Source organism: Adiantum capillus-veneris, chromosome 9, assembly GCF_014529385.1.
Source record: "Adiantum capillus-veneris isolate H3 chromosome 9, ASM1452938v2, whole genome shotgun sequence".
NCBI lineage: Eukaryota > Viridiplantae > Streptophyta > Polypodiopsida > Polypodiales > Pteridaceae > Adiantum > Adiantum capillus-veneris.
Window position 1 is genome coordinate 116,652,611 of NC_140939.1, and position 72,089 is coordinate 116,724,699.

The 72,089-nt window shown below is 43.4% G+C and overlaps 2 protein-coding genes across 4 annotated transcripts; one reads left to right on the forward strand and one right to left on the reverse strand.

Moving 5' to 3' along the window:
- The first annotated feature begins 4,841 nt into the window (after positions 1-4,841).
- On the forward strand, positions 4,842-57,787 carry LOC147451044 (beta-carotene isomerase D27, chloroplastic-like). Of its 3 annotated transcripts, none has more exons than XM_086519990.1 (7): positions 4,842-5,120; positions 47,370-47,509; positions 55,953-56,045; positions 56,115-56,176; positions 56,288-56,421; positions 56,535-56,630; positions 57,414-57,787. In XM_086519990.1, exons 1-7 carry the CDS (start codon positions 4,880-4,882, stop codon positions 57,461-57,463), a joined length of 816 nt encoding a protein of 271 aa, XP_086376116.1. In that variant the 5' UTR covers positions 4,842-4,879; the 3' UTR covers positions 57,464-57,787. The 3 variants fall into 3 exon arrangements, with proteins under 3 accessions (XP_086376116.1, XP_086376118.1, XP_086376117.1); XM_086519991.1 differs by having other exon boundaries at positions 4,844-5,120; positions 56,288-56,394; XM_086519992.1 differs by lacking the exon at positions 56,288-56,421 and having other exon boundaries at positions 56,115-56,205.
- LOC147451045 (uncharacterized) lies at positions 20,352-23,115 on the reverse strand. Its single transcript, XM_086520966.1, has 2 exons — positions 23,038-23,115; positions 20,352-21,234 (listed from the first exon to the last, which is right to left on the reverse strand). Exons 1-2 carry the CDS (start codon positions 23,113-23,115, stop codon positions 20,497-20,499), a joined length of 816 nt encoding a protein of 271 aa, XP_086377092.1. The 3' UTR covers positions 20,352-20,496.
- Positions 57,788-72,089: the final 14,302 nt, after the last annotated feature.

The window sequence follows — 72,089 nt, forward strand, 5'->3', positions numbered from 1 at the left end:
AGACCTAGCTGAAACTTTGAGCACAAAAAGACCTCACAGTGTAGAGGTCAACCCTACTGAGGAGAACATGGAAGCAAATCAGCATGTGCAAGGACAACATGGCAAGGAACCTATCTCAAATGATCATACTCCACCTAGCCCTAATGTCCAAACAAGAGGATTCTCCTCAAACAACAATGATTCAAAAATTGACAATGAGGTGATAGAGAGTACCCAATTCAAGCCCAAGTCCATGAAAGAAGATCAACAAACATTCATGGAAGAGCTTGAGCAACATGACAAATTAAGTAAGCAAGTTCTGGCTACCTCTCCATAACCTCTGGCTAACACAAACATGACCCAAGTAGAAGGGGAATCACTCCCAAGGTAGAGCTTGATAAAAGCACAAGAAAGAAAAGAAAAAAAAAACACTGACCTAGGGAGAGCCTCTGTCTCTCTAGACAAACCCTCAAAGTCCAGCAAAAAATGAAGTGCCCCAATCTAAAAGGAATCTCCCTAAATTGCCAGAGCTATTTCCATCAAGAAATGGCTCATAGATGTTAGACTGGTTCCTGACTACATATGTCTTCAGGAAATCAAGGTCTCCAAAGGGCCACTAGAGGTTAATTTAAAAAGGATCAGTCTAACCATGCCTAGTTTTACATTGATCACTCTGTAGGTAAAGGAGAAGTAGGGATAGGCCTGGTGCAGAAATATGATGATTTCATCTCTGAAGTAAAAAAATATCCTAAGGGGAACTGGATCGCAATTACTCTTAATGCACCTTTCAATTACACCCTTGTGAATGTTTATGCTCCTAATGCTATTTTTGACAGATGCACCAGTTGGCTAGGTGTTGCTCAGATAACTAACCTTATGGTCTTGGTAGGGGACTTCAATATGGTGGAAAACATAAAGGATAGATGGATGCAAAAAGGACAGTGTCTTTATGGGAGAGAAAGGGAAGTATGGGACGACATGATCATTAAACTAGACCTTTTGGATGTATCAAAGAACAATGAATTTACCTTAGAGCAATAGACAAGCTGGTTCCTGCTACATGGATGCAAGATTGGATAGAGTGTATATGATAGTTAGTATGCAAGAACATTGGTATGTGGACTGCAAGTCTGACTCTTCTATCCTTTTATCAGATCACAAGCCAATCATTATTTGAGCTAAACAGATAAAAAAATAACTACATAGCTTGTTGGGTTCACATTGATCAGTCATTGCTTAACCTGAAATACATGAGAGAGAAAATTAAAATCATTTTTTGCTCTAAGTTTATTAATGTTAAGTCAGCCTTTACTGCTTTGGAAAAGTCAGTTAAGGGAGTCCAACAAACTTTGCATACCTACAAGAAGATTGCCAAGGAGACCGGGGCTAAGAGAAGAATGATGATAGCTAGCCAAATTCTTCAGTTAGAAGAAATTATTTCTAACTCAGATCCTCCCCCTTCTGAGCTTATGTCTTTGAGAGAGAGTCTTAGGCAGGAAGAGCTCCTAGAAGCTAGTAGTACCCTTGTCTACACTAGAGAGTTGTGGCCTAGTAACCTGGATAGACCTACTACAAATATGTTTGATCTGTTGAAAAAGAAAAAATTGAATGATTTTATCCCTTTTGTTAAAGATGAGTATGGCATTGCAGCTAATTCTTGCAAAGAGAATATGGTTATTGCTCACAAATTCTTCTCTCACATCTTATCTGGACCCCCCAAGAGAAGTAGGAAAATCCACGAAGCAAGAGCCCAGGTGGCTCTCTGAAGAGAAAGAAAATTGTTTCTTCTCAAAATGTTAAGCTTCTCGATCAGTCCATCCCTGAGGGGGATCTTAGAGAAGCTATTTCTAAGTTGAAAGCTCGTAAGTCTCACGGTATTGATGGCATTCCAATGAGTTCTTCCCGGAATATCATGACTTTTGAGTTCCATTTCTCTCTAGTAATTAGCAAGAAGCTACTAGGAAAGGGGCTCGTCCTGCTAGTATCAATAATGATGTTGTTTAGCTTATCCACAAAAAGGCAAACAAGGAGGATCTGAGTAACTAGAGTCCTCTATAAGATTTTTGTCACGTGTCTAGCTAGAAGAATTAGCCCTTTGATGGATCAAATTATCCTTAAAGAGTAGAAAGGGTTCATTAGAGGCATATTTATTTTGGATGCTATTATCACCTTGTGGGAAGGAATTGAACATTTATTAAATCTGGTTAGGATTTTTATTTCTTTAAAGTTGACTTTGACAAGGCCTACGATATGATGGAGTGGGATTTCATTGCATCGTATCGGTTTTGGGAAGAACTTTATAAATTATGTACACATTTTGTTTGGAAATGCTTATTCTAGGATTGCAGTTAATGCTGATCTTACAGATGCAATTCGTTTGATGAGATCAATTAGGTAGGGCTGCCCACTTTGCTTCTTTGCTCTTTGCCATATCATCAGATGCATTGGGGTGGCTTATTAAGGACATGATCAGGGATGGAAAAATCAAAGGTATCAATGTTCAAGGAGCTTCTTGTGCTTTATGTCTGTAGCAATTTGCTGATGATACCAATGCATTGATGCAAGCCGACCATGAATCAATTGACTGTTTTTTGGATTGTCAGAATTTGTTTTGCTTAGTAACTAGTTCCAATATAAATCATACCAAGACAAGCTTCAAATCTTCTAGTGAGGATCTGCCTAGCTCACTTACTAATGCTGGAAGTCAGGTTATTTCAGATGGAAAAGTCTTCAGACTCTTGGGACTTCCTATGGGATTCAAAGTCTCTATGGAGCAGAGGTGATAGTGGGTGCTTGAAAGGTTTAAGAAAAAGGTTTTTCATTGGAAAAACATGCAGCCAAACCTGTCGTCCAGGGTTTTTGTCTTAAATTATGATCTACTGCCTTCCTTGATTTATCTTATATCTTGTTGGAAACCTTCTAACTGTCAATTGAATTAGATTACTAAGATTTCTAGAAGGTTTCTTTAGGGAGGCAATGATCTAGGAACCAAAGTTCTTAAGGTTACCTGGAAAATTTGTTGCATGCACAAATCTAGAGGAGGACTGGGAGTGTTGGACCTTGATAAGTTGGCTGTCAAACTTGCTGCTAAATGGATTTGTAGATCAATTGAGTCTAATGATTTCTGGGCTTGCCTCCTCAGGAATTCTGTGCAAGGTGTCATCTAAAAAATTACAAAGTGTGGACTAATTTATCCATGTGGGACATCATGACTACTCTTGTTTTTATGAGATGTCCCAACCAATCCATTTCCTCCAAATTCTGGATTGCCTGGTTGGAGAGAAAGAAGAAATGGAAGATCCTATGGACCTTATTGATGATCTTGATTTCTTTGATTTGGTCACCTTCCTCACAAGGATGGATCTGCTCTTAACATCAAAGCTCACAAATGTTTTAAAAAGGGTTTGAGATCATGGGGTGATGTACACCACCAAGGCAGACTCATGACTCTCAATGAAATCTCTAGCAGATTTTGTCTTCTAGCTATCTTGCAGAAGTCTCTATATAGGCTTTGCTCATTCGGGAGCTCAAGGAACCCAAGAATTTGTCCTCAAGCAAGATTAACATGCTGTTGTTCATAGCATGCTAGATTTATAGAAAGCAAGACTCCCTCCCCAGTATTGAAGCCTCCCTTACATCCAAGCTAAACCAGAAATGGAAGGTTTCTTGTGCAACTTATCATCCTTTGCCTTTCACTAACATGGAACTGCTAGTTGCAGAATGCAAGTATTTAGATCTCCCTCTTTGTACTTCGTGGAGAAATGCATACTTATGGTATGCCTGGATACAAAGATTGAATGCTTTGTTCAATGAACCGGACACCAGTCTACTCCTTCATCGCTGAACTGAAGTCTTTGGATAAGTTTGCTCTTCAGGGTCCAAAGGACTCTACCTTGGAACCTACGGAGACCTAAATTGCTTCCCTCTACTGCAGAGAAAGATTTGCTATGGCAGATCAATGTAACTTGTTGTAAATAGTCATGGTGGGACAGCCTCTTTCCCTTCCTTTGAGGCCTTGTAATTCCTTTTCTTTTTAATACATTTTCTTGTTTCTCATTAAAAAAAAACATATAAGGTTATGAGGTAACAATAGCTGATGGCAAGATCGTTTCTTTGTTGTTAAGGTAGGGGCTATGCCGTGATTTTTTGTGCCCATATCCACAGGGGTTCTCCAATTAGAAAGCTTGGGGTATAATCTAAAGGTTACCATATGGTATCACACGAATGTACGACAAGGGGTTTTAATAAGGTGAAAAAGATGGATTTCACAAAAGAGAGTCCCGTATATATAGGGGTCAAAAAGGAAATTTTGGTGCACATAGGTGACGTCTCCTTAGTACTGCTAGTGAATCCCCCAGGTTAAAAAGTGCCGTGTGAAGCCTTTGTGGAATGCATGCATAGAGCTATCGTTTTGAAGATAGAAGGCGTGTAATGATTTTTTGCTTGGCCAATCTCTTTTTTTCTTTGTTATATTTTTTAAAATTGTGGACCGTGCTGTGTGAACTTAAAGTTAGTATCTGGATTGTCCTTTGTTGGATTGCTTTTTTCTATGCACACATCGACCAAAGTAAACGACCTTGTGGGACAAACCTCTTTGACATGGCACAGCCCTTGCCTTAACGGCAATGCCAATAAAGGCCAGATAGTCAACGGGTGCTAGCTCAATTGGTAGAGTCATGTTCCAAGTCCTTAGGGACCGTTCCCATATGCGGGTGTGTGCGTGTGCTGAGATGCCTCTCGCCCTACCTGTGAGGCCGTTGTACATAGGGTGTGTGCGTGTGTTCAAAGTTTTTGTACTCTTAAAAAAAAATAAAAATAAAAAAATAAAATAAAGGCCAGATAGAATTTGAATGCCGCAGAGAAAGTCCACGTTCTTTCTCAAATTGCCTGAGCTAATCGAATGGATTCTACCCTCCTGTCACCTTCCTCTGCCTTCCTATCCCTTGCCAACACAAGCCATGGAGAGCTCCGTTCCAGTAGGAGACGGAGCTTCTTTGCATGTCCTGCCAAGTCTATCATTTGTGGAATAGCAGAGCCCTCGGGAGAGCCCGCTCCCATGGGGCAGAAGACCAAGTACAAAGACAGTTTCTTTGACAGAGCATTTATGAGCCTCTTTGCAAGAAAAATGGCGAACGTTACAGGTATATAATGGAGTGCGTACTGTTGTGTGCGTGTGTGTGTGTGTGTGAGAGAGAGAGAGAGAGAGAGAGAGAGAGAGAGAGAGAGAGAGAGAGAGAGAGAGAGAGAGAGAGAGAGAGAGAGAGAGACTTGTAATGCTTAAGCCGTGCTGCCCGTGAGGAGGAGGAGGATGAGGAGGAGAAGAAGAAGAAGAAGAAGAGAGTTTTAGCGTTGTAGGAAGAGAGAGAGAGAGAGAGAGAGAGAGAGAGAGAGAGAGAGGTTTCAGTAATTTCTAGAGACTCCAACATTTTTCCTTCTGAATTTCCACTCTTGATTCCATTTCCGCGATGCCCTTAAGTATGATTGAGTTTTTGTATAGTATGAAAATGTTTTTTGTCATGCAAACTACTATTGGGCGGCTTTGGGTTTTCTCATCTACTAGAGAGAATCAAAAGCAACGGCAAGAGGAGCCCGGAGGGAGATGTATGTTCTACCCACTACCACACAGTGGTGGTGTGTGGCTCCTTCCCAAGTCCATCTTGCACATACGTGTCCTGACATGAGACATACTTTTAAACAACTAGAGAGAACAAGCTTAAGAAGCCAAGCTCACTTTCTAGCCATACAAGCTATATGCTCACCCTCGAGCCTTTCTTAGAAGGGATGGCATGCAATACTAGGATGGTTCGTGTTCCATACAAGGTATATGCTCACCCTTCAACCTTTTTTAGAAGGGATGACATGCAATACTAGGATGGTTGGTGTCCCATACTACCAATCGACACCAATATGGGTGTGGTGCAATCTCCTTAACAGCCTAACAGTAGTGATCACTTAAGATAGCCCACAAATCTGCCCGAGGGTCCTATTGGTTAGGAGACGCTAACCTTTCGAGAAAGGGATCTATTTACGCTAAGTGGCCAAGGGGCTATAGGCACTCATATATTTGTTCAAAGATAACATGTTCGTCTTTTAGATTCATTTTGTTTCCTTGAAAAGGACTCATCAGCGATCCCGAAGATTTTCTATTTCATCTTGACATAGGAATATAGGTTTCATTTGACCAAAAATACGAGGGGTAAGCAATCTTGTAGGTAAGAAAAACGAATCACCTTTTGGTTAAGAATTGATTTGGGCAAAGTCTAATGTTACAAAAGTCATTGTCCAAATATGGAATTTACATGATTAGGACTGTCACAAGACGGGCACCACGTGCCAATAGAAAAGAACAGATTGAACAGACTTTTAGCACTTCAATAACAATTGAACTGAAAGAGAGAGAGAGAGCACACTCGACACGAAGTGGCAGAATTCCGCCCCAGAGCGTATTGGCCCCAAACCTTGGGGCCCTTTCGGTATTTCTTTATATTGCATCAACACAATACAATGCCGGTACTCACGCTTTGCACCTTCTCACTGAAGCGTGCCAGAGAATGAGCCCTTAGCACATATTTAAAGGCCCTTGGCCTATGAAAAGCAGTTTACATGAAAAGCTTTCAAACTCAAAAGCTTCTGGTCCAAAAGCAATGCCAAAACGTTGCCAGTGTAAATCACGGAAGTCCGTACAGCAGTCAGCGCAAAACGCGGAAATCCAACCCGCCACGTCATCACGTCAGTGCAATTTTCGAAAATCTGCCACGTCATCAGTTTGTGGAAGTCTTTTGTGTGTGTGTGAGAGTCAAGCTTTATTTTAATCCTTTATGTGACTTGGGGCCCCATTGGACGGGGTCCCCATAAGCTGGTAGGACTTCTTCTTTTGTTACTTGTTCTTCTTAGGGTTTAGGCTCCTCGGCCGACATTTGCAAGTTGGCTCCCTTCTTCAGGGCTTTGACACGTCAACAGTTTGTTACAAGGACCACTTTTCGAGTTAGCGATAATTACTTTGTAATTAGCAAGCCACTAGCGAGGCATTGAATCAAACTGAAAAGTGCAAACACTTCAATTGAAAAGAGCACTGAAGTTTACATGGTAGATTGTACTTCTCTGCCTAGGTACATGGGCCCGTAGACTCCCCACATGGTACTTTCTTTATCGATGATCACAGATACAACTATTGGGGAGTCACTCTGCAACCTTGCAACTGTGGGCTGGCTCTGCCAGAAGTGACTATAGGGCATCCTTTTAAGGCACGCAAGCCGAAAGCAAGTGATAGAAAAGCTGGCGCTCAAAAGCTTTGGCACCACAGAAAGTTGATGCTTTCAATAATTGTCCCAAAAAGTAGGCCTTGCGTTCAATTTCCACGTCAACGACTTTACAAAATACCATGTTAGTACCATATAAAATGCGACACATTTTGCGTTGTGATTCCTACTACGCTCGTCGATTTGGTTAGACTCTAGTGCGACCATTGCTCTTTTCTTGTGGTCAGTATGGCCATGCCATGTCATCACTTTGTAACATACCCGCTCCTTAAGAGAAGAGTAATGGTGTCAAGGGGAGTTGGCCTAGTGGTAAAGGCAAGGAGCTTTAAGCATGCCTGCTATGGCTCAACCCCTGCGACATGCGGGTGTGGGTGCGTGGGCGTAATCCTATAAAACTAGATGATGCGATGCATCAGATTGCAAAAGATAAAAGAGAAGAGTAATTGCCCTCGATCACGCCTACGAAACAATGGATACTCACTTCATGTAGGCTCCAACATACATCGAAACGCTCCCCATACACCAGGTCTATGTTGTTCCGAGGTTCTCTAGCATACAACGAAACGCTTCTTAAATACTAGGCTGCGTTGTTCCGAGGTTTCAAACAGTTTTAGTTTCAAACAATCGTCAATTCTTGTCTTCAGTACTCCTCTCGGGAGTAATTCGAAACCAGTATTAAGGCCAGAGTCCAACATTCTCAAATCGTCACCAAGATAGGTTCAAAGCAAATAGCATCCATTCAAACAATATTCTGAAACAATCTCTCAAACAGACTCAAAACTATCTAAATCAAACTTAAAAAGCTTTCACGTTGCATCTTGGTCAGTCAAGCTCGAAAAAACGACTGGTTTTCCATCTTGAGACTTGCTCCAAAATTAGGGTTAGGCTCCTTCCATAAGGTTGTAGTGGACCGTAGCATGGTCCATAAGCTCTTGAATGGTCGGAGCTCACTTTGACAGACAATATTCCCATAGCAATGATGGCAGTCCAATGATATAGCAACCACACTTGGCCTCCAAGGTTATCGGCGCAAGGAGAGACCTGATGAGAGATGTCGAGAAATTTCAAATTGTAATTTGCTAGGGTTTCTATGGCAAGCATTTCAAGATACCCCACTCTGCCAGAAGTTGCGCTCCGAAGGAAGATGTCAAATGTCATGTAACTTTAGGCAAAACTTTTCTTGAAAGCTTGCCTAGTTCTTGGAGTGTGCGGCTTGGTAGCTAAAGACATCCATCACTGCATGGCTCTGTCTCTGAGGAAAGTGGTGGCTCAAAAGATCTTTGATTCTTCTGAGTATCTCCTCAGGGCATAGATATTGTCGAACTGATGCAGAAATTGCCTTGGGCCTTTCTCTCTTGAAAACGGAAAAATGATTTCTTGTGAAATCTCGAAGCGCCATCTTGCTGTGTTTGCTCTTTGGAAAGACCAGTATGCTTCCAAAAAAGCATATGACTGAAGCTCTAATACCACTGTAACGGGAGGGCACCACGTGCCAATGGAAAAGAACAGACTGAACAGCCTTAGGCACTTCAAAACAACTGAACTAAAAGAGATGCATGGCACACGAGACAAGGAGTGGTAGAGTTCCATCCCAAGAGAGCACTGGCCCCAAACCATGGTGTCCCTTTCGGTATTTCTTTTTATATTGCTTCAACACAGTACAACGCTAGTACTCTCTGCTTTGCTTCTCCACGCGGGAGTAGCGTAACCGTGAAACGTTTCAGACCCGAAACGTTTCACCTCGAAACGTGGCGTTTCACACCGAAACGTTTCACCTTGGGCTCTAAAATGTTTGACCGAAACGCCAATTTTGTGTATATATAGAGTTATGTACCGACAAAATATGTGTTCACAGTGCAGTGAGTAGAGACACATGCTATGTTAACGTTGAAATAGCATATACATAATAAATAAATAACTATTTAATGGCTAAATTCTCTAAAGGCAATTTTTCATTTCAAGCGTTTCACCTTGCAGGCGAAACGTTTCGGCCGTTTCACCCGTTTCGCGTTTCATGCCTGTTGAACCGCGTTTCGCGGTTATGCTGCGCGGGAGCATGCCAGAGTATGAGGCCTTGGCACATATTTAAGGGTCGCATGGCCATGAAAAGCAGTTTACATGAAAAGATTTCAAACTCAAAAGCATATGGTCTCCAAAAGCTATTAGCGCAAATTCAGGGAATCCGTACACTCTGCGGCTACATTAGTAGCTAGCAACGCAAAATGCGGTAGTGCCTACAGTGCCACGTCAGCTTGTCAGCAGAAATCACGGGCCATTTGTACAGTGCCACGTCAACATGTCAGTGTGATCTTCAAAATGTTAGCACAGTCCTGCCACGTCATCAACAACTACATGATTATCTTCTGTGTGTGTGTGTGTGGGTCAGTTGGGCCCATCGGACGGGGGTTGGTAAAACTCTTTTAATAATTGGGCCTCTCGACGAGGAACTGCAAGTTGGTGAGAATCTCTTCTTCTTCTATAGCTTCTAGGGTTTAGTCCCCTCGAGCATGATCTGCAAGTTGGCTAGGGTTAGGCTCAGGAAGCCCTAACCTACTGGATCTTTTGTGGCTTGATACGTCAGTAGTTTGTGACAAAATAAATACAAAGGTGTTAGGTACATGGCAACTATGTTCCATCCCTCTATGTCTCTCTAAGTTGCCTTGTCTACAACACGATAAAAAAATACACTGAGAGCTAGCGATCCACAAGCACTTCGCTTAGAAGCGTTCCATTTTTCATGTATGTGACTACTATCTTAGGCCTTGTGCAATCCTCATACCTAATTGTGACCAACCCTCTTCGCTATAGACATTGTGGCCACTCTTCGAGGTTCTGTGGAGCCAATCTGTCTGTTTGTCGTGTACCTTGCTTCTGCTAGTTATTGTGTAACTTGTGTTGTTTTCATTGAACCAGTTTTCCCCATCACAACTAAAACCTAGTTCTCAAGATTGCTCTAACGAGATCATTTTTCAGCTTGTAAATGGGAAGATTTTGTCCTTGCTCCTATATTGATAGCTTTGACCATTGGCCAAATGTGGGTGCCTCACCAAATGCATCGTTCTTCCACATGTCATACATGTGACTTGTTGAAGGTCGATTCACACTAAAGGGATTAGGTTCCTCATCCAAAGAGCTTCTTTTCATCAGCAGCGTCTTTTGTCCACATCCCTCATGGAAAGGCTAATTTTGTTCCTAGTCATAGAAACAATCTTAGCCTATACCCTTTGATCTCTCTTCACAACATCTTTTACATTAGCAATCATAGTGTGCCTATTTGCGACACATGCACAATCCCTTCCTTTCGATCACGAAGCTACCAAGCTACACAAAGCATCCATAATACATGACACTTGAATTCTCACCTCGGTAAAAATTGCACAACTCAAGTTTCTGCGATTGATGCTCTTTTGAAGAGCTAGGGTTTCTATAATCTTGAACCCTCTTGCTTCGGTATGGTATATGGTGCGTTCATCATCGTCACTGCCAACATATCCATTGTATCTATCCGTGCAATCATCATGCTCTTTGAGTCCTTCGATCACCATCCCTGTGGTTACAATCCCTTCCATCTTCTTCTGTCATGGTCTCTTCGCCTTTGATCATGTCTTCCTTGATCTCCATCAGTGTGTCGATCCTGTCTACTACAATCTCTATCATCATCTCTTTTGCGAATTTTGCAATAGTGTCGACTGCTGCGTTCAACTCTGCAGACCAGCCTTTAAAAGCTTTTGATGCACTCGACAGTCAATGCAACTGTTTAGTTGGATTGTTGTGTCGTTGAAGGGCTGTGCGGAGACTGCAATTGTACTGCAAGTGCTGATGTACTCGCTGGTTTGTTTGCGCTTTGGCATCGATGATTGGCTAAACGGATGATTTGTAAACATCAATGTTGGTGCACGAAAAGTAGGAGAAGTTGTTGGCGGGCTGTTATCAACGTAGTAATTTAGTAAAAACATGGAGCAGCATGAGTAGCATATGATGGTGGATGTTATCAACGGCATATATTCAGTTTACGTAGAGCATCCTATGGCATCATGTTAGGAAACATCTTAGTCCAACCAAGTAAATACAATAGTTCCAAATATATAACACCCCCCCCTTCCCTAAACCTTGGTTTGCATGAGCAGCGTAGGATGGTGGATGTTATCGATGGCAGGTATTCAATTTACGTGGAGCATCCTGACTCCTGAGGCCTCATTTTAGGTAAGGAGCATCGTGAGGCCTCACTTTAGGCCAACCAAGTAAGATGTGCCTGAAAAATCTTTGTCCTTGGTGCACAAGATATGAGGAACCTTGTTGCCACTCTCGACAATTTCAAATGGTGCCTTTTCTATCGATGTATGAATAGTGTTGTTGTAAGCAAATTCCTTCAATGGAAAGACTTTCTCCCACTGAGACTTATTTTCAAAGACATAGCACTTCGACAAGTGAAATACCATTGAGTTGGTAATCTCTCACCGCCTATTGGTTTGTAGATAAAACAACAAAGAAAATTTGAGTAATGTACCACATTCTCACACAGTGCTTTCCAAAACAAACTCGTAAATTGGGGGGCTTTATCTGAAACTATAAACTTAGGCATCCCATGTGGCCGAAAAACGTGCGATACAAACATCTTTGCAAAATGATTGGCTTTCATTGTTTTTTTCACTGGTAGAAAGTGAGCCTACTTGTTGAATCTATCCAAATAATCCATATGCCTTTATGCCCACCCCGAGTCTTGGGAAGATAAATATGAAATCCATAGCTATACTCTCCCATGGTTGATTTGCAATAGGCAAAGGCTATAGGAGTGACATACCAAACAAGTGCGCACAAACTTATCCATGGCCTTCTCGAGTTTAGCCCAATACAAGTAACTCTCAACTGTTTTGAGTGTCGCCTCTATTTTCCTATGCCAAAAAAAAAGGACAAGTATAACACTCCATCAACACCTTTTGTCTCAAACCTTGTGTAATACAGAACATGGTCTTCCTCATCAAATACCTTTCTTGCACTTAGTACCTGTTCGATACCTCACAAAAGTTTGGATCCGTAGCATGTCTCGACAAAACGTCAAAAAGCCAAAAGAATCCAAAATACAAAAATAAAGTCAATTAAAACAACCTACGATGACTGAGGCTAGACAACAAGAAGACGCCCCTAGCCGCGGATCGGGGCATGGACGTTTTAAAGGCAAAGCTGTATGTGTAACTGACACGTCGCTTGCTTCTTTTTTGTCTCACGCACGTACGGAAGAGACAAAAAGGATTTGGACTTGTTTTTGATAAGGCGTGAAGCGACATGCTAATGGCTTGCTTTCTACGCATCTCATCGAAGTTGTGATGATGCATAGCTTTGACAACGATTATCTATGGCTTGCAAGACAAAGCATCTGCAATCACATTCTTCTTGCTCCTCAAGTACACTATGTGAAAATGAAATTAGACAAGATGTTCGCCCATCTTTCACAAAATGATGATGTGGCATGACTATACCGGCTGGATTAGGAGGGCTGTCACGACACGGGCATCCTGTGCCAACAGAAAAGAACAGACTGATCAGACTTTTAGCACTTCAACAACAACTGAACTGAAAGAGTGTGAGAGAGCACACGCGACACGGAGTGGCGGAATTCCACCCTAGCGAGTACTGGCCCCAAACCTTGGCACCCCTTTTGGTATTTCTTTATATTACTTGAACTCAGTACAATGCCGGTACACGCGCTCTGCACTCTCACCTGGAAGAGTGCCAGAGATCGAGCCCTTTGCACATATTTAAAGGCCCTTGGCCTATGAAAAGCAGTTACATGAAAAGCTTGAAACTCAAAAGCATCTGGTCCCAAAAGCGCCAAAAGCTGCCAGCACCTTTTGCAGAAATCCGTATAGCTACCATGCCATCAGCGCAAAATGCGAAAATCGGTATAGGTTGCCACGTCAACAAGTCAGCGTAAATTGCAGCAGTCCATACACTGAGCCATGTGATCAATTTCCCACGCAATTGAGTGTGTGTGTGGGCTTGCTTTACTTTAATGTCTTTGGGTCACTTGGGCCCCATCAGACGGGGTCCCATAAGTTGGTGTGAACATATTCTGCTACTTCTTCTGTTGCTTCTATACTTAGGGTCAAAGCATGGTTTGGTGGTACAAAAGGAGTGTCCTTGACACAACATATGCTTGGTGATTCTTGTGTGTAAAAACCATGGGCATTTTTTTGGAATTGGGGAGGGCAAATAAACTTCTTTTTTAAGTGGACGTTTTTTTAACTTTAGAAGCATGCAATCCTAAGAAGAGGTGGGGGGTGACGGTGGGGCCGGGGGGTGGGGTTACGGTTGGGAGCTTTCACTCCAGCACCTCTCTCTCTCTCTCTCCCTCCCTCCCTCTCACGTCCCTCTCCCTGTGTGTGTCTCTCAGTTTTGAACCTTCTCGCCTTCCTTGCCGCCTCCATAGCCACCGAGCTGTTGTGTTCTCGAGCTCTCTCTCTCTCTCTCTCTCTCTCTCTCTCTCTCTCTCTATATATATATATATATATATATATATATATATATATATATATATATATATATATATATATACACACACAAATGGATAGTAGCGCAAGAGATTACTGGCTTGGTGATGCTCAGGACCTTTCTTTCGATGAGATAGAAGGTGATGCTCAGGACCTCTCTTTCAACGAGGTAGAAGGTGATGCATAGCTCCTCTCTATCGACGAGATGGAAGGTGACGCACAGTTCCTCTCTTTTGACGAGGTACAAGGTGGCACAAGCAATGTTCAACAGATGCACATCAATTCCATTAGCACTAGTATTCCAGCTGTATGTACCAGTAATCAGGCTTTTCTTCGTGATTATTGGGCTGCAAAGAAACGTGCACAGAGAAGCAAGGAAAGACATCCTACGTCTGCTCTTGGATTACCGGAAGCCAGGTCAAGAAAGAACATTTGTGCAGCGGTGGCTCGATGTTGGCGCAAGCAAACAGTAGGGATTGCAAAGAATGAGGAGAAGGAAATATTCAGGCAACTCTGGACCACCAAACATTTTCCTTACTGCAACCATCAAATTTCAGCAAAGTCAAAGACACTGTTGTATCGGGTGTGCGCAACACTTTGACTCAAATCAAGGTCCCTCATTCAGCAAGTGAACTTTTTGTAAAGAGAAGCTCTTTGGCAATGATTCTGAACAATAGTACAAACTCACAATCAGTAAACCAATCCAGAATGGCTAGTATCCTAGGGATCCATCGAAGGAATATAGCTGCAGCAAGCTCACGGCTAGAGAATAAAGATGAAGATGAAGATGAAGTGTTGCCATTGAGTGCTTGTGAGAGACAATTGCCACGAGGAACCGTTATTGCCAATGAAACAAGAGATTTGGTATATGCCTTTTGGACATCCGAGAGCAGAGTTTCACCCAACAAGAAAGACATATGCAAGATGAGAATTGGAAGGAAAAGCATCGTCAAACATCCTATACATCTACTCGACGAATCTCAGGTACCAACAACTTCTAGTAATTGTACATCTTGTTTGGTGCTACTTAAGGCTTATTTGATCCAGACAGTATCAAATTTGGTAGTCTGCTGTACGGCAGAGGGTGTTTACAGTACCAAAGAATATCTATAAAGTACCAAATCCTAGCTATCGAGTGCCAAAGCCTATCCATAGAGTTTAAAACCCTCTCTATAGAGTACCAAAACCTAATTATCCAGTACCAATGCCTATGTATAGAGAACCAAAGTCTATTTATAGAGTACCAAACTCAACGGATACCACCAAAGCCTCTCTGTAGAGTACCAAATCCTATCACTATAGGACCAGGATCTATTTACAGGGTACCCCACACTTCTGATAGTACAAAGCCTATATGTAGAGTACCAAATCCTGTCTATCGAGTACCAAAGGCTATCTATGGAGTACCAAAGCACATCTATAGAGTACCTGTATCGAGTACCAAAGTCTATGTATGGAGTATCAAAGCAGATCTGTAGAGTACCAAATCCGGTATATCGAGTACAAAATCCTAGCTATCGAGTGCCAAAGCCTATCCATAGAGTTTCAAACCCTCTCGATAGAGTACCAATACCTAGTTATCCAGTACCAATGCCTATGTATAGAGAACCAAAAACTATTTACAGAGTACCAAACTCATCGGATACCACCAAAGACTATCTGTAGAGTACCAAATATTCTCTGTAGAGTACCAAAGCCTATCACTATAGGACCAAAGTCTATTTACAGGCTACCCCACACTTCTGATAGTACCAAAGCCTATATGTAGAGTACCAAATACTATCTATCGAGTACCAAAGGCTATCTATGGAGTACCAAAGCACATATGTAGAGTACCAAATCCGGTATATCGAGTACCAAAGCCTTTCTATGGAGTACCAACTCAGATCTGTAGAGTACCAAATCTGGTATATCGAGTACAAAATCCTAGCGATCGAGTGCCAAAGCCTATCCATAGAGTTTCAAACCCTCTCGACAGAGTACCAAAACCTATTTATCCAGTACCAATGCCTATGTATAGAGAATCAAAGTCTATTTACAGAGTACCAAAGTCATCGGATACCACCAAAGACTATCTGTAGAGTACCAAATCCTCTCTGAAGAGTACCAGATCCTATCTGTAGAGTACCAAAGCCTATCACTATAGGACCAAAGTCTATTTACAGGGTACCCCACACTTCTGATAGTACCAAAGCCTATATGTAGAGTACCAAACTCATCGGATACCACCAAAGACTATCTGTGGAGTACCAAATTCTCTCTGAAGAGTACTAGATCCTATCTGTAGAGTACCAAAACCTACCACTATAGGACCAAAGTCTATTTACAGGGTACCCCACACTTTTGATAGTACCAAAGCCTATATGTAGAGTACCAAATAATATCTATAGAGTACCAAAGCCTACCGACAGTACCAAATCTACGGTGCCATATTTGGAACTGTCTAAAGCCAGTTTTGGCACTACTACAGTAGTGGAATTTTACCAGTACCATGAAGTTGGTTTTTTTCTGAATCGTTTTGTTTTTTGTGCCATAGGTTGAGCTGTACCAAAGATTCAAGAAGGCTCACCCAACAGTGGTAGTGTCTCTTAGATGCTTTGAGACATTGAAGCCATACTTTGTACGGAAGTTGAAGGACAGAAATACTTGCTGCTGTGTGGTTCATGTGTAGATGCTCTATTTCAAAGAGGCCCTTAATCAAATGCGGCAGAACAAGTTTGGGCACCACGGGAAAGGTCACCTTTGCACTTGCTCCGTTTGTTGCAGAGGTGATGAGAGAGGAACGTGTTTTGCAAACCAAGCAGTGTGTCGGCACATCACCGGTATGTGGGAATCCATCATGTGCCCAAAGCCTCCAAATTGTGAATACCATGCAAAGAAATGCTTGATGGTGGATTGCTCACAATGTGGAGTACGGAGGTTGACATTTTGTCCCGATGAGATAGCAGAGGATAGGAAGGAGGTGTCTGTGAAGGTTTTCATGGAGGTTGGAACAGGAGAAGTTCACGAAGGTGGGAGTGAGAAGAAGAGAAAGGAGGACTTGATTGTGCAACGGATGAAAAGTGGGACTTTTCTTAGCCTATTTTCAGCCCATCTGACAGGCTTCATCAGGCACAACTTTGTCTTCCGTTGGCAAGCCCAACAATTCAAGGACTGTTTGCAAAATTTCCCTAGCAACGTTGTAGTATCTTTTATTGACTTTGCGGAGAATTATTCCTTTAAAGTTCAGAATGAAATTCAGTCAATGCATTGGTGGTCTACCCAAGTCACAATACTTGTGCACATCACTTATTTAAGAAATGCAGCAGGTGGTACATAGAAGACGCTACACTTCTACATATCGGATGATAAGTAGCATGACACATTGTTTGTACAACATTGTTTCTTGTTGCATGACAAGTGGTTGAAAGAACAAGGACATTCTCTGCGACAACATTGGGTTTGGTCAGATGGTGCTGCTTCACAATTCAAGGCACGTAGACCTTACTATTTTGTGGCCAGGTACTATCAAATGACAGGCTTGCACATGATGCATAACTTCTTTGCATCCGGCCATGGAAAAGGTAAGCATGATGGGGCAGGGGCAGTCATCAAGAGAACTTTGACGCATGAGGAATTGAAACCAGATGGCTGGCGTATGAAGTGTGTAGCCGATGTTGTCAACTTTTTGAAAGCAACTTTTCAGCCAAGAGAACAGTCTCAGAGGTGTAATACGTAAAGAGTCTTTTGGCTTATTGGCGCGGATGAAGTGCAGCGCAATCTGCAATGGGACTGTGAGCGCATCGTTGGCTCCCGCTCATTTCATTGTGCTGATGGCTATTCCTAGGACAACCGCACCGTTATACGCTTTCGATCACTTTCATGCTTTTGTGATCCGTGTATGCGTGGGTTGTGGAGAAGATGCAGGAATAGAATGCACATTAAAGAATGGAAATATGTTTGCATCAAACCATTGCCAGAGTCTGGGGACAATTAGGGATGACGAATTAGATGACGAGGAGGAGGGTGGAGATTCAACATCGATTCCGATGAGCCAAGTGTCCAACCTTCCACTATATGAAGGATGCCTTGAAATGTTAAGTGGCATGCTGTCCATAGGGAATAATTTTGCAGTGAAAGCAGCTGAGGCAAAGGAAGACTTCTACATTATCAAATGCACAGAAGTGTTGTACCAAACGGTGATAGCACAAAAGGATAAGTGGCATAACAAAATTGTTAGAGGAGGGAAGGTTGTTGAAGGCTTTTTTTATGGCCAAGTTGAAGGAAAAGCTGATACATACCGGCTATTGGATCACACATCTCCGGTAATGATCTACTCACATCTTGTTAGGGCCATACGTTTCCTGATGGAGCCTATTGCAAGATCCCTAGGTCAAATTTTACAATACAAGTTGTCTACTGAAGTATATGAGAGGATATACAATAGCATGCCATATCATGATGATGAGAGCGACGAAGGTGCGTCCATGTTACTTGAGGGCAATGAGAAGCCCTGATTGAACAGCTGAATCCGGTAGTCAATAGTACCAAATCCGATAGTCAATAGAACCAAATCTGGTAGTCAACAGTACCAAGTGTATTCCGCAGTATGTGCTTTTTAGTGACTGAGTCAACTTGATTTTTTGGCCTTGAGATTTATCTGTTCTCTCTATCTTGTTCTTTGTTGGTATGTTACCTTTCATTACATTACTGTTTCAATTGTCCTCACTATATGTGCATTAAAGTACCAAATTTGGTACTTTTTGGTACTGTTGAACTTGGGTGCACGTCTGTCCACTATTACAGTACCAAATTTGGTACTTTTTGGTACTGTTGAACTTGGGTGCACGTCTGTCCACTATTACAGTACCAAATTTGGTACTGTTGAACTTGGGTGCACGTTTGTCCACTATTACAGTTTCAATTTGGTACTCCTTGAACTTCCTGTATCACTTATGGTTTACTTTATTGCTCTATCTGGTTCTGTGTTGGTATGTTACCTTTCATTACATTACTATTTGAGTTGTCCTCACTATATCTCTACTTTTTGGTACTGTTGAACTTGGGTGCACGTCTGTCCACTATTACAGTACCAAATTTGGTACTGTTGAACTTGGGTGCATGTCTGTCCACTATTACAGTACCAATTTGGTACTTCTTGAACTTGTTGTATCACTTATGGTTTACTTTATTTCCGGGTGCACGTCTGTCCACTATTACAGTACCAATTTGGTACTTCTTGAACTTGCTGTATCACTTATGGTTTACTTTATTTCTTGGTATTTTTCAGTTTGTCTATTCATATTTGATACGACCACCTTGAGCAATGTCTAGAACTACGTTGATAACATGAAAGGTATGCCAAACATAGATGCTATCTGTCTCAAAAATTAAAATGTTGGGCAACCTGGTTAGCTCCAAGAGGTTTCAACAGAACTAGTCAGAGGTTTCAACAGTAGAGATCAAGATACCAAGACAGTCTGAACAAGAAAAGTGGTTTTCCATTATGTATAGTATCGGGTTACAAAATTCCACTATTTACATGATTATGGCAATTTGCTACCTCAGGGGATCAAATTTATAGGAGTACCCCTCCATCTGTATGAAGTAATTAGTAATGTACTCAGAAATATCGTCTTCAGTGTCAAAGACTGGGTTTTTGCGAGTGTACGCTGTTGGGTACCGATTCCTTATCCACCTGAGCAACCAAGGCAAAACAAAATCCAGCAAGTAAAACGGGTAATCGGTTCCTACTACCATGGGATCGTATGATCGGATTGCCATACAGTTTTCATAGTCATTTTTAAGAGACTTGTATCTACAATCGTCTACAAGAATAGTGTTGCGGCATCGTACTTCGGGTGCCTTGCCCATAGCGTCCGTAGCTTCTTCAGGAAAACGAGCTTATCGCCCATGTTTTTGGGCACAACCGGCACCTCCGACAGATGGGGCCGCTATATTTCACAGTCCTCTTGGGAGAGAATATCTGCTAATGCCAAAAAACGAGGTTAGAGGTATGCGTAACTTATGTCCTTCAACATTCAAAGCGGGCATGCTTTACCTGCAAAATATTTTTGCCTTCTATGGTTGGGGAAGCACGCGTTCACCATGTGTAATAGTTTTTCCCTTTTACATCAGGACCACAACACTAGGTTGGCTTTCTGTTTAAGCCGTAGGATGAACTGCTCCGCATCTGGCCTTACAAGACAGACTACCCGCTCCGCATCCGCATCCTTTTGGAGATAGACTACCCTTGGCATGTGCTTCTCTTCCAGGCACTGAAGGGCTTCAGGGATTTCGCTGTAGCTGGTTATTAGCACGCCATTAAGATCAAGCACAATCATCCGCCCGGGTCTAGCAGCCACATCAGGCTGCAGCAATGTGCTTGCCGGTGTCTCGTCTAGCCACCAACTTACTATAGCACCAACAGACATAATGAGTGGGGACAAATACACAGTGCAAACATCATATCTAAAACAGAAAACTGAACCAAAAACTACCAAATTTGGTACTGTATTGCACAAGTGATAAGGATCATCCGAAACAGCAAGTTCAAGAAGTACCAAATTGGTACTGTAATAGTGGACAGACGTGCACCCAAGTTCAACAGTACCAAAAAGTACCAAATTTGGTACTTTAATTCACATATAGTGAGGACAACCGAAACAGTAATGTAACGAAAGGTAACATACCAACACAGAACTAGATAGAGAGAACAGATAAAGCTCAGGGCAAAAAATTCAAGTTGACTCAGTCACTAAAAAGCACATAGTGCGGAATACAATAGATTCTCACTGGCTACAGTTTGCATGCACGGGATAATTGATCACGGGCGCGATTGCGCTTCTTTCTCTGCAAACCGAAAAGTTCCTGCAGGGTCGCGGAATTAGGGGAATCACCTCTCGGCTTCGAAACAGCATTGACAGCAGTAGAGTCAACGCCCCCGTCGGTGCTGTCCACAACATTATCGTTCGCAAGTACTTCTTCTTGCTCATCCTCGGCCTCCCTCCGATCTTTGTTGCCTTCCGACCCCTCTTTGGCCTCTCCTTCACTCCCCTTTGTGGTTTCCACCCCCTCCCCAACACCCCCCTTCGTGGCTTCTTCCTCCGTCCCTTTGGATTCTTCCTCTCCCTTCTTGGCCGTTGCATCATCGAGCTTTGTGTTGGCAGCATCTTGGCTTTCCTCCGCATCCAGCTCCACAACAACAGGGATTTACCTTCCTCCTTGTCCTTAGTCTTTTTACCATCTCTGGCCTCCTCCTCATTTTTACTTTCGCTGTCACCTGTCTTTTTATCATCTCTGGTCTCCTCCACACTTTTCCTTTCGCTGTCACCTGTTGCCTCACATCTTTGCCCCGTCACATTGTCGTTCCCTACAGAATTACCTTGCTTCAGATCATGGAGAATATCTGATATCTCCCTTGTCACCTCATCCACGTCCCATATTCGACTTGCAGCCGACTTTGTGGCGTGTTGGTCAGTAACTGCAACATCTTGCTCCTCTGCAAACACAAAGAAAGACAGCACATACTAACTTGTATGAAAACCTCACTGGGTTGCAAGTGCGCATATGTATTAAAAAATGCACACATACTTACTGTTGACAACTTAAAGCCCACTGGCCCAGGACTTTGCCAAATCAGAGATTACCATATTACAACTCGGCTTGACACACTGATCCCTGCTTTGTAACAGAGCACTGAAGCACAAGGGATGATACTGGTGTCGGCACTCTAGTATGAAGGTTCCGACTACATGTGTGCACTCCAAGGGCTCACCGCATGCAACACACATACCAAACACCGGAATCACATTTACCGAATCATTAACCTGGGGCCTAGGATATAGCAGGAACCTCTTCCCAAGCGTGATATCAGACAACATCTCCTTCACAAATAGGGTATGCTCTTGACCTTCCTTCCATTTTTTCTCCAGAGTGTCATACTCAGCCTGTTGACAACCAGCGGTCCCAATTAGTTTCAAAAACTACCAAGAAGTCATATCGAGACTGTTACTTCTAAGTACTGTACTACCAAACAGAACCCAAACTACCAAAACCACCAAAACTACCAAAAACTACCAAACTCGGGAATCATATAGTACCAAAAACATATAAATACCCTCAATGCAGAACTAAACTACCCAAACCTTATTAAAACTACCAAAAGCCACTTTTTGCAGCACTTTCAAATAGTACCTAAAAGTACCAAAAGTACCAAAACTACCAAAACTACCAAAATCAAACTACCAAACAATCTTTTTGCAGCACTTCGAAATAGTACCTAAAAGTACCAAAACTACCAAAATCAAACTACCAAAGCCACTTTTTGCAGCACTTTCAAATAGTACTTAAAAGTATTAAAAGTACCAAAACCACCAAATCAAACTACCAAAGCCACTTTTTGCAACACTTTCAAATAGTACCTAAAAGTACCAAAACTATCAAAATCAAACTACCAAAACCACTTTTTGCAACACTTTCAAATAGTACCTAAAAGTACCAAAAGTACCAAAACTCTCAAAACGACCAAAATCAAACTTTCAAATAGTACCAAAACAACCAAAACTACCAAGACTACCAAAGAAACACTTTTTGCAGCACTTTCAAAAACTACCTTCCAAGTATCAAAACTACCAAAATTACCAAAATCAAACTACCAATTACACTTTTGCAGCACTTTCAAATAGTACCTAAAAGTACCAAAACTAGCAAAACTACCAAAGCTATCAGAATAAAACTACCATAACACCTTTTGCAGCACTTTCGAAAAGTACCAAAACTACCAGAAATACCAAACCATAAGACAAAAGGAAACCATAAACTACCTAGAATAAAAACAGTTCTACCATAAGTACGTAACACTACCAATCCCACCAAACCAAGCATAAACAGTTCTATCAAAGGTACCTAACACTACCAATCCCACCAAACCAAGCATAAACAATTCTACCAAAGGTACCTAACACTACCAATCCCACCAAACCAAGCATAAACAGTTCTACCAAAAACTCCCAAAACTACCACAACACCTGTTGCTCTAGAATCTCCTTGTTAAGCAATGGCGTATCTTCACTGATTCCGTATCGGCGTAGCATCCTTCGACTGGTAGCCAAATCAGCTTCTATCACATTGATTTCTGCATCATCGCCAGTGTTGGCCTCTCTCAGTGTTTCCAGTTGGGTCTCATATTCCTTGATATTGTCCATAATCTGCTTGACAAGTTTATTGGAACCCTCCACCCTCAAGAGTGTTTCCTTCTTCTGCTTCAGAGACATTCTCAGCTCTTTCAGTCTATCGGCTACTTCCACAAATGTCCGAGGGACTCTCCCAACCATAGCTTCAAGGTCCGCAATATAATCAGGTGTCTTCTCCTCATGACGCTGTGGGGGGACTTTCTTTTTAGGGGGCATACTGTTGGGTTAAAGGCTCAAATGGCCCCCTTTTAATGTATATTTTAAAGGTACTAACCTTGGCCAAGTTCACATTGAACTTGGCTACTAACCATAAATTGGTCCTCTACAAAATAATAAAGGGAATGTGAGTTTTTAACTCACTAACTCATTCCCCTACTCATCGTGTAGCGTGCCCTCTCTCTCTCTCTCTCTCTCTCTCTCTCTCTCTCTCTCTCACACGATCTGCTAGCGCCCTCCTTGCCTTTTGCACTCGCCCCTCTCCAAGGTGCACTCCCTGCACATTCTCACGTGCTCTCACTTGCACACATCGCCGCGCGCTCATCAACTGGTATTAGAGCCTGATTAGGGTTTGCCCCCAAACTTGCAAATGTTGAATTTCAGCAAAGAAGGTCAACTTTCTCGCGAGATTTTGCAATTTCGTCGCCAAAGGCCTGTTCTCCGGACACTAGAGAACTCTCGGCAACCAAAATTGACCTAAAACAGACTGAAAGTATGTCAAAAACAGGAAATTACAAGTTATGACATCAAAATACAGGTATTGCAAATGATGTATTAAGGTGTGGGAATACTTTTGCTAAGTCTCCGCTACCCGAAAACCCTGAAATTGCCGAAAAACAAGCCCTAAAACAGGTGTTTTAAGCAAAATTCAGCGTATTATCTCTCTTATTTCGTGCAACTATGGCCTCATCTTCTTCGGATGTGAAGAACCTCTTCGAGATTAGGAGTTCGATGGAACAGATTTTGATCTTTGGAAAGACAGGATTGAGGGAATCCTATTTCTTAAGGATTGCGAAGGGGCACTTGAACATGTGAAGCCACAGAATATGATAGATGAAGCATGGGTTAGCATGAACAGGAAAGCCGTTACATACATTAAAATGGCCATGACCTATGAGAAAGGTCTCACAATTGCTTTTGATGCGTGGGAGAAGTTAAAGGGAATGTATGAAAATACAACGCCTGTCAACCAGGTGCACTTGATGCGAAGACTTGTTGGCATGCAACTAGACGAGTCCAAGAGCGCGGCAGAGCACTTGTCATTGTTCGTAGGTACTTTGTCGCAGTTATAGGATTCTGGCTTGCCCCCTTCTGATGATAAGCTGAAAGCTATCTTCTTGCTTATGACCTTACCTAAGTCATGGGAAACTTTGGTGGTTTCGTTGTCCAATAACCCCAATTTGACCTTTGATGGTGTTAGGGGTTCTATTTTGAATGAAGAAATCGGGAGGAAAGCAAGTGGAGAGGGCGGTAGCTCTGCTAACATGGTTAGAGGCATGACAGAAAAGAAGAATGCTTATGCACAAAGGAGTAAGAGTAAGAGTAAAGAAAGGGGAAATGCAAGCAAAGGCAAGGGTGAAGTGACTTGCTATCGATGTGGCAGGAAAGGTCACAAGAAACCTGATTGCAGGTACTATAAAGTTGAGTTAGAAAGGAAAAAGAATGGTGGAGACAAAAAGAAAGAGAAGAAGGAAGTCAAGGCAGATGCACAGAATAGCTCAAAGGACAAAGAGAAGGCCAATGTGGCTTCTAGTGTTGTGATTAAGGAGCTGTCAGATGTAGAGGACATCTTGTGCGCCACTTGTCAGATGATGATGCTTATGACTTTGATGCCTCTCTAAATGTTCATTCACAGGACATGCAGATCACCAAGGGTGATCTTATTGATGCTTTGTTGACTGTCAATGATGCATTGTTCCAGACTTGGATTGTTGATTCCGGTGCTTCATTTCATGTGACTCCTATCAAGGAGTGTTTCTCTACTTTTGACGCAGGCAAGCGTGGCCATGTATACCTTGGAAACAATCATGCATGTTCCATTGAGGGTATTGGTACTGTGCATCTCTCCATAGATGGCACAAATGAGCTTGTCTTGCATGATGTTAGATATGTGCTGGGAATCAAGAAGAGTCTGCTTTCTGTTGGTCAGATGGATATGCATGGTTACAGCATCTTGTTTGAGAGAGGGTCATGGAAAATGACCAAAGGCTCAAGGCTGATTGTAAAAGGCACAAAGAAAGGGACACTTTACTGCATGCATGGAAAGGCCGTGTTGGGCAAGTTTATTGCATTGGCTGAAATTAACTCTCACATGGAGTTGTGGCACAAGAGGCTTCGCCATATGAGCCAAAAGGGCCTTTCTAAGCTTTGTACTTTGAACAAGCTTGACGCTAAAGGCACAAAGCTTGACTTTTGTAATGAATGTCAATATGAAAAGCAAGTAAAGCATTCTTATTACTCTGGTGTCTCTCGTAAATCTTGTGTGCTTGATATTGTACATTTTGATGTATGTAGCATGCCTACTAAGTCTATGGGTGGTGCATGTTATTTTGTCTCCTTTGTTGATGATCATTCTAGGAAAATTTGGGTTTATATGCTTAAGTCTAAGGAGGAAGCCTTTGCTGCGTTTAAGAGATTTCATGCATTTGTGACCACCCAAATTGGTAGAAAGCTAAAATGCTTGCGTACAGACAATGGGGGGGAGTACACAAGCGCTGAATTTCACAAGTTTTGTGAAAATTTGGGCATTAAGAGGGAGCTTACTGTGCCATACAGCCCCTCTTCTAATGGTGTGGCTGAAAGATTCAATAGGACACTTTGTGAGAGGGTGAGATGCATGCTGTCCACAGCTAATCTCTCTCATGGATTTTAGGGAGAAGCTTTGAAATGCAATCGATCCCCTCACATGTCTTTGAAAGGTGACATCCCTGAAGAGGTTTGGTCTGGCAAGCCTGCTTCATATGATCACTTACGCATTTTTGGTTGCGAAGCTTTTGTGCATGTTAGACCTGAGTTGAGGAGTAAACTAGATGCGAAGTCCATTAAAGGCCTCTTCATGGGATATGGTGAAGAAGGCGAAATGGGTTACAGGATTTGGTTACCTCAGCTCAAAAGGGTTGTACGCAGCCGGGATGTTGTTTTTAATGAGGCAAGGCTGCTTCAAAACAATTGTGTCGCAAAGCATGACCATAAAAGGGTGAAATTTCAGCATGACCAGCCACCTGTTAGGCCTATTTTCGACCCTCATGATGCACCACAAATGGCTGAAAATGTAGATGATCCAGTGGTGTTTGAGCCAGATGATATTGGACAGCAAATTGAGGCTCCCGAAGGGCATTTGCAGCGAAGAAACAATGCTGAAATGGTGCTGAAAACGATGTACAGCAGCCCATTGTTGATGATTTTGTCGTGCCACCTGATGTAAACCTTTTGCCGGATAATGTGGATCATTGGGTGAGGCGGTCTTCTCGTCAAAGACGGCCTGTGAGTCGATATGACCCCTCTTTGCATTACATTATGTTGACAGATGCGGGAGAGCCTCTTACGTATAAAGAGGCAAAAGACATGTGAGCATAGCGACAAGTGGGAGATTGCTATGCAGGAAGAGATTAAAGCTTTGCATGCTAATCATACTTGGGATTTGGTTGAATTGCCCAAAGGAAGGAAGGCTTTTCCTAACAAACGGGTGTATAAAATCAAAACTGTTGATGCAAAACCCAAGTATAAGGCAAGGCTTGTTGCAAAGGGATATGTTCAAGTCAAGGGCATAGACTTTCAGGAAGTGTTCTCTCGTGTTGTGAAGATGACCACTTTGCGTGTATTGTTTGCCATTGTGGCTGCTCTTGATTTGGAAATGGACCAAATGGATGTACATACCGCTTTCTTGCATGGTGATGTGAAAGAAGAGCTTTACATGAAACAACCCGAGGGTTTTGTTATCCCTGGCAAGGAACATTTGGTATGTATGCTCAATAGAAGCTTGTATGGGCTGAAACAATCATGTAGACAGTGGTACAAGAAGTTTGATTGCTTCATGCTTAAACATGGTTACAAAAGAAGCCATGCAGACCATTGCTTGTATACCAAATGTGATGAGGATGGCAACCCTATCATTCTTGTGCTCTATGTAGACGATATGTTGATAGCTGCAAAGAAGAGAAGCACTGTTGATGCTCTTAAAGGGCAGTTGAAATCTGCGTTTTCAATGAAAGACCTTGGGGGAACTGAACATATACTTGGAGTGCGTGTTACACGGCAAAGAGACAAGCGCCTATTGTATTTGTCGCAAGAAAAGTACATTGAAAAGGTGCTGGACAGATTTAACATGGCTGAAGCGAAGCCTCTTGGTGTGCCATTGCAGCCATATGTCAAAATCTCCAAGGATGATTGTCCCAAGTCAGAGGAAGAAGCCAATGACATGCAAGGTGTGCCTTATGCTTCAGCTTGTGGTTCACTTATGTATGCTATGGTTGCTACTAGGCCTGACATAGCCCATGCAGTGGGAGTTGTTAGCCGATTTATGGCTAATCCAGGCAGGTTGCATTGGGATACAGTGAAGTCCATTATGAGGTACTTGAAAGGGACTAAAAATAAATGCCTCTGCTATGGTAAAGGACCAATGGAATTGAAGGGATTTTGTGACTTTGACATGGCTGGTGATGTGGATACACGGAAATCCAAAAGTGGCTATGTATTTACTCTTGCGGGAGGTGCTGTTTCATGGTGTTCTAGATTGCAAAAGATTGTTGCATTGTCTACGACAGAAGATGAATATATTTCAGCCACTGAGGCTTCCAAAGAAGCTATATGGTTAGCACGCCTATGCAGTGAGTTTGGTTTGCCTGCCAAGGCACCTATGCTTGGTTGTGATAGCTAGAGTGCCATATGTCTGGCAAAGAACGCCATGTTTCATGCACGCACAAAGCATATTGATGTGCGGTATCACTTCATACGAGAAGTGCTTGAGGATGGCCTTATTACATTGGTTAAGGTCCATACATCACAAAATCCAGCGATGCTCTCACTAAGTGCTTACCCAAAGTACAACATCATCTATGCATAGAGATGGTGGGGGTTACGTAGCTTAAAGGCGCCAATTATGCCTTTAAGTGGGAGGTTGTTGGGTTAAAGGCCCAATGGCCCCCTTTTAATGTATATTTTAAAGGTACTAACCTTTGGCCCAGTTCACATTGAACTTGGCCACTAACCATAAATTGGTCCTATACAAAATAATAAAGGGAATGTGAGTTTTTAACTCACTAACTTACTCATCGTGTAGCGTGCCCTCTCTCTCTCTCTCTCTCTCTCTCTCTCTCTCTCTCCAACGATCCGCTAGCGCTCTCCTTGCCTTCTGCACTCGCCTCTCTCCAAGGTGCACTCCCTGCACATTCTCGTGTGCTCTTTCACTTGCACACACCGCCGCGCGCTCATCACATACTACCTACTGGCGTAAGTCGGGGCTTCTTTGTATTTGAAGGGTGGCCTCCTTGGGACGCACCGTTTGCCTTTTGCCAATTCTCAACCTTCTTTTCCAAGCCTCTTGGTTGGGAGGAACACATGTTGAGTACACTCTCACCAAACCTGGCCCATGCAACCCTGTGGCCCGCAGGGTCCTTTGTGGCTGCATGACACTTCTCATATGCAAAACAGCGGGCAAATTTTGTAGTGATCTACTCACATGATGGTGGGGCTTGGTACACCTTATGGAACAGGAACCTGCATTCATCCTGAAGCCGTGGCTGCACGTGATTTAAGTAAATCTTTGTCTTCTTCTGGCAGTGAGCCATTGGTCATCGGACTCATCATGAAGCTCTTGTGCTGTATAGCAGAACTTCGAGGGTACTCCTCCATCTTGTTTTTTCTTGCGATGTGGAAACAACACGCAAGTAAAGATATGCCCTCATTCCAACAATCCAAATACCTGATTATTCACCCTATATGCCTCATTTCAGTTGTGCAAAACAAAACACATGGAGTGAAGTGAATGTATCTCATTCAGGTGACAATTGCAAAATTCAGTTGTGTACAGAGCCAAATTTGGTAGTGGTCAGTATCAAATTTGGTACTGGGTAGTACCAAATTTGGTACTAACCAAATTTGGTTATGCTGACAGCCTTACTGAGCTTCAACTTTGTGCTATGCTCATGCACAACATATACTGATTTTTGCACTTGCATGCATGCAAGTTAGCAATCTAAAGAGCAGCTTATCCATGTAACTTTGTAACTTTCCTAAACCCTAAATTCCTAAGAAAATCCCAAACATGCACATGTACTTGTTGCATGCAAAAAAAGCAAATGCAGACCTCATCAGATAAAAGACATGCAGAAGCTTGCATGCATGGAAAAGAAAATGGTAAATCACCAGAAAACGCAGAGCTCTCATAGCACCTACCTTTAGATGTTGTAGATGACCGTGGAGTCTCATCATCGGCAAAAAGAGGCCCAAGCTTAAATGAAGTCTCCACGGACACAACAGGTTTCTCCCTCTCCACAAAGGAGGGCCCCCTTGCTAGCCCTCGTATTTGGGGTGTCGATGTTCTGAGGGGATTTTGCATCCATTGTCCTCTTCTTCTTCTTCCCATTGTCCGGTGACACTTTGGCTGCTGATTTCCTCGCTGGCGTCCTCATCTTCCTGATTGTGAGTAGCTGGGGAGCTTGTTACCTGCATCTGTAGTGGTTTGCAGAAGGTGTTGTAGTAAGAGAGCAAGGTGGAAGCTGGAAAATGTGTTGAGCAACTGCGCCACTCACAAACGCATGGTACTGTGATGGGACTTTTGGCACGGTTTTAAAACACCACTCGCATTACTTATTGCCCCACCCACGTTTTCTTTCACGGAAAGTTTAAATCATACAAATTTCCCTCCTACCATTCTTTAACATAGATGAAAAAAAAGGTTCCCTCCAAAGTGTGGACATATGTAGAAGTACCAACCAGGTAGAAGCAAAATAGGTTCTTTTTTTGTACCACCAAACCATGCTTTCACCCCTTAGGGTTTAGGCCCCCTCGTCCGGGATGTGGAGGTTGGCTCCATTCTTTAGTGGCTTGACACGTAATAGTTTGTGACAAAAGCGTTGGCCTAGTACAGGGCCGAAAAGAGCTACGGACCTGAATTTGGGTTTGGCCATTTGCAAATTAAAACGCGGCATGTTTTACGGGATGACATGGCAAGGCATACGAATGCGGGGCCGCTTTTCCACCCCATCGAGAGTATGAGTTGGAAAAGAGAGAAGAAGATAAAGTAGAAGAGAAAATAGAGGAAGAAGAAGCAGTCGATGATGAAGAAGTCTAGGACAAAGAGGTTGAGCGAGAGGAGGCTTGGCCAAAGGTACTTGCAAGGGAGGACGTTTTCATCGCCGAGCCCAACCTAAAGATAGATCCTGATGTTGTTGATCAACGAAACCAACTGGAGGTGTAGATATATATGGATCAACTTCTTGCCTTTTTCTAGGATTCTCTCTTTGCCAAATCACATACGAATTCGGTAGACAAAAGTTTACAAGACGAGCCTTGAAGTTAAGACACGGATGAAAGTCAAAGCGAAGCCAAAGCTGACATCCACGACCAACAAGAAAGGGTCCAACTCATCTATCACCCCAGAGGATCTGCAAAGAGAGATCCAACCCCAAGTGTACCAGCTATTGGCGAGTTTGGGGTATGTTCTAGTTTGCAAACAACGTGCCACGTTGACATGCTTCATCAACTTCCATAGCCAATTCTGTATCTATCTCTAGATAGGAGTGTCTAGAATCCTAGGAGGGTTAGTATCGGCAATTTTGTGAGCCTGTTTGCAGGACCCGCATGTTTGGACGAGTCCATTAGATTAGGTTTTCCAGTTTTAGAAACCTCTTGTATGAATGGTTTGTACAAGCATTTTGACAGATGTTGCAAACAACGTGCCACGTTGACATGCTTCATCAACTTCCATAGCCAATTCTGTACCTATCTCTAGATAGGAGTGTCTAGAATCCTAGGAGGGTTAGTATCGGCAATTTTGTGAGCCTGTTTGCGGGACCTGCATGTTTGGACAAGTCCATTAGATTAGGTTTTCCAGTTTTGGAAACCTCTTGCATGAATGGTTTGTACAAGTGTTTTGACAGATGTTGCTACACTACGGTAGGATGTGGCATGATGTGCATGTAGCTTTAGGTTAGAAGAATCGAACGAGCCATTCCCCATGTCAATTGGATGTCCAAGTTGGCAGATGTGCGAAAACTTTATCTAGTCAAGCTTATTAGTATTTAAATCATTTCAAATGATTTATTTTTATAACTTTGTCTTCCAAAATTGCCCTACCTAACTCTTTACGGGTAGTTAAGTAGTATACCTACCCTGTATAAGGAGCATCAGCCTAGCGTTTGCCCTAGCGTTCTTGGACATAAGCTCCAACGTTTTGCATTATCAACCCTTCGGCAATATGAGACCAAAGCTTTGCTCGTGCACTTGCCACATTGGGCGCATATACGTCCAGGAAACCCATGAGGCAACCCTGAACCTGCATAGTAATCATTGAGCCCTGCCTGGCACAATAATACCTTTGGCCACAATGGCCTGCTGCCATGAGTCCGCAATAGTCATACATACCCCTCCTTGGATACCTCCAGGTCCAAATGCAGCTGGCCAAAATGTCTCATAGTGACCACGCAAAATTGGACCACATCGTCTAATGTTGCTCTCTCAAAGTTGCCTCCTGTAGCATAAGAATATTGATCTCACCACCCACAAGGCATCGCTGAAGCTCCTGACGCAACTGACCCCTTTGACGTGTGAAACTGGGGTCCTAATGCTTGCACATTCCATGAGACGATCCTCATGGAGTCAGTGAGAGAAAACAGATGCTGCAACAGCCGCCAACCTCGCTATCTTAGAGGCTAGCTTGGATGGGGAGTAATCCGCATCCGAGCAACCTCTAGACAAACGTAGCTGAAGTGACTGTCCCACATAGGCCCAAGCCAAGCGTGGAGTCCATAAGGCTACATCCGCTGCCCAAGAATCCTCATGTACAAATACATAACAAGAGGGCTCTGAGTGCCAACAAACAAGTGTACCACAATGTGCCTGCAACCTGCTGCATCTGGCGGCGTCACACTAAACTTGGGTAAAGGCCAAAGTGTCTGTACCAGATTTTTCACTCCCAGTTCCCCTTTGTGGTGTGATACTTGGACTTGGAGCCAGTCAAGAACTGTGTGCAAGGTCCACTCTATATGGTCCCTGCCGCACAACGAAAAGGAGAAACCTACTCCTGTATCAAGAGCCTCAAAGCCTCGGGTTGCTAAGAAGAGGACGTGAACTCAAAAGCAAGCTTCCTCCAGGTCGGAAGAAGGGTCACCAAAGAAGCGTGTGAAGATGTAGTGGAAGAAGTCCCATCATCTGCGAATGTCGAAGAAGCTGGCCAAACCACGAGGGACTGCTGCAAAAGGAGAGGTATGGACCAAAAGAGGCGTCCTCAAGTGGGGCTCTCCCTCTCGATCCATGCGACTCGTAGCAAAAGCACTACCAAGAGATTGTCTCGCTGTGGCGAGTCCCTTACGTCTGAGGAGGAGTGTGGGATGGGTCGGGAGATGAGACTGAGGGCCCCACCGGGGAGAGAGGAGGAGCGGGAGGAGGGGGTGGGGATTGGGTGGGGGTGGGGGAGGAGGGGGAGGAGGCGGAGTTGGAGCGGAGGAGTCTGAAGGTGGAGGGGGGGAAGGCGGTGGCGATGGAGGAGCTGCAAGAGGACTCCTTAGGGGGCTCTTGCTGGAGGGGGTCAAAACGGTCCCTTGTCGGAACCCAATGCTGCTGAGCTGCAGGAGGACGGCCACCAGGTGGCCCAATGTGGCGAGCCCGTCCTTGTCGATGGCAGCCGGGCACCTGCTGCCAACCGTCAGCTGGCTGATCGTTGGCCTCTGTCGAGGTACCAGCCTGTGTGTCCTGGGTACTTGTCTGCTGGGCATGCTCAGCCTTGAGAGGCTGAGCATGCGTTGTGGGTCGAGATCCCTTGCGAGGAAAGCCTTCGCTAAGTGGCCCATCTGTTTACAAATGAAGCATTGGTTCGGGAGTCTCGAATACTCCACCCTCTGGCGTAACCACCTTCGAGAGAGTGTGAGTGTCACGAACCAGGACGCGAACTGAAGGCACGCCGGCAGCCTTGGCTGCAACTGAAACTGCTGTGCTCGGGGTTCTCCAAGACTGTCCCGATCTCGGAACCAATCCTGGAAAGAAGTGGTAAGTACTCCCTCAGCAGGCCAGGGAAGCAAACCAAAATAGGCAAATCTGCCTGTCACCAGCGTGTGACTACTATCTATCCTTTTTGTTGATTTCTTTCTTATTATCTATTTACTTTCACTTTTTGGAAACACCCCTCGGGAAATCTAACTGCCCTGCATTGCATAGCTAGTGTGGAACTGTCCAGAGGGAGTCCAGGCCTGAGGGCAAGAGAGCACTAAGGTTGGACAAGGACTATGGTTAGCCAAGTGGGGTCATTAACTAGCCAAAGTGGAATCCTTTGCTACAGAGGCTACATTTCAGTTCTGGATGTGGCCGCAGTGTACAAAGAGGGTCGGATGACCTAGAAAGATACAATGGCAGCATCTCCTAAAATTTAGGGAACTGCTATTTTGGGACCTGAAAATGTCTTCGCGTCATTACGTGCAGTTTGACATGGGGATCATTTTGTTACTCTGTGGCCAAGTCAACAGAGGCTGCAGGTGAGATATTTTTAGACCCGAGGGTCTAAAGCGGGAAAATGCACAAATGAGTGACACTTGGCACTCTGAGGCCAGTTTACTACTTATAGAGAAGGCAAAAACGTGATTTATAGCTGGGAGGCTCATTTTGCAAGTCTCTGTCACAGGTTAAGAGCTATGGAGTGCTTGCTTTCCCTCTTATGCACAGTGCGGTGCCAGGAGTGATGCCCTGCACGCTACGCACTGCCCTCTCTCTCCCCTTTGGCAGTATGTTATGCCCCTCTAGTGGGCTTTTCATTTGACCAATGTACAGTTGTGTGGGTTCATGCGCGATTGCCGAGGCAAGAGCCTCTTGCACAGGTACTGGATTAGCTAGCGGCTAATCCCCCCGCAGGTACAGGTGAATTCAGAGAGGTTTCACGCCAGAAATCTCGTCCGATTCAAAGGGCAAGTAGCCCTACAGGTGCGGGAGCTCGAGGACTTGCTAAGGATGCGACCGGCACGCGAAACGGAGCCCGAAACAGTAAATTACAGCCTGCTGTGTATTTTTGCAGGTTTAGGGTTTTGGCCCTAAACGGACCCTAATACCCCCAGGAGGTTCGGGTATGCAAGGGGACCGCTGTACATGCGATCTGGCGCATTTTCAGGGCTGAAAACAGAGAATTCAGCGTGCTGCAGATTCTCGCCAGGTTTTGCAAAGTGCCCGTATGCGTCGGGAAAGTCATTCAATGCGTGGGAATACTGACTGTGAAGGGTTCTAGTACAGTTATGCTGCCGAAATCGGGCTGGAACAGTGGAAATTCAGCCGAGTTTGTGCGGGGCAGCTTGTAGGGAACCACAGCGTTTATTTCCTCTTTTGAACAATAAAGAAATACCGAAAGGGGCGCCTAAGTTAGGGGCCAATCTGGTGTCCGTCTACTCATACAGGTGCAATCTAGCAGCCTGTATCCCTCTCCCCTTTGTTGTGTCTTGAAAGTACAGGTACAATAGACGATTAATAATGGGTGAAAGCTAAATCAAGGTTTGAAGTAAAGTCTACCGCCCTTTTTGGATTGAACAGGCCGGTTTCATGGTTCCATCAACGGGATTAAATCACTTTTTCCCATAGAAGTGAGCCTTGGTCAGATTGGGCTTGAAGACACAGGGGATTATAGACCAGACACAGGGAATTGCAATTATGGCTGACAGACCAGATGATGTGACTGAAGAGGTTTCCTCTTCACAGGGTCAACAGACACATGAAGTGGGTGAGTCCTCAAGACCACCACAGACAGATGACGATATATTCAGGACCCAGTTGGCTACTGCTGTGGCTATGTTCACGTAAGTAATGCAGAACCCGAGGTTTTTAGCCTTTCTGCAACCTCCTGTTCCGTCTCAGCAAGTTGGGTCACTGGATCATATTCAAAAGCCTGTTAAGGCTCGAGCACAGGTGATTCATACCACACAGTCAATGGAAACACCTGTACACTTGACGGAGAACATGTAGTCTCCACAACCTATGCCTAAGGTGCAAGAACAGGTGGCTGACATGCCAGTCTTTCAGGCTGTACCAGTTCAGCCCGCCACCTTTCAGCAGCCTATAGCTGGTTCTAATGGGCAGGGAAGCAACCTACAGGCTATGCAACAGGTCTTCCCACCACCTTCAGTACACCCTGGCTATTTTGGAGGTGGATCGGTATTCCAGAGCATGGCTGGTCATGCACCTGGAAATCAGTTTTACACGCTAGGAACAGTGTTTGGGGGTGCTCAAACGATGATGCCTAACCCCATGTATGGTGTCACGGGCATGCTACCAGGGTTTCAGAGCACTCAGGGCCAATTTGGGATGCCACAAGCAAATTTTGGTATGGCTGGAATTACAAATCAGCAGCCAAATATGGCATTTTCTGGTCAAGTTAATAGCGGCCAAGGAACACAGATGAACCCTAATAGTGTTCCCATGTTTCAGTCACTTCCATATGACAATTTGACGCCGCTGGAGAAGCCAACTCCGTACAAAGAAGGTGGCAAAGGTGTGTCATTCACGACTTTTACAGGGTTTGATGACAGGAAGAAGGCTCTTTCATTCCTCCAGCAGTTTGACAAGGCCTATGCAGGGGGAAACTTTACAGAGGCTTCAAAGGTCCGCAAGGCAGCCACTTTCTTGACAGGGAATGCGGGACAATGGTGGACAACTTTATTGCTTCAAGGGCAAGCTCCGTCCACATGGATTTACTTTAAGCAGATTTTTGCAGCAGCATGGTTATCTGATGACTTTGAAGCAGATGTCATGACAGAATGGCACCAGCTAAATGCTGCCACTTGCAGAAATCTGGATGATTACAATCGGAAGTTTTGGAAAGCTCTACTTCCAGTAACTTCCTATAGGTTTGTGCCATTGACAGAACAAATTGAAAAATACTGTTGTGGCCTACCCAAAGGATTGAGAAAATACTGCACGAAGACAAAAGTCACTACTTTGACGTAGCTCATCGAGGTAGCAAACACTGGCAATGGTTTGCTCAAGGGAGAAGATTGTGAATTTAACACTGGCGTCAAGGCAGGATCAGGCAAGAAAAATTCAGCCAAGAAGCACGTTCCCAATGAGGCTCCTAAAGGGACTCAGGAGTCAGCCAACGCAGGGAAAGATAAAGCTACGGCTGAATCAGAAAAAGGACCAGCAAAGAAATGGAAAAGACGTTTTCCTCGCAAGTCAGAAGAGCAAAAGAAGGTCCTGAGGACAGAGAACAAATGCTTTATATGTGAGCAGCCTGGCCACATTGCTTACAATTGTCCTACAAAGAAAAGGCCAGCTGATTCTGATGACAAGGAAGACAGGAAAGGAAAGAAGCCCATGGTTGGTCTAGTGCCAGATATGGTGGGCGATAAGCCAAATTCAGATGCAAGTGAGCTTTGCAGAGCATGGGGAAAGGTCAAGGATCAAACAGTGCTTATCTTCTTTGATCCAGGTGCCAAAGCCAACTTCATTTCCCCAGAATTGGCTTCAAAGTTGGGAATCAGACCTGAAGAGATGGGATATACAGCAGAGGCAGGTTTGGCATGTCCTGGCCATACAGAGGTTGTGACGCCCATCGTTGGAAAGTTGCGTCTACATATCCAGTCCTATGTAGATGCTGAAGAATTTTACATCATGCCACTGGACGGATGTGATGTGTTGTTAGGTATTCCTTGGTTGTTCGTGTACAGGGAATCATGGATGCCTACAACAAAAAGATCACTGTACAGAGCAGGGGAAAGACTCACATTCTGGATGTAAAGCTTAAAGGGGAGTCTATTCCTACTGTATCAGCTTCTGCTATTACTTCTGTAATGAAAAAGCATCTTTCTGCGTACTTGGTTTTTGCACGTGAAGTGTCAGATTGTGATGAATCAAATTTATCTGTGCTAGATAAAGAAAGGTCAATGTTTTTACAACAGTATAGTGACTGTTTTTCCGATTCATTACTGTCTCAATTACCGCCAGAGAGACCTGAGGACCATGCGATAGATTTGGTGCCAGGCAGTAGCCCACCAAATAAGCCTCCGTACACGGTTAGTGTGGCTCAGCAGAAAGAGATAATGGGCCAAGTACAGGAGCTGTTAGAAAAGGGGCTGATTCAGCCCCGTTCATCTCCATTCTGTTCTCCAGTGTTGTTGGTGCAGAAAAAGGATGGCTCATGGCGTCTGTGCATCGACTACCGTGCACTGAACAAGAATACCATCAAGAATAGGTTCCCTATACCTAGAATTGATGATATTATGGACAAATTAGAAGGAGCAGCTATGTTTAGCAGGATAAATCTAAAGAGTGGGTACCATCAAATCCGCATTAGATCAGAGGATGTGCACAAGACTGCTTTTAGAACGACGTTTGGCCTTTACGAATTTTTAGTGATGCCCTTTGGTCTCACAAATGCTCCTGCTACGTTCAATAGGATGATGGACAGAATTTTCCGTCCACACCAGCAGTTTGTTGGTACGTTCTTTGATGACATGATAGTCTATTCAAAGAATGAAGAGGAGCATAGGCATCACTTGGCCATTGTGTTCAAAGAGCTACGCAGTCATAGGTTGCTCATCAATGCAAAGAAAAGTGAGTTTTTTCTGGAAGAGGTTCACTTTCTGGGACACATTGTCTCAAAGGATGGTGTCAGAATGGATCCTGCAAAAGTTGAAGCGATCAAGTCATGGCCAAATTTGAAGACGGTGCATGATGTCCGAAGCTTTTTGGGACTATGCTCCTATTACAGAAGGTTTATCCGAAATTTCGCTGAGATTGCTTCACCTTTACATGCTCTTCAAAAGAAGGCAGTCACTTTTAGATGGACACAGAAAGAGATTTCAGCTTTTAATCTCTTAAAGGAAAAGATGACTTCAGATCCAGTCATTGTGTTGCCAGATCTTAGGAAGTCATTTGTGGTCCAGTGTGATGCCTGCGGTAGTAGCATTGGTGCAGTGCTAATGCAAGATGGCAGGGTAGTAGCCTATGAGAGCAAAATTTTGCAAGGGCCAGAGATGACCATGCAGGTCTATGAGAAAGAGTTACTGGCTGTGATTCATGCGCTCTTAAGTTGGAAACACTACCTGCTAGGTGCAGATTTCGTTGTCCAAACGGACCATTAGACCTTGCGATACTTCTTAACACAAACAAAGTTATCTGAGAAGCATATGCGATGCGCAAATATTTTGTCCATGTTCCATTTTCAGATTGTGCATGTGGAAGGCAAGAAGAACGTTGTGGCTGATGCCTTGTCTAGGAAGCCACAAATTTCAGCTGTGTCGATTCCTTATCATCATGAACTTGATGATATGAGAGAACAATATGCAAATGATGAAGATTTTGCAAGGGTCTTCGAGCAACTAATGCAAGGACAACGTCATGAATACTATCTTCTTAAAGACGGGTTCATGATGATGCATGGCAGATTGTGTGTCACAAAGCCATTGCGACGCAAAGTTATGGAAGAGAGTCATGTCCCACCGTATGCAGGGCATCGTGGTATTGATGCTACAGTTAAAGCGGTTGAGACATTCTTCTATTGGCCTACATTGAGAAGGGATGTGGATGCCTTTGTGCGAGAATGCCTAATATGCCAAAAGGTCAAGTTTGACAGGCAAAAGGCACCAGGGTTATTGCAACCACTACCTATTCCAGATAAACCATGGGAAAGTATTGCTATGGATTTTATCTTTGATCTTCCGAGAACGCAGACAGGAAACGATGGTATTTGGACCATTATTTGCAGATTCAGCAAACAGGCTCATTTTATTCCTGTCAGGAAGAAGATAAAGCCAGATCAGATGGCACGCTTGTTTATGAGCAATATTTTCAAGTATCATGGCATGCCACAGTCGATTGTTAGCGACCGTGATCCACGCATGACAAGTTTGTTCTGGAGAGGCTTGTTTGAGAATATGGGCACCACGCTCAAATTCTCTTCGTCATTTCATCCTCAAACAGATGGGCAGTCAGAAGAGGCAAATTCTACTGTCCTAGATCTGCTGAAGTGCTATGTGTCAGAGCATAAAGGAAAGTGGGAGCAGTATTTGCCATTGGTGGAGTATGCATACAGTAATACAGTGCATTCATCAACTGGCAAGGCACCCTTTGAGATAGTTGAAGGTGGCAAGAAAGTTCCTCCCATACTGCATACAAAGGACAAGATATTTGAAGCAGATAAGTATGTTCAGGACATGGATGAAATGTACAAGAAGGTCAAAGTGGCCTTAGAAAAGACTCAGGCAAAGCAAAAGAAAGCAGTTGATCGTCACCGTCGTGAAGTGGTATATTCACTTGGTGATTGGGTGCTTTTACGCTTTGAAAAGGCAAGGTTAAAGAAGATGAAGGGCAAGGAAAGACTGTTTCCAAAGCTCAGCATGCGTTACTATGGGCCTTTTCAAGTGTGCGACATAATCAGTGATGTTGCATATAGGCTGAAATTGCCTGACAGTTGGAAGATTCACAATGCGTTTCATGTGAGTCTTCTCAGACCCTATGTGGGTGATGTGCCAGAAGATATGCCAGTTGAAGATCAGCCGGAAGTCGAGGAACTTGACGAGATCTTGGTCCCTGAACAGATCTTGGCACACAAAGAAAGGAAAGTGAAAGGCAAGGTTGCTAGGCGTTACTTGGTAAAGTTCAGAAACTATCCACCAATGGATGCTAAGTGGATGGAAGAAGGTGAACTTGCAGAGTCACCAACTGTGTTATCACTTTACCTGGAAGCCTTCGATTTGCAACCTACCTTGACCCCTTGAGTTTCAAAGCTAAGTGGATTGTCAGTGTGGCAATGACTTCTGAAACAAATGATGTACATGGTATTTAAAGTGAGCTCAAATCAAATACCTGTTACATGAATGTTAGAGCTGTACAGATTGTCAGTTTGGCAATTGCTCTTATGGAATGTCCAAAAGTTTGGTTAGTGCTATAGAAGTGAGTATTTCTTGTCAGTTTGTCAAGGATACAGTGATTGCTTCTATTGAAGAGTACATGTGTAACTGCATTCTTTAACTATCGGTTTGGGTATGCTCGAAAGTGTTACGGGATCCAATGTGTACTATAAGACAGTGGCAAAATGTGCAGCTACCATTTTGTCATTGGAAAGTTAGTGACTCAAAGCAATGGCAGAGTGCGCAGCTACCACTATGTCATTGGGACAGGGTTCACACGCAGGCAATACATGAGTCGACGAGGTGTTGAATACACCAGGGTTGACAATGAGCATGTATGTGTCGTATATGTGTTGACAGGTGTTGAATACATCACTGTTGACTAGGAGCATGTACGACATAGATGCAAACGAGGACGTTTGAGATTTCAAGAGGGGGGTATGTCACCAGCGTGTGACTACTATCTATCCTTTTTGTTGATTTCTTTCTTATGATCTATTTACTTTCACTTTTTGGAAACACCCCTCGGGAAATCTAACTGCCCTGCATTGCATAGCTAGTGTGGAACTGTCCAGAGGGAGTCCAGGCCTGAGGGCAAGAGAGCACTAAGGTTGGACAAGGACTATGGTTAGCCAAGTGGGGTCATTGACTAGCCAAAGTGGAATCCTTTGCTACAGAGGCTACATTTCAGTTCTGGATGTGGCCGCAGTGTACAAAGAGGGTCGGATGACCTAGAAAGATACAATGGCAGCATCTCCTAAAATTTAGGGAACTGCTATTTTGGGACCTGAAAATGTCTTCGCGTCATTACGTGCAGTTTGACATGGGGATCATTTTGTTACTCTGTGGCCAAGTCAACAGAGGCTGCAGGTGAGATATTTTTAGACCCGAGGGTCTAAAGCGGGAAAATGCACAAATGAGTGACACTTGGCACTCTGAGGCCAGTTTACTACTTATAGAGAAGGCAAAAACGTGATTTATAGCTGGGAGGCTCATTTTGCAAGTCTCTGTCACAGGTTAAGAGCTATGGAGTGCTTGCTTTCCCTCTTATGCACAGTGCGGTGCCAGGAGTGATGCCCTGCACGCTACGCACTGCCCTCTCTCTCCCCTTTGGCAGTATGTTATGCCCCTCTAGTGGGCTTTTCATTTGACCAATGTACAGTTGTGTGGGTTCATGCGCGATTGCCGAGGCAAGAGCCTCTTGCACAGGTACTGGATTAGCTAGCGGCTAATCCCCCCGCAGGTACAGGTGAATTCAGAGAGGTTTCACGCCAGAAATCTCGTCCGATTCAAAGGGCAAGTAGCCCTACAGGTGCGGGAGCTCGAGGACTTGCTAAGGATGCGACCGGCACGCGAAACGGAGCCCGAAACAGTAAATTACAGCCTGCTGTGTATTTTTGCAGGTTTAGGGTTTTGGCCCTAAACGGACCCTAATACCCCCAGGAGGTTCGGGGACGCAAGGGGACCGCTGTACAGGCGATCTGGCGCATTTTCAGGGCTGAAAACAGAGAATTCAGCGTGCTGCAGATTCTCGCCAGGTTTTGCAAAGTGCCCGTATGCGTCGGGAAAGTCATTCAATGCGTGGGAATACTGACTGTGAAGGGTTCTAGTACAGTTATGTTGCCGAAATCGGGTTGGAACAGTGGAAATTCAGCCGAGTTTGTGCGGGGCAGCTTGTAGGGAACCACAGCGTTTATTTCCTCTTTTGAACAATAAAGAAATACCGAAAGGGGCGCCTAAGTTAGGGGCCAATCTGGTGTCCGTCTACTCATACAGGTGCAATCTAGCAGCCTGTATCCCTCTCCCCTTTGTTGTGTCTTGAAAGTACAGGTACAATAGACGACTAATAATGGGTGAAAGCTAAATCAAGGTTTGAAGTAAAGTCTACCGCCCTTTTTGGATTGAACAGGCCGGTTTCACTGCCTCCTCCACAAGAACATCTGATGCTGGATCGAACCCATGGCGCCATTGTCGGAAGTGAGCTCTGACCGCTTGAATGGCCATCAAGATGATCATGGCAGCCATCTCAGGAGTCTCAAACTCGATTTGATAGTATCCTCGTCCGAGAAGCTGAATGTCAATGATCTTCCCAACCTCTGCTAGAAGGTGAGCCTGCAGAAGGTCGCGTACCTCTCCTCGACTGGGACGATTGCCATTAATCTTGCAGATGACAGAGGTGGCCTGGAGGCGCTCCACCTCTGCTGCGAGGCTCGCTTGCTCTTGTGGCGACAGAGCAAGTCGGATGGTGGCTTCGGCGGGGTCGGACGAGGGGGTCCTCTGTGGCGGAGCACGAGCTTCCATCTGTGCTTGCTACTGCTGATGAAAGCGAGAGAGGGCATATTCCTGCTGAAGTGAACACCGGCGAGCGATGTCAATGAGGCATCACTGTAGAGCCAAACCACAGCTGGGGGCGGCAGGGGGGGCAATCGAAAAAGTGGGCGGAGGAGTGGGTGGGCAGTAGCCAGCGTTTGGGGGGGGGGGGGGGGGGGGGGGGGGGGGGGGGGGGGGGGGAGTTGCGCGCTAGCCAGGGAGGGCGGGCAAAGCAGAAGCGATAATAGGCGGGCGAGGGGATGTGTGTGCGTGTGTGCAACACGAAGGGAGAGGACGGGAGTGGCGGGGGGGATGGGGCAGGGGAGTGCGCGGGGAGGGAGCAGGGGCAGCGCGAGGGTGAGGGAGGGAATGGCGGGGGTAATGGGGTATGGCATAGCGTGGGGAGGAGCAAGGGCAGCACGAAAGGGAGCAGCAGTAGCGAGCAGTTTTCAGTTTCTCAGGAGGCAGCTTCATAGAAGCTTTTAAAGTAAGAAAGATAGCCTCTCACTTGAAGGGAAACGTCTTAAGACTTCGTTAAGCTCTTGTTGCATGGATAGGCACCTTGCAGTTGTGTGGGGTTCAAGTGACTATTATCATCATTGTGGTTGACACCAAAGTATGAAGTCAAAGTTTTGATGGCTTGTAATCATCTTAGGATGACAGAGGAGGATTATGGATACACTTTTCACGTACAACTAGAGATTTTGGGATACCTTCTTTTTGGGAGATTCTTTCAGGAAGGTGTCTCCAAAGGATTAGATGGAGCATTGTTGTTGTGGCTTACCCAACTAGCTACAAAGTTATTGCTTGAAGCATAGGTCTTGCAGTATTTTGCAGCTTATATTGGAATTGCTTACAGGCTCATTGAATTTCAAACGTGTGCTTTGGCATTCAAGACTGCAGAGACGAAGAATGGCAAGAAGTTAGTATAACGGAAGAAGTCTACTATTTCTTAGATGTTTGTCGAGCAAAAGGCAATGTATTTCAGGCATGGAAATTGCTATGGTTGCGGAGAGGCGAGGCACATTTTGGATCAGTGTCCAAAGAGAGAGGAAAAGCCTCTAGATAAGCCAAAGACTTCGAAAACAACAAAGGAAATACCAAAGTAGGACTTGTAGGCTGTAGCAGATTTCATGGGGACGTCAAAGGATTGTGAGGACGAGAGTACCGAGCTGTGTAGAGTGTGAGGAAAGGTACATGACCAAGAGGCCTTGACCACAACGAAGTCAAGGCCAATTTCATTTCGCCTGAGATGGCGGCTCATTTGGGAGTGAAGCCTGAGAATATGGGGCCACAAATGGATGTAGTCCTGGTGGCGTTATGGCATGAGGTCGCAGTGACACCTCCCATTAGCAATCTTTGCCTGCATTTTCAGGGTTTTGAGGACTTCCACATCATGCCTCTTGAGATGTGTGATGTGCTCTTGGGGATGCCTTGGCACCATGAGAACAGGGTGTTAGTGGATTCGATGCCTAGGAAGCTCTAGTTGAAATATAGCAAAGGCCAAGATGTGGGCTTAGATGTGAAACTCAAGGGCAAGTCAATCCCTCTTGTATTGGTTTCGACCGTCTCAAAATTAATGAAATCAAGTCCTTTTGCGCACTAGATCTTTGTCAAACCGATGAGTGAATCTGAGGATTCAAATTTGTCAAAATTAGAGTTAGATTGTTTCTTTGAGGGTTTATCAGGCGAGTTACCTCCAGAGCGGCCAAAAGATCATACCATCAACTTGATACCAGGGAGTACCCCTCCAAATCGATCACCATACAGAGCGAGTAGAGGTCAACAGAAATAAATCATGAGCGAAGTCAACGACTTCCTGCAAAAGGGCTTGATCTTTCGAAGTTCTCCGTCCTTTTGTTAACTAGTGCTATTTGTGCAGAAGAAAGATGGATATTGGAGGATGTGTATAGACTACAAAGCTGTTTTTAAGATTACCTTCAAGAACAGTTTCAGTACCCAAGATCGATCATATACTTGCTAGATGACATAGTTAAAAGAATTGATTTAAAAAAAGATATATACAAGGCCCCCTTTAGGACGTTCTTTGGGTTGTACAAGTTTTTGGTGATGCCATTTGGGCTCACTAATGCTCTTGCAACGCTCAACAGGATGATGTACATGATTTTTTGAAAGCATTTGCAGCATGTAGGCACATTCTTTGATGATATTGTTATTTTCTTCAAGTCCGAAGAAAAACATAGAGAGCATCTGTCACGAGTGTTTAGAGCATTGCGGGAACATAGATTGGTGATCAATAGAAAGAAGAGTGAGTTAGCATGGATTCAACAAAGGTTGAGGCTCTCAACAATTGACCTATATTGGGGAATGTACTTGAAGTGAGGAGCTTCTTGGGCTTATATTTTTACTGTTGGTGGTTCATTAGACAGTTTGCAGTGATACCTTCGCTGTTGCATACCTTACTCAGCTAGGGTATTATTCACTCGGGTTCCGTTACAGATCACAACATTTGAGTGGCTTAAGTAGAAGTTGACTTTAGGGCTAGTGTTGATCCTACTAGACTTGCAGAAATCTTTTGAGGTGTACTGTGATGCTTGTGGGAGCAGTTTGGGTGCGGTCTTGATATCAGACGGTCATGTAGTTGCTTACTTCAGTCGGATGCTTTTGAAGGTTGCGGGGGTTGCACATATTTATAACTCTTGCTCGGTGCAGACTTTATAGCTTACTCGGATCATAAGAGTTTGAAGTATTTTTTGTCTTAGAAAAAGTTGTCAAAGAACAAATGAGATGGGCAAACGGCCCTTCTCAGCCTCATTTTCAGATAGTCTACTTGAAGGGCTAGAAGAATGTGGTTGCAGATGCTTTGTCCCGCAAGCCACATATATTTGCTGTTACAATAGTGCAACATCAGGACTTCGATGAGATGTGAGAGCAGTACGCTACAGACCCAGATTTCAGTGAGATATTCGATAGGGTATTGAATGTGGAGACAATTTTAGGGTATTCTCTAGAGAAGGTGCATGCCTAGCTGCTTTTGTCTCCTCTATGCCTTATCTCTTAGTGCTGCTTTTAATTTCACTTCTTAGCTTGAGTATAGCTAAAAAATATTGGAACGTGCTTTATTTCTTGAACTTTCTTCTACTATATTTGGGTTGCTACTCTAAACCCTCCAAGTAGCTGAGTTTGTGGCCTTTTGTATGCTGATAAGCTTGCCTAGCTCCCATGTGTCCTCTATACTTTCTTTGGCTTAATCCCTGCACTTGACATGCAAGGGCCTTGTCCTCTGTTGTTGTTTCTTCTTTAGGGTGGTATTGATGATTCATGATTCATGTTGGTGTTCTGTCTTTAGAATGCATGCAATGTTCAAAGAAGGTGATCGGGTTTCGTTGAAATTTGGCCAAAGTTCTCTCAAATAGAGTTCGAAGCAAGCTTCTTTTTTTTCAAAAATATCCTCAAGGTAGTATGGGCAGCTCAAGGTGGTCCATTCTATCAATCAGGTGTGGTTTACATTAGAACTACCTTCTACCACATTATAAACTAACTGAACTAACTCATGATTTCCACCTTCTGTATAAGAGATGGAATAGGTGCTTGAGTTAGAATAGATTCTATACAAAGAGGGGATGACAGGTAGTGGCTTAATGACTCAATGTACTTACTGAAATTCAAAGGTCTTCCTACAAAAGATGCAGAATGGGTGGATACAAAGTTTATGGAAACCTATCTTACCATTTTCAATCCTATGGAGGCTTTTCAGGTAGGATCAGTTGACTAAAGCTGGGAAACTATCACAACTCCATAATAGAATGGATTTCCTTCTATTCTTTTGTTACATCGTAATCCTTGTTTACACATAATACGTCTTTCCTTTTTGTGTTAGATAATGTGATCAAGTACAATTGGATTATGAGGAGTGCAATAGATAAGATAGATAACTAGTGAATTATCACAAGTAGTGGTGAACCCCCACAAGGAGTACTTTTAAAGAGCATTTGTTTGAGTACCATATTACTTAAGTTTTTACTCATATCAGGCTTTCCATGGATTGTGTACTTTTGCATTGTTTATCTTTTGGGGTTTTTACGTTAGAGACACTCTTGTGTATTGCCTTTGGGTGTCTTTTGGAAAGTAATATCAAGGGCACCAAATCCCATTTTTTCAACAAAATTGAGAGAAGGTTATGCATGGTGGATATGTATCTAATGCACTGGTCGGGCCATGCAGGCCTTATCCAAGCAGACTCACAACTGTGTGCATTGATCCTGTAGTCTCTCTTACCTAACAATAGCATGTCCACATGGCACATGGAGCCAATGTGCATGTGATTGTCAGTTATTGGTGAAAGATTCTACACGCAATAACCAACTGAGAAGGTTATCCATCAATGGAAAAGGATAGTCCTTCTTGGAATTTGATTGAGAATATTATAAGCTGCGTAGAGATTTGCCTAGTGCCTTGTGACATGGACACACCCTGTCCGGCTTACTTGGTTCCTCAAAACTTGCTGCAAGGTAGCCAACTCCGTTAGATATCTCATCTTCTTCTGTTGGTGTAACCCAACAAGGTCACTGGGAGTCTGGATAACAAAGGGCCTGATCAAACCATGTCATGAACCATGAGACGGTGGAAGCCCTTTAAAACTGGAGCCTCCTGAGTGAAGAAAAAAATAGACAAGGTCAAGAGAAGCTGATGATGTTTGTAAGTGGACAGGTGGCAGGACACAGCTGAGAAGTCTTCTTATTTTAAAAGGTCTTATGAATGCTATGAATTGGAAATGGATTACCTGAACTGTCTTTGAATATACTCCAGTCAGCTTAAAATTTTCTTCAAAACATGAGTTATATATAGAGAGTCCTGTGTTTTTAGAATGCAAAAAATTAAAATATAATTGTATGAGAGTGCTTCAAATCCATTTGAACACTATAATGTGAACAGCAGTAGTCAATTGTAGATTTGTAGAGCTATACAATTAGCATACATCTTTCTAAGCCTAAAGTAATTAGCCTTCTGTTTTGCTGTCTTCTCAATTTTGTTGGGATCCAAGGGCTTATGAATATATATTAAATATTGTTGGTCTAGGCCCTAGAGGTAGTATGACTGCGTTTTGATTGCTTTACCGAGGTCTGGCATTCACAAGCTTTCTTTTGAGCTTCACTTCGTCTTTAGGAACTTCTGGCAAGATAAATGGATATGAAGACTTTGTGGATGTTTCAAGGGAAGTGATGAAAGGCCGAAATCCACCTCAACAAAAGGAGGCTGTTCGAAGTGTTTTACTTTCCATACTACCACCCGGAGCCCCTGCTACTGTAATGACCTTATCTCTTCAGTGATTTTAACAGCATACTTTACATGCCAGGAATTTTCAATATTGTGTGGAACTGGTTTTATTGCTATAAAATAAAATGGGGCATTATTTTCCCTAAGCATGGATACATGGCACAATTTTTGTGTAGTGATATTACAATAAGTGAAAGCATGTCAGCAAGCCTGTATTCACTCTCATAGGAACTTTTATAAAAGTTGCTTCTTGTGTATGGTGTTTCAACCCTTTAGATTTAGTAAGTTTTTGGATGCTTGATCTTTTCCGGTAGTCTTTATCTTGACAGTGGGCATGGAGATGGGCCTTCCTTGATATTTGACAAGTAGAACCAGTAGCGCAATTTTTTTTGCCTTGGTGAATCATATTGTGTCATAAGTGGACAAGCAGGAGCTAACGGTGGTGAATTTTACGTTCTAAGGTGAGAGAAGGCTTGTTTTACACTGCATGAACGATTTAAATCTTTGGCGAGCCTTTTACCTAGACTGCTGGCCTTCTCAGCCATAAAAGCCAGAAATTCGAACTCCTTTGGCACTTGGTTGTAAGTCGTAGCTAGTAGTTCACTGACAAGAAAAACTCTTGGAGGCGTCACTATTATGCCAGAGTGAGCTCCATTAAAGTTGAAGGGTCTGAGACACTGTGCCTGCTGCCACCACATGATGATGTGCCATCCAATGACGTGACTCCGCTGACATGGTGGAAATGTGAGGGCAGAAGGCATGGCAGCATGCTGCTGTGGCACACTGGTGACATGGTGGATGATGATAATGTGGTAGGGTGGTGATGTGGAACCAGAGGACATGGCAGCATGCTGATGTGGCAGCAGTGTGCTAATAGCCTGCTATGGCAAGGAATACCACTGATGGGGTGAGTACTCTCTCAGAGGATTTATTCCCTCTCATGCAAGGTGGTACATATTTTGAAGTGTTTCTTTAAGTTTCTCAAGTAGATGTTTCAAGTTTGTGTGGTTGCAGTCTTCTACAGTTCATCTATTGCCTTTTAGATTGCTGGTGGCCAGTTTCTACCGTTACACATCCACTGTCTAGGAATGTTGGTACAATGTCCAAGTGAAAGACATTCCCTCTCGAGATATCTTAATTAGGCCGTTGCTTGCATATATTGTAGAGGTGTGCGAAACAATTCTCAACCTGCAAGGTAGGGGGTACCAGCTGGATTTTATTCAAAAAATCCAGCATTAGAGGAGTAGATTCTCTCTTCATTTGATTTTCCAAGGCGGGCCAGAGAGAAGACGTCAGACTAAGATGGCGCAAGCAAGTGGTAGAGAGGCAGACCTGCGGTGGAGAAGGAGGAGGAGAGGAGAGAGGTGCATGTCATGTGCATGAGCAGGGGAGCCGGGAGGAGTTTCTTATTTAAATCTAATGGTCGGGATTTCCAGCAGATCAATGCGGCTGCTCAGCTGCTCTAGACTAGCGCAGGTAAGGCCAAAGTGTGCTCCACACGGGCTCGAAGCTTGGCACCCGTTTTACTGAAAACGGATGGAACTTTTGATGATGAGGGTGCTGAGAAGGAATCTTCAGATGATTCCCCAAATAAGTTGAGAGTGAAGCCAGTAGTTAGTAGAGCGTAGTATTGACGACTTCTAGAAAACTGTTGGATTTATACGAAGCCCTTCAAGAAAGTAGTGAAAGGAGTGTATCCAAGACTCTAGAGGAGGCAATTAGTTTGCCAAAATCTATGAGAAGTTGAAGGAACCACCATGCTTGGGTGGGAGGGTGCTTGTTGGTCGGAAAAACCAGCCATGTCAAAATTGCCCTGTGGCACCCCAAACTGGCCCGGAATTGCACTAAAACCCTTGCTGCATGCCTATGTTACCATACATGGGGGTTGGCATCATGCCTTGCATACCCCCAAACACTGTTCCTTTGCTAGTTTTTAGGCGCATAACTAGCCATGCTCTGAAGCACTAATCCACCTCCGAAATACCCAGGATATACCGTGGGTGGTGGAAAAACGTGTTGCATAGCTTGGAAAGTGGTTCCCTATCCATTTAATGCAACATGCAGACTCTGAAAGGTGGCTGGCTGAACTGGTAAAGCTTGCGGAATAGGCGTCCTAACCACCTGTTTGTGGACAGAAGGAACTTGTCTTGGAGCCCCACGTGACTTCGCAACATGTGAGTGCTCCCCGCCCTGCTGGGACGCACTAAAGGGACCTGGGCTTGAGCCTCAACAGGCTCTACTACATGAGACGGTTTCCTTGTCTGCTGTGGTACTGGCGGCGCTCGCAGATATTCCATAAACCTAGGATTATGCACCAACTGAGAGAACACATTCACAACAGCAACCAATTGTGTCGTGAATGCATCCTCGTCTAGTTGCCCAATCATATACCCTTGACCTTGTGGAGCATTCAAATCAACAAAAGGTACAGACAGGGGTGGCCGTGAACTCTCGCCACACTCAAAACACTGGAGGAGGAATAGCCTGTCTGTCCTGTGAGGAGGAACCCTCTTCCCTATCATCGTTTTTCCTGTCAGCCATGGTGTAATTTCGAGTTCCTGTGCTCTGTGTCTTCGCCAAAAACCAACCAAGGCTCACTCTTTAAGGAAAAAGTGATACTGTCCCAGCGACTGAACCATGAAATCGGCCCGTAGGGCAGTAGACTTTAGCTTTCACCCGTCACCCGATTCTTCACTTGATAAACTTTACTCGAACTTCACGACATAGAGAAACTTCGCAAATGAACCTGTAACTGGAATTAACACTTCACACAAACCATGGCTCGGCAGCTAGAGTGCTACCAAGCAGACAGTGACCCTGTAGGCCCCAAAGATTGGTGCCCCTTTCGGTTTTTTTTTTTTATTCTTATAAAACTTGGACCAGCTGTCTTGCTTTTATTCTTATAAAACTTGGACCAGCTGTCTTGCTTTTATTGGGCTGAAAATGGCCTACTCTAGGCCGATTTCGGCAGCGTAACCGCTGTAGGAGGCTTCACAGACAAAATCCCCATGCCGAAGGTGATTTTCCCGGCGCACACAGACACTTTTCCAAACCTGGCGAGAATCTGCAGCATGCTGAATTCTCTGTTTTCTGCCCTGAAAATGCACCAGATCACCTGCACAGTGATCCCATCACTTCCCCGAAGGTCCTGTGGGTATTAGGGATCAATTAGGGTCAAAACCCTAAACCTGCAAAAATAGACAGCAAACTGTATTTTACCGTTTCAGGCTCTGTTTTGCGCGCCGGTTGCATTTGTAGCAAGCTTTCCTACTCCCGCACTTGTAGGGCTACTTGCCCTTTGAATTGAATGAGATTTCTCGCGTGAAATCTCTCCGAGTTCACTTGTACCTGCGGAGGATTAGCAATTAGCTATTTTAGTACCTCGACAAGAGGCTCTTGCCTCGGCATACGCGCATGAACCCACACAACTATACATACAAATGGAAAGCCCTCGAGCGGGGCATTACGATTCTATATTCAAAGGGGAGAGGGAGCGGGGCATTACGATCTTGTATTCAAAGGGGAGAGGTGTGCGCAAGAGCGGAATCATCGCGCTACATAAGACAAGGGAGAAGGCAAGCTTTCCATTAAAGCTGTGATCACGTGCACCCACTACTCACACACACTGGAGTTCACTTATGAAGTCAAAATCAGCCTCTACTCTCAAAATGGGTGCTCCCTCTTCAAGCAGACTTGGAAAAATGCTCAGTAGCCGCCAAGTGTCCACTTTGCCTCTTTTGAGTTAAATTCCTAGTACCCACCAACTTATAAGTGTCGCGAGGGGCCTAAATGACTTTGAACTGAGCGTAGACACCCTTTTACTGCCCGGATTTCAGTGCGAGCTGGCCCGACCATCTCGTGGCGACTTGCCCTTCCGGATTGCAGGTGAAACTCTTGGTCATCGGCCATTTCACACTGGCCACACAATGTCCGTCCATTTGTGACTTCAGAAAGAGGGTCCCTAAAATTAAATAAAAATCAAGGGAAAGAAACCAACAACTAAGGTTAGTGGTTGCCACAGCCTTGTGACTCTCTCTCTCTCTCTCTCTCTCTCCCTCCCACACAAGCCATTAGCTCTTTCCCACACATGCCACACTCCCCCCCCGGCCCCTGCCCAGGGACTATGCCACAGAACAACTGGTATAATGATGAGTGCAAAGATCTTTATCAACGGCTGCGTGCGCAACAGACCCTTGGGGAGATCACTGATCGAGAAGAAAGACGCCATATGAAGATACTCACACGCAGAGGAGGCACGAGCTAGAGCTATACCGTTTATTGAGTCATGTGTCTCTATCAAGAGAATGAGGTCCCGTCCTCTCATCACCTCCTCAAGCATCTCTGGATGTGCCCATAGATCCCCATTGTAGTTCCAAACCGCAATGTGGATCTCCTCATGTGTCTCATCAACCGTGAGTCCCTATGCGACGGTCTTGCCATCAATGATGGTACCATCTCGGTATACCGCCTTCTTCCCTTCTTTGCGAACTTTTTTGACTCTCGCCATGCATGCAAGATAGTGGTCTTGTTACATCTTTGTGAGGTAGTCGTCGAGGTAGATACTGCAGCCCTCTCAAGTTGGCCCTCTTTCGGATGAATGAGGTTCGAGACTCCTCGGAGGAAAATTGGAGGATAGAGGGCTCTTTTTGAAAGTCTTTGCCAGCTCTCCAAACTTTGGAGAAGGGTAGCTCCTCTTCTTCCTTGTACCCAAGTTTCATGCATAGGGCTTTCCCATCGCTCTTGGGTGTGGATCCCTCCTTTTCTTTGATGCTGGTCAATCGTACATTGAGGCGGCGAGCTTGTCGCGTCTTCTCTTCTTCAATGGTTGTGTGTATAATGAGAAACTCATCTTCTTGGGCTTCCACTCTGGCCTCTTTTTTTGATATTCTTCTTGACTACTTTGACCCACCCACCCTGGTGGCCTCCAGTTTTTCGTCGATGCTTGCCGTGAGAGCTTTGGTGATCTTCTTTTGGAGGGCTTCGTTGGCTTCCGCTTTGATCTGTACTGGAAAGGGGGCAGCCTGCCCATGGTGAAGCCATGCGTCTGGAACCATGATGTCATCTGTGTATACTAGCATGAAGTGTCCCTCTGAAGAGCTAACTGTTTGGAAGACTCAAGGGCCAGTCATCATATCTGTCTTTAGTAGTATCCCACAAGCTGTGCACAAAGGAGACTGATTTGGTAAGAGCCTCTATCTCCATAGGAGGGGCAACTAGCTCTGCTCGAATGATGGCATGGGGTACGGAGGCCTTGGCTTTGATTGGTCGAGAGATCATAGATACCAAGGGCCTCTCCATACGTCTCCAACCATCCTGGCCTACAGAAGGTCCCCATATCTGCATCCCATACAACATAGCTGAGGCTACTAAAGTATCTAAGAGCCATAACTTTGTCGGAGGTTCCTGGAACTGAACCTGCGAACACATCCTCTCCAAGCCTCCCAAGGCCGCAAAAGCTCTAGTCAATCCAGTCTCTGCTGCTCTCCCCAAAGAAAACCTCTGCCCAATGAAGACAACCTCAAGGTAAATGTGTGCATCTGTATACTCTACAATCTCCTGACCATATGTGAAAGTCAGTGCTGATCTCCTGATCCACTGTGGTATGGTGTTAAACACCATAACCTTGGTTTTACCAAGGTTTACAGACAATCCACTATCCTCTGCAAAACTGTGTAATGCATCCAACTGTCACTGCATACCCTCTTGCGAGTCAGAGATCAACACAATATCATCAGCATATAACAACAATGGGATCCACGTCCCTACCAGCTGGGCACCTCTATCACCCTCTCTATCAATGTAATCAGACACCTCATCAACATACATACCAAATAGAGTTAGGAGACAATGGGCAACTCTGTTTCACACCAGTGGTGGAGTGAACTAAATGAGATATCCCCTCCGGGGTGTGTACATGTCCCATCACTTATCTGTATAGAGCCATAATCCCCCAAATCAACACTATGGGCACCCCCATCTCCTACAGTCTGCGCATCAATCGAGCTCTCGGTACCATGTCAAATGCTTTGCGGAAATCCACAAAGCTAGAATGTATTCGTCTCCCATGTGACGTGCCCTCCTCAATGATTGTTTTGAGTGTCAGAATATGATCAAGAGTGGAGAAACCCCTCCTGAAACCGGCATGGCCCTTTGCCCGTACACCCTCACCCTCTGCCCAATTACTCAACTACTGCTCAAGAATGGATGCATACAACCGTGCCAATGTGTGCCCAACCATAATAGTGCGGTAATTCTCAGGCTCTGTAGGATCATTTGCCTTGAAGATAGGCACAGTAGTAGACATTCTCCAAGTCTCAAGTAACCCCTCACACATGGTAGGATTGAACGACACTGCAAGAATCTCTCCCAACATATCTCTAGCATATATAAAGTGCTCTGCTACTAGACCATCATGATCATATGCCCTGCTGATCCTCATCTTGTCAATGGCTCTCTTTACCATCTCAATGGTAAAGAAGGTGCTGGTAGGTGGGCATGGCTCTGTAGGATCTAGAAGGGCGTCCTGTCCAGGAACTGTCTATAACGATGACGCAAATTGGCCCCACACAGCAGGAGAAGTAATCACTGGGGGAGGGGAGTGCTCATGAAAGAATCGCCATGCCTCTCCTGAGTCTCTACTCAAGAACAACTAATACAAGTGTCGCTCGGTCTCGGCCAAGTCAGCTCGTTTCTTTCGTCGCACAAGGCGCTGGGAAGCAATTCGAGACTGTTTGTAAGTGATGACTCCTAAAAGAAGATCCCTCTGAAGCTGGGCTCTCATGTCTCTACACTCCTCATCGTACCAACTATTCTAGGGCATGCTCCCAGAATGTTGCCTCCGACCCGGCTGAGCGTGTGGGTATGCCTCTGATTTGCACCATGAAGTGTCTCAGTCAGTAAAGTGGTGCACATCTCCGTTGAGAGGCCAGGACCAGCTGCGCATAGACGGCTATAGATCTCTGTATAAACCGAGTCAGTCTCTGGTGTAAATGTATAACAGGTATGTGACATGCCTCCTGATGTCTTGGCATGATCCATTGCTACACCCACTAGTCTGGCTCCCACTATGAAATCTTGAATACAGGGAATAAAGCTCAGCTGTGCCATAACATAGTCCACTGTACTGGTCGCGTGTCTATGTGGAAAGCACATGAAACCGGCTGCTCCAAGAAATCGCTGTAAGCCATTACGTATGGCTAACCCATGTGTAGTCGTCATCTCCGTGAGGTATCTCCCATACTCCGTCTGCTCTCTGTCATGTGAGCATCTGTCAAGCCCCAACTCACCCACCTCCAGCTCTCTAAGCATCTCATCTGAAGTGTTGTAGAAGATTGTTTAAGGATTGTCCGTTTAGGCATTGAAGTCCCCTAGGAGGATGGTATCACCTTCCCTAGAAAACTCCCATATATCATCTACTATAGAGAAAGGCGATCGTCCTCTGTATGCAACATATATTGACATACTGGGGGGAAAGTAACATATGGCAATGTACAGAAATCGGCTTGTGTCAGCTCTCAGCCTCACCCACATGTATCTAGCATGATCATCTCTCCGTACAATATATAGTAGTGGCTATAACTCCTCCCTAAATAGCACTGCTACTCCTCCGCAACCTCTACTCACATGCTCAGATCTCGCGACTGTTGTGTGGGCTGTCTCCCATCTGTATCCCACCACATGTGGCATAAGCTGTCTAGTGGCCTGATGAGTCTCTGAGAAGAAAACAATGTCCCTGTCTCTGAAACTGCCGCTTGCTCTTCGATGCGAGAAATCTTTTTGCATAGGTTCCTCTTCTCCTCTTTCCATTCCTCCATTTTCGAAGAAAGGTTGCACTCATCTCTTTCTTCCACTCCTTCACTTCAGCCTCAAGTGTTTATATCCTCTTGTTGGTGATTGAGAACTTCATGTTGAGAGGGAGGCGGGCTTTAGCCACTGGGGAGGCCATGTGAAAGGTGTCAATGGGTAGGCCAATGGAGGGAGACCATGCCAATGGGCTGCCCAATGGAGTAAGACCATGGCGTGGAAGCGGGAGGCTGAGGGGGGCGGGTGGCGCGAAGGGGAAGGGGCTGGCAGCAGCGCGAGAGAGAAGAAGAAGAAGAAGAAGAAGAGAATTTTAACCTCGTAGGAAACTATCCCAAGAGACCTTATAGATCTATCCAATGAGGAAAGTTGAACTCTAGACCTGTTAATCAAGAGGGAAATGGCATAACCAATCTACCACACTTGGGTGATAGAAAGGTTATACCATTTTCCTCTTCTTATTAGAACGCGCATGCCCGCACACACACACGAGAAGAAGAGAATTTTAACGTCGTAGGAAACTGTCCCAAGAGACCTTAATGAGAGATGGCAGCACGTGAGCAGGTGGGGGGGGAGGCAGCAAGAGAGAGAGAGAGAGAGAGAGAGAGAGAGAGAGAGAGAGAGAGAGAGAGAGAGAGAGAGAGAGAGAGAGATTTTTATTGGTGTCAATAGTTTCGGAAGCTTTTCCCACCAACAAAATGGTCAGCTGAAATCAATGCAGCTATTACAGTTCCCTTTTTCTACTGGCTTGTTGGACCATCAGAGGTAACAATCTTTGCTGCATGACCTACTTACACCTCCATGTGAATTTCATGAGTCGTTTTTCCCTATCAGCTGATGGAGGTTGAGGTGAATGGAGTCAAACAGAAAAGTGGTGTTCACATCAAGAAGTGCAGGTCAGAGTGCCGGCATGTGTTAGTAAATTGTAAGACCTTTTTATGGCCATGGTTATCATTTTATGCATGCGTCTGCAGCAGAGTGTTTCTTAAAAATAAGTTGGAATGCAGGTACATAGAGTACAGTGGATGTGTGGGAATGTGTGTAAACATGTGCAAACTCCCGACGCAAGATTTCTTCACAAATGATTTTGGCTTGCCCCTCACAATGAATCCAAGTTGGTTTTCAACATTCATCTCTTTATGTATGCATACGCCGTAGCATTGCAGGATTGAGGTTCAGGCTCAGTAGTTCTCTAAAAAGCTGCGCAGGGTCTTTGTTCATGCCATCTGAGTCTCTACCTGATGTTATTTGCAGATTTTGAGGATATGAGCTGTGAGATGATTTATGGCCAGCAACCACCCCCAATTGAGGAAGATCTGGCTTTCAAGCAACCATGCTTTTCTACACTCTGTAAGTTATCAGCTATGTTCTGTTCTCCCTTGTGTATTGAATTACAAGACACTAGTGCTAGATAATTATTTCTCCCTTGCATGTATGTACCTCTATTGTTTTGTATACATGGATCAAAATATTTCCGACAACATGGTGTTCCCCTTGGCGAGGTCACAATTTAACACCTGCAGTTTGTGCTTAATCTTCATATTAATTTTGTATAGTAATCTTCATATTAATTGCAACTTCAAGCCCATCATTACAGTCTAAAGATAGTTTGTCATGTAATGTTGGATGCTAATTTACAAGGGGTTCGTCTATTGCACAAAATAATCAATGTATTTGCCTAGAAGATGGTGGAGTGATGGGTGCTTAAAAATTTCGGTTTTTGGGGTTGATGTTTTGTTTTGGGACATGACCAATCAAGGGGGCGCCCTTCTGATAGTTGTGAGCAGCCCTTAGCTTCAAACATAATGTATGATGTAATGCTAAATGGGCTCTTTTAGGTATTATGAACCCATTCTTATTGCATGGGCTTGCCTTGCTTTTCATTTGAAAATTAGATGGTGTGGCCAAGCAATGATACAAATGACCTAGGAAGATCTCAAGGCAGAGTGATTGACTCTAACCAAATTTTGACCAATTGCGAGTATTGACGCTGAAAGTTGGGTTGTGCCATTGTCTTCTGAAGTGATTTTTTGCTATTTGATGTGCATCTTAAGCTTTTTTCTGTGATCCTTACAATAGAGACTCTGAATGGTCATCAAGCAGCCGTAATAAACCACAGCCTTTGCTTTACAGGTCCTGTTGCTAATGAGAACAGCAATGTTTGCCCCAAAGTGCGGCTGTAGAAGCTGTAACAAGATGTACTCCCTGGGTTGAATGTCATGACTGCGTTGGACACGAGGCTAGGAGATGGAAGATTACCTTCTCGAGAAGCAGAGGTACTCGATTTGAAGACATTTGCAGATGGATAATAGTGGCATCTTCATTGCTTGCAGCAGGAAAGCCCAATGCACATATTTATCTGGCCTGGGGTCATCGTTTGTAAGATACGAATGTTCATTTCTACTGTACAGCACGTTTACTATTTGTAGTTGTACTTTAAACTAAACAACAGTCTTGTTGTATTATTACAATTTGCCATATGTATCCATGCATTGAGAATTTGAGTATGGTTTTTCATTGCCGTTTTTTAAATGATTATCAGCAGGTTTGTTTATCGATATGGCCAACATGAATGGTGTAGGTTCTCACACTTTCTGCCTTCTTATATATGTCTAGAGGATGTATAGGTAAATCATAGAAAGTGTTCCCTACTTAGAAAAGACCCAGGCCCTTGTCAGTGATTGTAAGTGAAACAGCCACCGGCAAGGCAGGTCATCTTATGCCTTGGGGTTGAGGCTGGGGGGGGGGGGGAACTGATAATCTCATATTTCCTACATAGAAAAGGGCCAGGCTCGTTTCATAATTGTAAGTGGAACAGCCACCGGCAAGGTGGATCATCTTATGCCTTGGGTTGAGGCTCTAGGGGAAACCCGATAACTTCATATGAACAATGCATCTCTCACTGGAATAAAAGACCCAACTAATAGAACTGGCATTTGGAGGGCTATCGAGAAAAAAATTGAGTGCTCTTCTTTGTGTGATTTCTACATTGGATGTTCTGTTCGAGTCTTTAGTTAGAGATGTTAATTACATTTTGATCCTCATCTATAATGTGACTGATAGTGAGCATTATACTGTTTGATACTTTCATGAATGATCAAGTAGTAAGTTGTCCATATAGCCTCGCAATCTCTATAGAGTCAATTTCTCTCTCAACTACTTCCCTACCATTGTTTCCTATCTCTAATGTCTACATTACAAATGGTATAAAAGTGAGCCAGGGTGCATAGGTTAGAAGCTCTAGATAATGATGTCTCACTAGTTCTACCAAATGGCGAGCAAGTTTTCTCGAGCAGTTAGAAAATCGAGCCAGTCCCACAATATATATTTTTAATTACTAATATTTATTGTTAGTCTTTGCACCCATTTCAAATTGCTAGAGGTAATCGACCTCCCTATGGTCCAATTTCTTTGACCTTGGAATTCCTTCATGCCTACCCACAGAGAGAGAGAGAGAGAGAGAGAGAGAGAGAGAGAGAGAGAGCTCATTGTATCCATTGTTGTATTGATGATATATGTTAAACGCTATTTTGATTGATGTAAATGCAGCTGTATATATAAGGGCTATGTGTCCTTTCTTGTTTTTTGTTTTCGAAGGGAATGAACATATAAAAGAAAATCTATAATAATAGAGGGGTTCCTAGTCCTCCATCAATACTATGAGAAAAGGGGTACTACGCTTCTTATTTGTAAAAGAATTTTCCTAATCAATGAGAGGAATATTTGGCAAATTTTATTTAGCTATCTATCTTCTCAATAACTACAAGATATTGCAGCTTCCAACTTTCCTTGCTCTCTACTCTCACTCATCCCGCTTAGTGGATCATTGGGGTGTGACCAAGCTCTTAGAAGTTTTGTCAAATCTAATTGAGTTTTCTCGTGGAAAGAAAGCAATGGTCTTTTCTCTATAGTGAGATGGATTTGCGAAAACCTTTAGCCTTTGAAACGTCAACATGCATTAAAATTGTATTTAAAGACGGTCTTTATTTTTTACTTTAGGAATGCACTAAATTATTAAGGAATGCACTAAATTATTGGGAGGGAAAGTCTTTAACAATCAAACCCTTCTTATCATAACACAAGTAGTGAGATTTTGTTACTTTACGCATGTATGGAAGGCAAGGATTTGTTGCATCTTCGAGAACACCATTATAACAACTAAATTCTCATATTTAATCCAAGAAAGTAGGGGGGCGATCATCACCTTTGGGAATCAATCAAAATCTAATGAATGGAACAAGACCTTCAACATCGCTTTGACTAACTTGCTTGGGTGAAGAGGTGGACTCATTCCTTTCCTTGTGGTGGCTCCCGTGTCAACCGATGTAGTTATGTCCCATAGTAGTTGTCATGGCTCGTCACGAAAATGGCAAAAATTTGTAATTTTTTTGGTTATGGATATAATTCGCTCACAATTGTGAGTTTTGCAAAAAAAAGAGGAATGCACTAAATTCTGTGCATGTTGCAATAAGTGTCAACGAAAGCTTGCCTCTAGGAGTCCATGTTGCCATGGGTGTCAAAGTCGACGATGCGGAAGTGTAGAGACCAAGGAGAGTGAGCACAAGAGAGAGAGTCTCTTGAACCAATCAACTTTGGCAATGCATAACTAATGTAATGTACAATGGGGGCAAGGGGTCACATATATACCCACCTCTCTAAATGTCCCTACCCAAACTTTGACAAATAAGTAAAATAAATACCTAAAAGCCAAAATAAAATAATGGGATCCTTTTGGGCAGTTCACTTGAGATGCCAAAACACTAACACCCTCTCTGCAGCTCATAGTGGACAAAAATAGTGAGACCAAGTCGATAAAGAAGCTACAATGGACACCTGAGCAAATGTTGTCATGCTAGATACACCTCGGATTTGCTACCCTCAACTTTGTACCTTAGAAAAATGCCATCTTGAGCATCGGTTGCCTTTTAGGAAATTGGAACCGTAGACCACACTACATCCAAGAATCCCCATTTATCAATTGTGAACACATCACGTGCAAAATACTTCAAGATAATGAATTGTGGAATACATCATGTCTATAATTCGACCAACAACAATGGATTGGTACACTCATCCATAGTGTTTTTAGTTACGTTGATTGGTTCTTTGCCACATGCACATGCCTTAAACTCTGACCCACAGGTTCAAACACCGATAACTCGAACTCCAACAGAAGAGTCCAAATTAATTATAGGGAGCACTTCTTGCCCCTCTCTACCACTCACATGCCACTCTCTGGTTGAAGCTGGTGGCGGCACTGGTCTCCATATGTGACTAGAAGATGGGAGACCTTGCCAGTGTAGACTCCACTACACCAACAACCTCTTTAATGTCCTTTCCCGAGTCATTATCATTGCTTTCCTCATGATGCTTGCTTTTGCCTGTCCTTTGTAGATCCTCTCTCTTTGCCTTTCGGTCTGCAAGCTTTAGACAAATGACCACGATTCCCAGAATCGTAACAACGATTCCTGGTCTTCTTTTTGGAATTCGAAGCAGCAAGTGCTTCCATACCTTTTTTAGAAATCTGAATTTTGCATTGAGTTATCAATATGGATTCCTCCTCAAGGAGAAAAGAGCTGAGATCATCAAATTCTAGCTTTTCCTTCATCATTTGTAGCCGAAGTGTCCTAGACACTGATTCATACGTCTCTAGCAACTTCGTGAGAACCAAAGCGACAGCTAATTGAATACTCGTAAGTACACTTTTCATAGCCGATAGTTGATCATGAATAACTTTAGCCTTAATAAGAAATGATTACATGGAACTTCCTCCTAGAAACTGGATGGCAAATAAATGGATGCACGAAGTTCATATCCAAGAAGGGTGACTGCTCGTATTGTAGAATCTTGATCAAACATTCCAATGAGCTTGAACCACATTCGTTGGCGGTCTTCAAAGGCTAAACGGCAAGAAAAATTATCTTTGTGAGATTCGCATTAGCAGCACCTCAATAGACACACGATGTTAAGGAAGCTCTTGAGATTGTTCAAACGTTTGTCGTGGCCTCAAGTTCCAAGTGTAATATTGAGAAGTCAAGGCTGATCTCCCTGTCAAAAAACGACTCCTTCGACCCTTCTGACTGGTCAGGTGAGATTATCTCAAAAGGGAATATCTTTAGGCACCTGGGGCCCCCCTTTGGGGTGGATTAACTCTGTTCGAATTAGGGTTGCAGAGAAACACACACAGCTTGGAGAAGACGAAGGAAGCTCAAAGCACACAATAGAGAGTGTATAACTTAGTGTGCAATGGAAAGATAGATAGCCATAGAGTGATGGGCGTATATATAATGCTCGGGGGGCAAAATCTCCTAAAGAGGGAAAAAATGCCTCGGCGGTCCTAGTGTGTTCACACACATCACTACCACATGTATATGGTAACAAATCCCCCCTGGAGTGATGCGGTGAACGAGAGCTGGCACATGAGTAAAGGGAAGTGCCATGCCCTAAGGACATGATTAGTCCACAAAGGGGAGTAAGCCCAAAGCTTTGCGGAAAGCTTCAAGCTTCTTACGAGACAATGCCTTTGTGAAAAGATCTACAAGGTTGTCTTGTGTTGGCACATAAGCCAAGCTGATCTCTCTTGCTGAGAGCCTCTCCCTAACATAGTGGTAATGCACCTCAATGTGCTTTGTGCGAGCATGAAAAACTGGGTTCCTCACAATTGCCAATGTGCTCTGACTATCAATGTAGATAGTGTTGGCAGTGTCCTTTCCAACACCCAAATCAGCCATAAGGTGTCTGAGCCATACACACTCAACCGTAGCTGTGAAGACTGCTCTGTACTCAGCCTCACAACTCGAAGTGGCCACAGTAGGTTGCTTCTTGCTCAACCATGATATACATGAACTGCCAAGCATGAAAAAAAACCACTTGGGGACACTCTCGTATCAAAACAACCAGCCCAATATGAGTCCGAAAAAGCATGTAAGTCTGGCGGCAATGATCCCCCCTTGGGATAAAACAAGCCAAGATGTAAAGTGTCACTAAGGTAGCGGAAAATCCTTTTGACAGCGTGCCAATGCTTAGACCCTAGGCTAAGCATAAATCTGTTGACCTGTGAGACTGCAAACTGAATATCCAGCCTCGTGTTGCATACATAAATGAGGCAGCCAACAGCAGTTTGATAAAGAGTGACATTAGCAGGATTGCCAACATCATGTAGACTCAACTTCAAACCTGTTTCCATGGGAGTGGCAATAGGTTTTCAATCCTCAAGTCCAAACTTACTGCAATGTCTCTATGTAAATTTTCTGACACAAGGCAATACCACCATCACACTGTTTAAACTGTATACCCAAGTAATGATGCAACAGCCCCAAATCTTTCATCTTGAAAGTAGCATTCAAATCAGCCTTAAATTCAACAATATGTCTCTCATTTGGTCCAGTGATCAACAAATCATCAACATAAAGAACCACAATGAGAAGTACATCACCCTCACGCTTTACATACAATGTGCTTTCTGTTGAACTGTTACGAAAGCCTTGTTTGACCAAATGAGTGTCAGCTTTCTCATACCAAGCACGAGGAGATTGCTTCAACCCATACAAAGCCTTGTTACATTTGCACACTTTGTCCTCTTGTCCTTTTATGACAAAACCGCGAGGCTGCGTTACATAAACTTCCTCAAATATGTCACCATTCAAGAAAGCAGTAACAATGTCTGATTGATGTACATCCCAACCAAAATGAGCTGCCAATGCACATAGAAAATGCAGAGTAGTCATACGACAAGTGGGAGCAAAAGTCTCTTCATAATCTATGCCTTTTTGCTGTGCATAACCCTTTGCAACAAGTCGAGCCTTATGGCGATCAATCTCACCATCCAGCTTGCGTTTCAACTTATAAACGCACTTGGTACCAATGGCCTTTTTTCCAGGAGGCAAATCACATAAAGTCCATGTGTCATTTTCTATGAGTGCATCATATTCTGATTGCATGGCAACCATCCAATTTTTTGAATTCTGTGCTTCAGCAAAAGACAGAGGCTCCTCAACATCATGTAAGCTAGACACAGCCAAAGCATAACAATCTGATGCATAAGATGCATGGTGAGAGCCTGAACGAGTACGACTAGACAAAGGTGCATCCAATTTACTGTCACACAAAGTGTGCACCAGCCATTTTGGCATACCTCTAGCCTGCTCATTTTCAGCCCTTTCCTCATCAAGTACATCATGTACATCTGCATCAATAATAGGCTGATCTAGAACATTTTCAGAAACCCCCATAGGCTGTACATTTGCCTCATTGGAACTTACTTTCGTATTTCCACCACTGAAAAGAGACAACAAAGTGTCATAAATGTCCTGTCTTTAGTACATGACAGCAAGGGCTGAACAGAATCTTCCACAAACACTACATCCCGAGAAACCAGAATACGTTTTGTTTGCGGATGATACAACCTGTAACCTTTGCTTTTAGCACTATAACCAACAAAAATACATTTGATAGCCTTATCATCCAATTTTCTGCGCTGCACTTGTGGCACCAAAGCATATGCCAAACAGTCAAAGACACGCATGTGCTCAATAGAAGGCTTTGTATCATGCCATGCTTCATATGGAGTAATATACTGCAAAGCTTTCGTAGGACACCTGTTAAGTACATAAGTGGCACACATGATGGCCTCAAGCCAAAAAGAATGCGGCAAAGCTTGACTTTTGACCATACATCGTGCCATTTCCGTCGGTGACCTGTTTTCCCTCTCAGCAACCCCATTTTGTTGAGGTGTATAAGGCACTGTACATTGGTGTTTTATCCCACGACTAGCCAAAAATGCATTAAATTCATGAGACATATACTCCCCCCCTCGATCGGAACGGAGGGTGTCCATAGTACATTTCGAGAAATTTTCAGCCATAGCCAGAAATTGTTTGAAGCACATAAAAACTTCGGACTTCGCTTTAAGCAGAAATACCCATGCATGCCTGGAGTAATCATCAATGAAAGTCACGAAGTACAGGTAATTGCCCAAGGACGGAGTTTGCATGGGCCCACAAACATCACTATGCACAAGCTGCAACCTGCATGTGGCCCGAACTGAACCATCCTTTGGAAACTTAGAACGCTGCATCTTACCCAAAATATAGCCTTCACAAACATGTTTGACAGGTGCTTCAAGAGGCGGCAAAGAAGCAACCATATCAGATTTCTACAAACGTAGCAAACTGGCAAAATTCAGATGACCAAAACGTGCACGCCAAAGTTTTGCATCTAAAGTAGCCCTTGAATCTGCAACAACATTTGCAAAATTTTGTCCACACTTGTCATACAAAGTGAGCTTATACAGCCCACGGCACAAAAGGCTAGATGCAACAATTTCATCACCAAAACTGAGATCATGAACTGTACATCTGTCATCCACAAATTTGACCACAAGTCCAAGTCGACCAAGTGCGGATACAGACAAGAGATTCTTCTTGATCCCAGGTACATAAAGTGCATCAAGAAGTGTGAAAGAAGTGCCATTAGCAGCAGTAAGCACAATCTTTCCAACTCCCTGAACTGGATAAGAGGCATTGTTGGCACAACTGACTGAATTCTTATGAGGGACAGACTCGAGAGAGGTAAACAATTCACGATGTGAGGTAATGTGCTTTGTAGCGCCATTGTCAAAATACCACACATGTGAATCTGCAGCAACTGACAAGCATGCATCATGGATAGCAGGATTGTAAGTGCACTCTGCACTAAAAGCCCATTCTGCATCAACATCAGCATGACAGTCTCCTTTTACAAAAGACTCAACAATGGCTGCATTTGTAGTGGAACCAGCATTTGCAGTGGAACCACCCTCTTTCTTCTTAGCCTCTTTTGCCTTCAACTTAGGACACTACTTGATCAAGTGATCATTAGCTTTACAATAATGGCAACGCATCTTCTTTTTGCCCTTATCACCAGAATTGCCAGACGAAGTGCTGCTAGTAGAAGCATTAGGAACAGTATTTTTGCCGCTTGCAGCAGAACCATAAGAAGTGGCTGCATTGCTGTTACCACCCTTTCTTTGAGAAGCAATAAAAGCCTGTTCAACTGCACGCTGCCTAGTCTTGTTTTTTCTGGAAAGTGACTCTTGCAACAACAATGTGTATAATGCATCAAACTTGACAACTTCAGGATTTCCTTGGGTCATAAGTCTCCAAGTACTAGCAAAAGTCTGGTAAGAATCTGGTAAGGCATCAAGAACAGTCTGCACAAGGAAACTGTTTGAAATGACTTCACCTGCAGAAATAAGTTGCTCATTGATATCCTTGACACTAGCAAGGAAAGTGTCCATATCATCTTCCTCATGCATAATCTTCGACTCCAGGTCTTTACGTAGCAAAGCAATTTTAGCCTCATTGCGACTTGCATAAAGACCAGCCAAAATATCCCAAGCCTGTTTTGCAGATTTTGCTGAACGGATGTGAGGAACAATGGTGCGCTTCACAGACAACACAATCAATGCATGTGCCTGCGCATCCTTAACATCCCAACGAGATTGTTCTGCCGTAGGAAAAACAACTCTAACAGCAGCAATCCTTGCAGCGAGACCTGCAACATCCTCAACATCGCCTACATCCTCAGAACCAGGACGTACATCAATGCCCTGCAAATATTCCAAACGACCTTTGACACAAGAACGTGTAGCATCATATAAGCCCACATAGGGTTATTGTCCCCATCCAACCTGTCCTCAGCAGCAAACATCTTGAACACATCTATGTTGTTGTTGTCAGCCATGGTAAATGCTGCACCTGATGTGAAAACTACTCGAAAATAGGAGAAACGGAGTGAGAACAACACGTGCTATATAGCACAAACCGTAGAAGACTATAAGACACCTGTTATGCAGAAAACGGCACCGACAAAAATTCTGCACAAAATGACGAAATTGCTAGTGCAGACCTGCCTGTAGTGGAAATGGTGGCCGAAATGAGCCTTAATCAAAAATCTGAGCAGATCAAGCTCTATGAGCTTGCCTGAAGTATTTGTCGACCTGTGAACGCTCGCCAAAGCTCACTGAAATCGGAGAAAGTGAGCAGGCGTGTACTGGAGCAGCTGGCGACTAAGCTCGGGAGGACGCAACCTGCTCTGATACCAATTGTTGGAATTAGGGTTGCAGAGAAACACACACAGCTTGGAGAAGACAAAGGAAGCTCAAGGCACACAATAGAGAGTGTATAACTTAGTGTGCAATGGAAAGATAGATAGCCCTAGAGTGATGGGCGTATATATAATGCTCAGGGGAAAAAACCTCCTAAAGAGGGAAAAAATGCCCCGGCGATCCTAGTGTGTTCACACACATCACTACCACATGTATATGGTAACAAACTCACAAAAAAATATTTCATCGGGTCCTTGAAAAAGTCAAAACAAAAATGAGAAGGTGGGAGTATATCCTTCTCCAATTCCCGAGCCCGATTAAAGTGATAAATCCATTTATGGTCCCCTATATTGCCTTCACCAGCCCACTTCTCAAGATGGGTAAGTGTCACTGGATATTCTTAAAACCAGTAAAAAGATTTTTATAGAAAAACAACAACAAATCCTCCACGCCATGGCAATGGGCCAAATGGGAGTCGGTCGCTCGAGCTGTGGACCAAGGAGGTCTCGGAATTCTTAACCCAGTTGCCTATGCTGAGGCCCGTTATGCCAAATTTGTGATCTCATTGGCTAAACAAGACCAAGCTTGGGCTATCATGACCAAAGATATGCTAGATGCAGCTAAACTTGGTTGGAAAGGGGGTAAGTGGAAAGGAGTAGAGTTTCACGACAATCTCTTAACCTCGATGTGGTTTAGCCTAAGTCTTGAGGGCATCTCAGGGGAACTGGTAAGGAAGTGCAAATGGGGTTTGAGTGGAATGCCTAGAAATGGCCCGGAAGTAGTCTTTTATGGAAAACCCATTCTAAAGGCATATATCATGCAATTATACACAAGAATCATTGGTCTAGCCCCCTCAACAATATATGGAAGAGAGAATGGTCAAAAGAACGTCGAGATGAAGTCATGGAGAACGTTTGGAAGCCAAAGTGATCACAATTTGTGAATATATTTTTATGGAAGGTGATGTAGGATGCTCTACTGATAGGTGTAAAGATTTAGGAGAGAAGAATTGGGTCAAATCGATGCCTGGGGTGCAGGATAGCTAGTGAGGATTTGGCCCACCTATTCATGGAATGCCATGCGATCAGAGGCCTCTCATGGGGAATTTGCAAGTGGGTCCAAAGGACATGGCAGACCAGATTCTGCAAGACTGATCTGTTCCTTCGTGGCAAGAAGCTGGGAAGTCCTACTCTTCTCATCTGCACTCAAACTGTCAGGTACTTCTTCTTTCATTATGTATGGTAGGAAGGGAACCTCCATGTGTTTGAAGGAGATCTTGACGTGGCAAGCTTCTCAGAGATTATACAAGAAAGAAGAGTGGTGATCTATACACTCGGACGCCAGCAAGACTCGGAAGACTTGTATAGGGCTACCCATGTTGTGTTCTCAACATGCAATAAGTAAAGCCTAGAACTATAGCTCACCTACTTTGATGAGAGGGTAGACATTCAACGTGTAAGCTTAAACACCTCAAGGCTCGGCCTGAGCTTGAGGTTGTTTTGTAATTTTGTGATGTGCTTAATACAATTCACTCACAAATTGTGAGTTTTGCAAAAAATAAAATAAAATTTGATGCATTATCTCTTTTGATGTAGTCACATGTGAGCACTAACAAAAGACTATCTAAGTATCTTTAGCGAATCTTATATAGTTATCGATCTTCTCAATGACTACAAAGATGCTGCAAATTCCAACTTTCCTTGCTCTTTCTTTACTCCGACTCATTTCGCTTAGTGGATCATTGGGTTTTGACCAAGCTCTTTGAAAGTTTATCACATCTAGTTGAGTTTCCAATTGAATTTTCTTGTCGAAAGAAAGTGATGGCCTTTTCTCTTCAATGAGATGGATTTGTTGAAGACTGAGTGAAGACCTTAGCCTTTAATTTTGAAAGTCATTTAGCCTTTCAATATCAAAGGCAACGTGTGTTAAAATGTATTTGAAGGAAGCGTTTATTTTTGGACTACATAAGTATAGCATCTGTTGCTACAACTCAAGATGCTTTTCCAACTTTCCCTTCTTCTTATGGCTATGCTCCACATATTGAAAAACTTTAACATGGCATAACTTGTTGCACTCCTTATTTTCTAAAACACATATCTCCCACCTGATCGTCCCGTATGACTTACTTATGCCCTTTAAGTAGGTCACTTTATGGTAAAGTTTACCATCCGGCGTCTTACACGCATTCTTCTCACAAGTGTGTGATTTCTTTATATAGGCATAATCTTGGTGAGTATTCTTCACTGCCATCGATCATATAGTAGACCTTGGACTGTCTAGTTCATTTACAAGCTATGCCATGGTAGCCAAATCCTTGTGACCTGACATGGTTGATTGCTCTTTCAAGTACAATATTTGAGCATGAGCTTGGCAACAACATGTGTTAAAGTCTTTCATTTTCTTCACAAAAAATGGCTTGTACTTCTCAAAGGAATGTTGCCCCAACTCGAGTTCAGGTTGACATGCTTTGAATCTAAATTAGAGTTCAGTCTACAAATTTTTTTGGCCAATTAACACAATATGATCATCAAGACAGCTAATGTTCAATTTTCATTACACACTCATCTATCTCTAGATTACCAATGCTTTAAATATTTTATTATGTATTACTAGACAAACACATCTAGATATTAACAATGAATATGGAACTAAATAATATTATACATCTCTATAAGCATGGTTCACTCCAACCACTAGATTGAAACAAACGGTGTTGTAAAGCTCTGCACATAATTTATATAGCAGTACACAATGATATATAGCTAAATAGTTATATAGCTCTGCACAGAAGCTATGTAGCATTGCACAGTGCTATACATACGTATAACTCTACACAAAATCCATATAGCAATGCACAATTCTATATCACTAAATAGCAGTACATTGCTATACTTGACAAAAGGCTATATATCACTACAAAAATATATAGCATTTCATAGAGCTATATATAAAATCAAAGAATTATATAATAACTAACAACAATAAATAGTACTACTTAAAAAGGTTATAAAGCACTTGGAAGTAATGTAAGATCTCATAAAGCATTGTTCCCAGCAAACACATTAAACGAAATAGTGATAGATTGTGTATAAGTATATATAGTAGCTCACAACTACATCTAGGCCCATAGGCATAGCATAAGTGGCACTTTTTTCCACCTAACCAGCATTTTAGAGATGTCAAATGTACTATGTAGAAGTAAACAATTATATATATTTCCAAACATTACTCTACAGGGTTGAAAAGAACTTTACTCTCAAGCGTAATTACACCACTCCGAGAAGAAAGAAGGAAATAAAAGGCAAGATTTTACCTTAATAAATCTTTGAGATATTTACTACATAAAACACTACAGCAATATATAAAACACAAATAATGAGTACCCATGGTCAAAGGTAAAAAATAAGATCTGTATAGTGAATATGTCTGTCACAACAGAGTAGTATAAAGGAGATCATAGGAATGCAGCCACACAATGCAAATAGATATACTAAATAGTGATAGGATATGAGAGCAAAATGTCTACAATTACATAGTTCTTAGTAAATAGAGTAACATTATCTTAAAGAGGCAACATTTCTACATGTAGAGTACAACAATACTTCTAGTTAAGACTAATCAATGTTACATATCTTATTTGCTGATATATAGTTGTACAAAGGAGAAAGAAGGAATAGAACCAAACATTCCAGTAAGCAATACAAAACGTTGATAGCAGAGGTACCACTTTCTCAACTCTTAGATAGTAGACCTTAGTGATGGTATGAAATTGGAGGACCGATGTTATTAAGCAATGAAACCAAGCAAAAAGAGGAACCTGGACTCTAATTGAACTAAAGCGTTTATGTCATTCTAAGAGCAATGAGAGTTAGTAAATTGCTAATGAGTACAAATATGAAAGATGTCATATAAAAATAAAGCATTTAATGAGAACATGGGATGAGAACCTGAATTAGAAGTTGAAATTAAATCCCCTTGTGTTTCATCAAGATAGTGGATTGGATGTTCAATGTACTATTTTGGACCAAGCCTAAAGTGCTTCACATCCTTCTTATTTGGTGAGACACATATGGGTTGTCCAAAACTTAGAGATGATGTCCCTCACATCATTTGAGAGTGCATCAGATCGTTGACTTCTTTAAACTATAGCCAAAGAAACACATTCTTCACCATCAACATTAGCCAAAGTTTTCTTTGTTGCATGCAAGTTTGGCTTGCACACATCCAATATGCTTGAAAAATTTTGCAAATTAAGGCCATTTTGGCCTTGGATTGCATTTATCAACAATGCTAACCTGCTCATTTTCATTACCAATTGGTCATTTGATTTTGGGCGTTTCACTATGACAATTGAGCTCCTAAGTGTAGACACAAGGGAAGACTTTACCTGTAGGTTCTTTGGGAACCTTGCAATCTCATGATGATTCAAAACTTTCTCCATGATGATATTCATGTGCTCTTTAGTGTAAAACCTAGCTATTTGTAATGCAAGACCAACAATCTCTACCACTACTGGCTAAATTTCCCTCTCTCTTGAACCAAACTGAGCTTGTTTCTCCTTCTTCCTAGCTCTATAAGACCGTTTCTTCTCAGCCTCATACTGCTTAATTGTCTCTGCCACGTGTTCAAGCATTGCTGCTTGAACAAACGTATCTTTGCGAGTCTCATCTATAATGACAACCATGTTTGGAATTGTCCAGTAAGGGGGAAAATGCTCCCAATGACACACACACACACACACACACACACACACACACACACACACACACACACACACACACACACACACACACACACACACACACACACACACACACACACACACACACACACACACACACACACACACACACACACACAGAGAGAGAGCCTCTGTGTGTTTCTATTTTTGAGCGAGCCAAGGAATGAACCCATCACAGGGACTAGTGGATCCCAATACCTGTTGCGACGTAACTCCTGCATGCCAAGAAAAAAACACATGCACATGTTCTTGGCCTCCAAAAAAATTCCAAAATATGGGAAGTTTTCCCTTATCAATTTTCAACTTAGACAAACTATTTATCACTTTAAAAGTGGTTGTTGATGGACTTAAGCAATAGCGACCACCTTACCATGCTTCCACCCTAAGGTTTTTTCTTTACCTTCATCCCTTCTCTTCTTGTTTCGAGGGCAATTCCATGCATGCTGGTTTGGAGACAAACAAGTGAAACAAAGATTTTCTTTTTTTGCTCTCTCACAGTCTTCTTGACTAAGCTCAGCCCCTTGATCATTATCTTCTTAATATGTGGTTTCTTGTGCTTTAAAAATGTAAATTTATTTTCCCCTTCAAAAGTGGCCAAGAAGTTCTTGTTTTCTTACCTTTGGGCTCACCATGAGTGGCATCTGAAGTGCTTCCTAAGAATCTTCTAAAGTATTAGGAGAACTACTTTTATTTCTTTTTTGAAATGCTTATGTACCCCCCCCCCCCCCCCCCCCCCCCCCAACAAATGAAACCTCTTGTCTCATGAAAGTCAGAAGTTTAAGGATGATTTCACAATGTCCAGCTATGTAACTGCGCAGTGGCTGCCTCTTTTGCAACAATTTATCCTGGTCATCCCAATTTCTTTCTAATTCATTCTTGGGTAAGAACTCTTTAACGCTAGCTTGGTACCAAAATAGGACACTTAAGTGTCCTTTTTTAAACAAATTTAGATAAAATGCTAGTTACATCAGACTGTGTATTT

What these genes read in the sequence shown, in the direction of transcription:
- LOC147451045 (XM_086520966.1), bottom strand. Translation starts at nt 23,115, where the DNA reads ATGCCCCCTAAAAAGAAAGTCCCCCCACAGCGTCATGAGGAGAAGACA. An exon ending in TTGCGGACCTTGAAGCTATG is followed by an intron (nt 21,235 to 23,037) that starts GTTGGGAGAGTC and finishes CATACAAGTTAG; the next exon opens with TATGTGCTGTCTTTCTTTGT.
- LOC147451044 (XM_086519990.1), top strand. Translation starts at nt 4,880, where the DNA reads ATGGATTCTACCCTCCTGTCACCTTCCTCTGCCTTCCTATCCCTTGCC. An exon ending in GGCTTGTTGGACCATCAGAG is followed by an intron (nt 56,046 to 56,114) that starts GTAACAATCTTT and finishes TTTCCCTATCAG; the next exon opens with CTGATGGAGGTTGAGGTGAA. An exon ending in ACCATGCTTTTCTACACTCT is followed by an intron (nt 56,631 to 57,413) that starts GTAAGTTATCAG and finishes TTTGCTTTACAG; the next exon opens with GTCCTGTTGCTAATGAGAAC.